At 55.6% G+C, this 67,264-nt stretch overlaps 19 protein-coding genes across 19 annotated transcripts in view; 10 read left to right on the top strand and 9 right to left on the bottom strand.

Annotated features, from left to right (window-relative positions):
• MAM_03617 (SNF2-related protein) overlaps positions 1-1,562 on the top strand; it is a gene marked incomplete at both ends in the record, with an annotated part of 3,201 nt that extends 1,639 nt beyond the window's left edge. The window contains 2 exons of the mRNA XM_040822416.1: positions 1-282; positions 340-1,562. The exon at positions 1-282 is cut by the window's left edge and continues 1,639 nt beyond it. Coding sequence (XP_040679559.1) covers positions 1-282; positions 340-1,562 — 1,505 coding nt within the window. The remainder of the gene's footprint in view (positions 283-339) is intronic.
• Positions 1,563-2,504: 942 nt separating this feature from the next.
• On the bottom strand, positions 2,505-3,374 carry MAM_03616 (MYB-like protein; the record flags this gene model as incomplete). Its single annotated transcript, XM_040822415.1, has 1 exon — positions 2,505-3,374. The coding sequence occupies one exon, from the start codon at positions 3,372-3,374 to the stop codon at positions 2,505-2,507; it is 870 nt and encodes a 289-aa protein (XP_040679558.1).
• Positions 3,375-8,028: 4,654 nt separating this feature from the next.
• MAM_03615 (protoplast regeneration and killer toxin resistance protein) lies at positions 8,029-10,368 on the bottom strand (the record flags this gene model as incomplete). Its single annotated transcript, XM_040822414.1, has 2 exons — positions 8,029-8,267; positions 8,340-10,368. 2 exons carry the CDS (start codon positions 10,366-10,368, stop codon positions 8,029-8,031), a joined length of 2,268 nt encoding a protein of 755 aa, XP_040679557.1.
• Positions 10,369-17,162: 6,794 nt separating this feature from the next.
• On the top strand, positions 17,163-20,936 carry MAM_03614 (chitin synthase 4; the record flags this gene model as incomplete). Its single annotated transcript, XM_040822413.1, has 2 exons — positions 17,163-20,406; positions 20,503-20,936. 2 exons carry the CDS (start codon positions 17,163-17,165, stop codon positions 20,934-20,936), a joined length of 3,678 nt encoding a protein of 1,225 aa, XP_040679556.1.
• A 927-nt stretch (positions 20,937-21,863) lies between these two features.
• MAM_03613 (cell cycle serine/threonine-protein kinase CDC5/MSD2) lies at positions 21,864-24,966 on the bottom strand (the record flags this gene model as incomplete). Its single annotated transcript, XM_040822412.1, has 3 exons — positions 21,864-24,048; positions 24,111-24,559; positions 24,586-24,966. The coding sequence occupies 3 exons, from the start codon at positions 24,964-24,966 to the stop codon at positions 21,864-21,866; spliced, it is 3,015 nt and encodes a 1,004-aa protein (XP_040679555.1).
• Positions 24,967-26,029: 1,063 nt separating this feature from the next.
• Positions 26,030-26,773, top strand: MAM_03612 (OPA3 domain protein; the record flags this gene model as incomplete). The annotated part of the gene is made up of 2 exons (XM_040822411.1): positions 26,030-26,095; positions 26,192-26,773. 2 exons carry the CDS (start codon positions 26,030-26,032, stop codon positions 26,771-26,773), a joined length of 648 nt encoding a protein of 215 aa, XP_040679554.1.
• A 793-nt stretch (positions 26,774-27,566) lies between these two features.
• MAM_03611 (uncharacterized protein) lies at positions 27,567-28,063 on the top strand (the record flags this gene model as incomplete). The annotated part of the gene is made up of 2 exons (XM_040822410.1): positions 27,567-27,673; positions 27,724-28,063. 2 exons carry the CDS (start codon positions 27,567-27,569, stop codon positions 28,061-28,063), a joined length of 447 nt encoding a protein of 148 aa, XP_040679553.1.
• A 4,226-nt stretch (positions 28,064-32,289) lies between these two features.
• On the top strand, positions 32,290-32,850 carry MAM_03610 (PRO41 protein; the record flags this gene model as incomplete). Its single annotated transcript, XM_040822409.1, has 3 exons — positions 32,290-32,347; positions 32,408-32,724; positions 32,785-32,850. The coding sequence occupies 3 exons, from the start codon at positions 32,290-32,292 to the stop codon at positions 32,848-32,850; spliced, it is 441 nt and encodes a 146-aa protein (XP_040679552.1).
• Positions 32,851-33,676: 826 nt separating this feature from the next.
• MAM_03609 (Histone-fold protein) lies at positions 33,677-34,171 on the top strand (the record flags this gene model as incomplete). The annotated part of the gene is made up of 3 exons (XM_040822408.1): positions 33,677-33,712; positions 33,784-33,907; positions 33,978-34,171. The coding sequence occupies 3 exons, from the start codon at positions 33,677-33,679 to the stop codon at positions 34,169-34,171; spliced, it is 354 nt and encodes a 117-aa protein (XP_040679551.1).
• Positions 34,172-35,320: 1,149 nt separating this feature from the next.
• MAM_03608 (serine family amino acid catabolism- protein) lies at positions 35,321-36,417 on the bottom strand (the record flags this gene model as incomplete). Its single annotated transcript, XM_040822407.1, has 2 exons — positions 35,321-36,254; positions 36,332-36,417. 2 exons carry the CDS (start codon positions 36,415-36,417, stop codon positions 35,321-35,323), a joined length of 1,020 nt encoding a protein of 339 aa, XP_040679550.1.
• Positions 36,418-39,788: 3,371 nt separating this feature from the next.
• MAM_03607 (uncharacterized protein) lies at positions 39,789-41,312 on the top strand (the record flags this gene model as incomplete). The annotated part of the gene is made up of 2 exons (XM_040822406.1): positions 39,789-39,925; positions 40,118-41,312. 2 exons carry the CDS (start codon positions 39,789-39,791, stop codon positions 41,310-41,312), a joined length of 1,332 nt encoding a protein of 443 aa, XP_040679549.1.
• A 202-nt stretch (positions 41,313-41,514) lies between these two features.
• Positions 41,515-43,284, bottom strand: MAM_03606 (DNA polymerase delta small subunit; the record flags this gene model as incomplete). The annotated part of the gene is made up of 4 exons (XM_040822405.1): positions 41,515-41,747; positions 41,809-42,766; positions 42,874-43,183; positions 43,238-43,284. 4 exons carry the CDS (start codon positions 43,282-43,284, stop codon positions 41,515-41,517), a joined length of 1,548 nt encoding a protein of 515 aa, XP_040679548.1.
• A 1,334-nt stretch (positions 43,285-44,618) lies between these two features.
• On the bottom strand, positions 44,619-44,872 carry MAM_03605 (Seed maturation protein; the record flags this gene model as incomplete). The annotated part of the gene is made up of 2 exons (XM_040822404.1): positions 44,619-44,759; positions 44,822-44,872. The coding sequence occupies 2 exons, from the start codon at positions 44,870-44,872 to the stop codon at positions 44,619-44,621; spliced, it is 192 nt and encodes a 63-aa protein (XP_040679547.1).
• Positions 44,873-46,161: 1,289 nt separating this feature from the next.
• Positions 46,162-47,607, bottom strand: MAM_03604 (Histidine acid phosphatase, eukaryotic; the record flags this gene model as incomplete). The annotated part of the gene is made up of 1 exon (XM_040822403.1): positions 46,162-47,607. One exon carries the CDS (start codon positions 47,605-47,607, stop codon positions 46,162-46,164), a length of 1,446 nt encoding a protein of 481 aa, XP_040679546.1.
• Positions 47,608-49,591: 1,984 nt separating this feature from the next.
• MAM_03603 (Acyl-CoA dehydrogenase/oxidase) lies at positions 49,592-51,115 on the bottom strand (the record flags this gene model as incomplete). The annotated part of the gene is made up of 4 exons (XM_040822402.1): positions 49,592-49,725; positions 49,795-50,402; positions 50,461-50,711; positions 50,783-51,115. 4 exons carry the CDS (start codon positions 51,113-51,115, stop codon positions 49,592-49,594), a joined length of 1,326 nt encoding a protein of 441 aa, XP_040679545.1.
• A 4,530-nt stretch (positions 51,116-55,645) lies between these two features.
• Positions 55,646-56,152, top strand: MAM_03602 (Calcium-mediated lectin; the record flags this gene model as incomplete). Its single annotated transcript, XM_040822401.1, has 1 exon — positions 55,646-56,152. The coding sequence occupies one exon, from the start codon at positions 55,646-55,648 to the stop codon at positions 56,150-56,152; it is 507 nt and encodes a 168-aa protein (XP_040679544.1).
• Positions 56,153-56,749: 597 nt separating this feature from the next.
• On the top strand, positions 56,750-57,836 carry MAM_03601 (BTB/POZ fold protein; the record flags this gene model as incomplete). The annotated part of the gene is made up of 4 exons (XM_040822400.1): positions 56,750-56,998; positions 57,044-57,181; positions 57,238-57,601; positions 57,793-57,836. 4 exons carry the CDS (start codon positions 56,750-56,752, stop codon positions 57,834-57,836), a joined length of 795 nt encoding a protein of 264 aa, XP_040679543.1.
• Positions 57,837-62,639: 4,803 nt separating this feature from the next.
• Positions 62,640-63,367, top strand: MAM_03600 (Zn(2)-C6 fungal-type DNA-binding domain protein; the record flags this gene model as incomplete). The annotated part of the gene is made up of 2 exons (XM_040822399.1): positions 62,640-62,759; positions 62,813-63,367. 2 exons carry the CDS (start codon positions 62,640-62,642, stop codon positions 63,365-63,367), a joined length of 675 nt encoding a protein of 224 aa, XP_040679542.1.
• Positions 63,368-63,567: 200 nt separating this feature from the next.
• Positions 63,568-66,543, bottom strand: MAM_03599 (uncharacterized protein; the record flags this gene model as incomplete). The annotated part of the gene is made up of 1 exon (XM_040822398.1): positions 63,568-66,543. The coding sequence occupies one exon, from the start codon at positions 66,541-66,543 to the stop codon at positions 63,568-63,570; it is 2,976 nt and encodes a 991-aa protein (XP_040679541.1).
• Between the last annotated feature and the right edge of the window lie 721 nt (positions 66,544-67,264).

Raw genomic sequence — 67,264 nt, 5'->3', positions numbered from 1 at the left:
ATGAGTTTGAGAGATTTGCTCCAGATCTGTCCATCGTGGGGTACCGAGGCTCGCAGGCGGAACGAGCTGAAATTGCTCATGAAGTTGAACGACATCCAGAGTCGTACCATGTCGTTTTGGCCACTTACTCGCAGATCAACTCGGAGGCGGACATTGAGGCCATGCAGTCGTTTGATCTGAACGCAGCAGTGTTTGACGAGGGCCACAAGATGAAAAACCAGGAAACAAAGAGTTATCGAGACTTGCGCCGCATTCCCGCAAAGTGGAAGATGCTCCTGACCGGTTAGACAGATTTGACGCGCGCAAAGCTTGCTCGGCTGTTGAGCTAACTTGAGACAGGAACTCCGGTGCAGAATAACCTGCTCGAGATGACGGCTTTGCTAAATTTCATAAACCCAAAGATGTTTGACGGATACATGGACGACATTCAGTACATTTTCAGCCAAAAGGTCACAATCCGGGACGTGTCCAACGGAGCTTTCTTGTATGCCGAACGTGTCAAACGGGCGCGGACCATTCTGGAGCCGTTCATCCTGCAGCGAAGAAAGGACCAAGTCTTGTCAGACATGCCGGCAAAGACTTGTACCGTCGTGCACTGCGACATGACTGATTCACAAAAGAAGACATACGGCGAATATGAAGCGCTTTTCAAGCTGGAGCCGTCGTCACGGGCAGCCAAGGCCAAGGGGCGACAGAACGACCAAAATAACGTGTGGATGCAGCTCCGCAAAGCAGCTCTGCATCCGCTGCTGTTCCGACGGCATTTCACGGACGAAATGGTTGCAGAGATGGGCAGGATATTAATGGATAGAATCCCCCAATCTGAGCTCCATCAGCCGGACATGAAGCACCTGGTCCAAGAACTAAAGAACTCGTCCGATTTTGAGCTCCACTTGTGGTGTCGAGACTACCCCGGGCTGCTCAAGCAGTTCGACATTCCGTCCGCGGCGGAACTGGACAGCGGCAAGGTCAAGAAGCTCCTGGAGCTCATCAGGCACTACCAGGAGAAGGGAGACCGGGTGCTCGTGTTCAGCAAGTTCTCTCGGCTGATCGAGCTTCTGCGGGAGGTTCTTGCCCTGCAGGGCATCGAGCACCGAGTCTTGATGGGAAACACCGACGTTTCCGAGCGGCAGACGCTCATTGACGAGTTTAACGAGGATGCAAAAATCCCGGTGTTCTTACTGACGACGGGGGCGGGCGGCACCGGCATCAACCTCACGGCGGCAAACAAGGTCATCATCTTTGACCAGTCGGACAACCCGCAAGACGACATTCAGGCGGAGAACCGGGCCCACCGCCTGGGCCAGAGACGCGACGTCGAGGTGGTCCGACTGATTGCTTCGCAAACAATCGAAGAGCTCATCTACAGGGCGTGCCAGAAGAAGATTGAGCTCGCCAACAAGGTCACGGGGGCGCTGGAGGACGCGGACGGCGCAGAGGGCAACGTGGAACAAGAGGTGCGCAAGATGATGATGACGCAAGGCGAGATGACGCCCCCTCAGGAAGCCGACGTTGCAGGCGCGCCGCCGGACGGACTGGGCCGCGGAGGAGGGGGAAACTAGACGTAGACGCCCCTGGTCGTGTCGGCGCGAAATAACTACCATGTGGACACGACTTGACCCCTGGGGAATGAATGCCCAGACCTGGGCACATGGGCACCCGAACGGCATTCCTTGTGGGCACGGGTACAAGACAGACGAGAAAATACAGCTACGGCACTGGTTCTGCTTCGTTTGCGGCCCGAGGGGTCGGTGTGAAGAAGCGCCACCGCAATGTCGAGTGTCTCGCGCGGCAGGTCATGTGCGGCGGGACCCGACACGGCAAATGGAGGCGCCGCGGGGAGCCGAACGGAAACGAAGAAAGCGCGCGTACGGCGCCAAAAAAATAAAAAATGCCACCGCGGGCTCCCGGGGACCCTTGCGGTCGGGACCCTGACGCGGCAAAGGGAACCGACCAGCGGGCCCGAGGCCGTGGCGCGAACCCGTCGATAAGTTTGCTAGTCGACTGGCAAAACATGACATTCAATCAACCAACCCGTCCTCGAAGCGCCGGTACAAGAGACGCCCTCCCTCCCACGCCTTGTCCAACACACGGCCAAGTAGACCTGCCAACCTGCCGACCAGAAACGCTCGAAACACTTCCTCTCTTTGGAGGGGATATATCCGGACCAGATAGACAAATAGACAACAAATAGACATAAAGCAAATTAACAAGGACTGGGTCCTCCCAGCTGTTTGCTGAGCCCGCCAAAACGCCCGAGCTGGCCCTCTGCTGTGGGACGGGCTTCACTTGCTACAAATCGCAAATATACAGTTAGCACGTACTCTGTAGCTTGTGGGAAAATTTGGGGGGGACTCGGCCGTGTGCATACATGTGCATGTGCCCCCCGCACGTGAAGTAAAAGTCGAGATGCTCTGCTAATGGCCGTCTTCTGCCGCTGCCCTGGAGACGCAGAGAGAGGCCGGACAAGAAGGGAATACACAGATTCGAGACGCCGGCATGTTTCACCGCCACGTAGAGTGCAGGCGGCGGCGGCTACTTGACCTCGTCTTGAGACCGACGTCGCCCTTCATGATGAGGCTCCTCCACCGCCGGTTGACGCTGTGCCTGTCCTTGCCCAGATTGCGGGCGCAGTCGTGCCACTCCGACTTGGAGAGCTTGAGCTTCTCCAGGACGAGCTCGACCAGGACGCGGTCGTCTTCGGCGCTCCACTGCTCGCCGTCCGCCTCCACCTCGACCGCTGTTCCGTTGCCGGTGGTGCTTTCGCTCCCGCCGCCCAGACGGTCAATGTCGTGAAAGTCGGAACGCGCCAGGCCCAGCGGCAGCCGTTCCGGGGCTATCCGCGAGCGCTTTGGCGTGGCGGGAGCGGCGGCTTCTTCTTCAGCTTGGTCGTCGGCGCGTGGTCGTGGTCGTGCCGGCTCGGCATCGCTGTCGGCGTCCTCTTCCTCCGAGGAGAGGTCCTCGCCGCCCACGTCGTCGCCGCCGCCGCGACGGCGTTTGTTGACGCCGCGCGGGGGCGCGGGCCGCTTGACTACTTTTCGCCTGGAGTCCGGGTCCTCGCCGTCGTTGTTCTTGGCGTCTGAGCGCGCAGGGCGTGTCCGCAGACGAAGCTTCATCGGCAGCGCAGCATGAGCCATCGGAGGTGTGGGCAGCTGCGCCGAGGACTGCGGCGGCGCCAAGGGCAAGGCAGAGGCGGACGCGGGCGTCGTCGCAATGAGCGATTGTAACGATCGGCAGGTCGTCACGATGTTGCCGAGAGCCGTGGCAGAGTGGTGAAGGGTGGGAGGACTGGCTGGGGGAGAGAAGAAGCTGGACTGGAGGGCGGGCCGCGAGGGCTGCGCCGAGTCGCACGAGAGCGCTGAGGGGAGAAGCATGATGAGTCGGGTGTTTCGACGTCAAGGTCGAAGAAGGCGCGGTTGGGCGTCGTCGAGGTTGGCGCGTGCCCGTGAACAAGGCTGTTCTCTCGGTGACGCACAAAGTTGGCGCCGGTGCGCGCCCGGCGAGGGCCAGAGAAGAAGGCGGGTCGAGATTATCGGCAGGCAAGCTGAGTGACAGAACCGCAACAGCGCGTGACTGTGAGAAGATGAAGGCGGATATTCGGCCACAGGGTGCGGGTGCGGGTGCGGGTGCGGGTGCGGGTGAGGTTGTTGCGATGCGACGCGATGCGATACGTGTATGCGGTGCGGTGCGATGCGATGCGATACGTGTATGCGTTGCGCTGATGATATATGGGTGCAAGGTCGGACGACGCACGAAAGTGAGGCGGCTGGGCAGAACATACACGTATAGACGGGGGTGGCCGGGGTGCCTGCCTCCAGTTGGGGGTGGGTGGGTGGCTCTTGCAGCAGCGGGTGGTCTGATTGTCAACGGGCGGGTGCGCTGGAGGTGAGGGGCTTGCCAAGTTAAAGAGGATGCATGGGCCTAATATGGAAGCGGACGTCCAAGGCAAGGAAGGGCAAAGGGAAGGAAGGACAGGGGCGTGGGGCATAGAGTGTCTGGAGTCGGGCTCGGGCTGTGAGACAGACGGTGGGCCACTGGGCCGGAGTGGTCGGTCACGCCCACGTCACGTCACGGCTTGGGATGGGCAGTAAGGTTGAGTTGACGTTACGGAGTACGTACTAGTTACGTACGTGCGTGCCCCGCCAGGCTCCCCGTAGCCCGTAGCCCGTAGCGAAACGGGTCGGGAGGTACCCGCCGGTCGGTCCAGGCACCCTTGCCTGCCACTGCCACCGCGCCGCCAGGCCAAGTGCGCTTTGCTGGCTGCCTGTTGGCGACCAGACGCAGTGCCAACGCCGCGGGTCTGCGCCGCACCATCACCGTCGTGACGGCCGTCCACATCATTGGCCGCTCAATCTCTCCTCGGAAGCCCAGAACGACGGAAGTCGACAGCTCGAGACCCCCAAGACCCCGAGATGCCGAGATGGCCCAGAAGCCAGGCGTCCCGGACATTGCGACTTGGCACTTTGCACATGGTCATGCAAAACACAGCCAGCTGTTTCGTCTCCCTTGGATACCGACAGATCTGAATCGGCGTCGGTTGACGTACAGCTGCTCCCGGTCGTGGCCCTGGCCCTGGCCCTGGCCCTGGCCCTGGCCCTCGCCCTCGCCCCAAACCAGACACACATACTCGGTAACTAGTATTACTACTACTACCAGTCCGTATGACCGTGTTTCTTGCAACGAACTGCTGCTCTACGACTTGCAAACAGCCGTGTCTAGGGGAGAAGAGGAAAAGCAAGCAGAGTCCCTCCCATCCCAGACAACGAAGCCACACAGGTTCGTTTCAACTCTCCCCCCTGCCTGCTATGCGGGACCTTGACTAGCATCCCGGCCTCTGCACTCCCTCACCCGTCAGTGTCACAAAGCACAACCTGACTTTCTGAACAGTTTCATGCCTTCCCACCGGTACGGACAGGACGAGCGTAGCACAGATACGCAGTAGTACTCCATACAGCGATAGACATGTGGTAGTGGAGACGACGGACGACGGACGAAGAGGAGAAGCCTACGGAGTAGCGCCATGACATCTCTGCATATCCCTCTCCCACCACCAAAAGGTGGGCGATGCTTGGTTACCCCGACCTCGTGCAGTCGTGGGTTGGCAACTGGGACGCACAAGTTGTTGGCGCAACCTCGTACGTAAATACACCTTCTTCTTGGCCACATAAGTCATGGGCCCTTGTGCGGGCTGGCGATATTGAGATCTGTTGCTACCCGGGATGAGCTCCCCAACATCACAAAAAAAGGGCTGGACACTTCCCTTCCATCCCTCGAGCAAACTATAAGCTACCCACCCCAGTCGCCCTCGTCGTCGACCCGTTAGTGCCGGACGATCCAGCTGCAAAGCATGGCGGCGTCATGCCTTTTCTCGCTTTCCCCCGCCTGCTGCTCGGGAGCAGAGCAGGTCGGGAGGGGTGGGTGGCTTGTGAGTTGTGACGCCGGGAGACGGAGCCAAGGGAACAGCACAATCCACACAAGGGAGGCTTGTTCTTCTCGATGCCTGTGCCCGTCCCCGACGGCTCTGTTTCTGAGGAAACGGCTTGATGCAAAATACAGAGAGGGAGAGGAAAAATGGGGTGCAAAGCTTGGATCGTCTGTCTGGATGGACCCTTTGGTCAATAATGGCTTGACTCGGCAGAGACGATAAACGAGCCCCCTTGCCTCTCCAAACTCCTTTTAATAGATGGAGTGCTTTACTAGTGGCGCCCGATGGCTATTTCTGTTCCTTCGTATTCCCTTGCGAGGGGAATATCGGGACCATTCAGTCCAGCCCGAGGGCACAATGGGGACGGACCTCTGGCGCATGAAGCGGGCTCGCGTCACCATCACGATGCAACGTGCTTCATCATGATGGGCTTGAGCTGAGGCCCCGCCAAGTTAATTGGCGTGTTTGTCCAGGCGACGTTGACGCGCCCCCGCGAGCGACGCCGCGACTCGGTGCCGTCGGTCGCGTCCACGACGCGCCCACTCACCGCACCGGACCAGACCCGACTTGACGGCATGGCATGGCATGGCCCAGATATTTGTCTTGCCCACCACTCACTCTCCCACCATCGCCCATCACGAGCGAGCCAAGAGCCCCCGGTCGTCGGCCACCGACGCCAGCCCAACGGTCCAGGGCTAGACGCTGGCCAGATGGTACGGAGCACGGAGTACTCGAGCCCATCTACTCTGTATCTATGATGCAATACCGGCCGTGCAAGGACCCCACGCAGCTCGACCATCGGATGAATTTCGAATTTCGAGTGACAGATCGGGGCCTGGGCGGCGAAGCTGTCTGTGCCAGCTCCCCAGCCCCCGGAGCAAATCTGCCCCAAGCGCCGTCCGTCCATCATCGATCCATCCATCCAGACATCCTCCCTGCATCGTCGGCCCTAAACAAGAGACAGTTCTGTGCATGTGCATTGCATGTTGCATAGTCATTGTATGCGCCGCACCCGAGCGAACCGCTCGCATCGTATGCAGGGCAGGCAGCAGGCAGGCCCAGCCAGCATCAGCAACAGCAACAGCAACAGGAACAGGAGCAACAGGAGGAACCTGGGGAGCGGAGCCGTCAATATTCCATATTCCACCGGCCCGCCCGCCCTCGCATAACATACGTGACGTGACGTGACGTGACGTGAGATGTCAGAGCCGCACTTGATCTCTTATCCATCAAGTTGCATTCGGTCTCCCTTGGGCCTTGGGCCAGCGTCGCTCACAGTACGTTGGTACGTGGTCATGTGGTCTTGCGTACTTGGGGACAGCGACGACTCCTCGTCGAGGTTGGTCGCTTCGTTGGCCGTCTGCCCGACCCCCCTCTTCCAAGGCGAATGAATCCCCTCGGGAGACGACGGAATCGCCGCCAGAAGGCCAGAAGCGCGACGCCGCTAGAGGGTCGGCAACGCCAGGAGCCAGAACTAGAACCGGAACCAGATGCGAGCAAAGGCGCCGTGATCCAAGCACCTACGTACTGCAGCTTCGCCGTGTCCGTGTCCGTGACCATGTCCATGTCCACGTCCACGTCCACGTCCACGTCCACGTCCACGTCCACGTCCACGGCCGCACACATCTCCAGTGCAACATGACAAACAAAGCACACTGCACACATTCGCACCGTTCCCAGTCATGCGTCTCAAGTGGCCAGAGTATATTAAGCCGTGTTCTTGGCTGTGCAGCAAAAGAAAGAGGATATGTGATAAAACTCCCCAACTCCCTCGTCACGGGGGTTCGCCCTAGACGTGCCAAAACGACGTAAACAGACATGGAGGACAATCCCCGTGGAATCCAATTCAACACAAGAACAATATGCAACGGTCCTATTGCGTTAATATCGGTGTACCCCTGGCAGTTCTACTCCGGTGTATCATCGTTCCACCTCAGCATGGCAAACAAAAAGAAAAAAAAAGAAAAAAAAAGATCAACTTCGCCTGACGGACACTCAAAGGAACATGCCAAGAAATTGCAAAAGAAAACAAAAAACTCCCATGCAAAAAAATAACAATAAAACCCCGTCCATGTCAGACGCAAATTTCGCTTGCAGTTCTCGAGTCTGCCTCCTCTTCAAATGCTTGTGTTTCTATGCTCCATTACGGCCCTGGTTTCCACCCTCAATATATCGTCTCTTTTTTTTTTTTCCTTGGTTCGGCGATGATCCGTGGCATAGCACGTAGCGCCAACGCTCTATTTGGCAGACGACACGGTGTGTGCACGGAATATGCATGGTGCGCCATGCAATCACGCAGACGCTATTAGGGAGCCTTCTAACTTGTAGACAAAGTTTTGTTCAAATGTATGAAATGGTGAAAAAAAAAGGAAAAGAAAAGTAAAGAAACGCAATACCATGAGATATATGTCGAGTGTCTCCGGTTGCTCCCGGCAGCAATTCAACTGGGGGAAGCGCGGCGGCCTGCCTGCGATCAATCGTAGGGGAGGGGGTATCTATCGGTATCCAGTCCAGGCATCGTTGCTGATATCGAGTTATGTTTTCTCCCTGGCCTTCATTATTTCTGGCTGGTTCGTCCTTTCTTCTCGTCGGCCGCGGCTCTCCTACATGACAACGCAGTCCTTGTCGTCTTTGCCGCCCTTCTTGCCGCGTGGTGATCCGACGTCCATGGGCATACCTCCGCCGCTTACAGCGGCTTGAATAACGGCAATACGTTGCTTGGCTCGTTCGTCACCGGCGTCGGCAGCTTTCACGTACCAAACGTTGGCCTCGAGGATATCGCGCCGACAGCCAATCCCCATTTCCGTAAAGTACCCTACGGCATACTGAGCTTTGACAAAACCTACAGAGACCCATGATTAGTTTCACGTCTCGTCAGCGTAACCAGCAGGACCGAGTCAGCGGTCCGTCTTACCTAGTTCTGCAGATCGCCGCGCCCATTCGTACGCTTCCTCTTCATCCTTTTCCAGAATAGGAGGCGCTCCAACCATGTACCATGCGCAGAGGCCCATCATTGCGGCCGAATGCCCACGTTCAGCAGCGCCGGTATAGAAATGCACACTCAGGGCCGGGTCGCGAGGACAATTCAGCCGGCCGTGCTCGTAGGCATCGCCCATTCGGTAGTTAGCCTCCGGGTGGCCCAGGTCTGCCGCCTGGGTGAACAACTCGGCGGCATAGCTCGCGTCCGCGAAGATATCGTCGCCGTATCCGGTCTCGTACAAGCAGCCGAGCTGATAGGGGGCAGCGTTGTACTGCAGATCAGCAGCCTCAGCGGCAAGCTTCAACCACTTGATGCCCTCGCGGTATCGCTTCTCACCCAAATCGCCCGAAAGACATGCCTTGCCCAAGCGCGTCATGGCGCCTGGATGCCGCTTCGAGGCGGCAGTGCGAAGGAACTGAACAGCCTTCACAGGGTCTTTGCGGCATCCCCATCCAAACTCGTAGCACAGAGCGGTGCGGTAGGCAGACTCGGCGTGACCGTGCTTGGCCGCGAGAACAAAAAGCGGAAAGGCCGAGTTGTAGTCTTCTTTGCCCTTACTAAAGAGGCCAGAGGCATAGCCGTCGGCGAGGTAGTATTGGGCGAAAGGATACCCGCCGTTTGCCAAACGCTGCAGGATTTGGCGAGCCTCGCGGATCAAGTCGTAAGGGCTGGTCACAGACCCTTCCACGACAGGGCTATCGAGATCCCTCAATGGCTGCTGCGCAGTCTTTTTCGACTTTGGGTTCGACACATCTACGCCTTGCTCCTGCGCCGTCGATATCAGGAACACGGCAAAAGAGTATTGGGTGGAAGGATCCGTTGTCTTTTTCACATTCTGCCGGTACATTTCCAATGTTTTTTGCGTGCTGAGAAGTGATGCATTGTTTCCAATGACGGTTCGTAAATCCGAATTGTCCAGTGAAAACGACGGAGGGGCCTGCTGTGGGTAAGGCACCTTGAGAAGTTCTGCATACGACGACGGTCTCGGATCGGGGGACTTGCGAGACTGGACAGAGGGAGCACGCATGTGGGAGCCACCAGGCAGGAGATTGGGGGACCTGCCGCGCGGGCTGCAGTCGGAGAGGGTTGAGTATGACGACTGAGGTCGGGGAAAGGAACTTCTTTGGAAGTATGTCGACGTAGGAGTAAGGTGGCGCCTGACGTGACCCCCATTTTCCAGGACCTCGGAAGATGAGGATTGTGCAGACTGGCCCAACCCGCCGCTGGGAACTTGTGCAGGATGCTCTTGTTGCTGGTGGTGGTACTGGAACTGTGGAACGGACAGATTCTTGGACAAGTTTCCCTCCATGATGGAGCTTCCCGGCGAGTCACCATTTGTCGGGATTTCCGAATTATCGTTGACGCCAGAGATGGAGCTCACACTTGTCGCAACCGACGACTCGGCAGACGGTTGTTGCTGTGGTGAGGTGCTTGCTGTGTCGTCGGACTCGCGGCTGTTTCGATTCACGTGTTGATCTCGTGGACGGTCCTTGGGACTCACGGTGGACGTTTCATACCGTTGGCGCGATGTAGGCGAGAAGCTGAGATCTAGTGATGAATCGGTGAACTTTGCTGCTAGCGCATCAAGGTCGGAAAGAACGGGTCCAACGGTGGCTGGTTGAGACTGCCTGGCGGTGGAGGATTCGGACGCGGGAATGATTTCAGATCCATCCGAAGACACAGCCGGGGACGCATGATCATATGAACCTTGGACAGGAAGAAAGTGCGCGGTTTGCGGCTTCGCAAGATCGACGTTGGCATTTGACAGTTGGACCCAGCTCTCGTCGTGAAAGTCGACGCTTACGGGCCGAGCACTGGCTGGGCCGAGTGAGGAAGCATCCAAGGTATTTCTCGGTTTAGCGACGGTGGCCGGCGACGTATAGCCATTGAGAGAAGTGTGATCGCGAGGTTCGACGTGGGAGGTCGTCATGGTACGAGGCGGAGAGGCGCCGACGGCGGCCATGGCTGACGCTGGCGAGGGCACGACTGTCGTCAAACAAGAAACGTCGGGGGATTGAAGTCGTCGTCGGTTTCCTGATTCTGCCAGCCCATGTGGTTGCAATGGACGAGATATCTATAGGCAGGTCAGGCGGCTTGTCGAGATGCAGCAGCCCACGACGGCAGGTTACCACCGTCGTTGCCGGTTCTTTGAGCGTATCTGGAGTGAAAGAGGCAGAGGTTTTCCTTGTCGAGTCCGACGAGGTGGAATTGCACGGGCCGCAGGAGGTGTCTGCGTGGAGCAGCAGCAGGGGAGGGTGGGCGTCTGGTTCCGTAACACTGCAGCTCACGACGGGGGGGCAGGGGAAATCAAGGATTGAGATGGACAAACGACACGAGGGACGCTGGAACCTTGGACTGTCAACCGGGGAGAAAAGGGGGGGGGCCGGAGAGTAAGGAAACAAGACAAGGCAAGGCTATTGAGCAGGCGAGCAGCCAGCCGTGAAGAGTACGGAGTACGGAGTGGTGGAGGGAGGATACTCGGGCGTCACGTCGAAGGAGAGGAAAATTTGACTATCCGGTGGACGACTGGAGCAGCAGCCTGACCAGGCGGGCGGAGTTGCTGCCCATGCGCCCATGTACTAAGTACTCGGTAGCAAGTACCTACTTGCTATTGCTATTGCTATTGCAACCGCTGCTACGGAGTACCGAGTACCGAATCTGTTTCCTCCAAGTTCGTAGGTACTCCGTACTCGGGGCGTCGATGCAAGGTCACGTCGAGCGAGCAGGGAGCAGCCTCTGGTTTCCAGTCGAGACAGACAAAAAAGAAAAGAAAAGAAGGGGAAAATAACGAGGAAAACAGCCAAACGCGGGCGGCACTGTGAAATGAGCAGCCCAGTCTGAGCAGGCTCCAGGCTCTGGGCCCTGGGCTCTGGGTTGCGCCGAGCAGAGCAGAGCGGAGCAGAGCAGGACGGGGTACGGAGTACTCCGTACGGTGTACCGAGCATAGGCGGCAACGGTCGGTAGAGATCTTTCAATGTTCAGTCTCAACGCCCCACCACCAGCCAGCGAGCTGACGGCGACCTCGCACAGGCCCCCCCACGAGACACCCCCAGCCGATGCAGAGCCATGGCCACTCACACGGCCACCACTCCATGGCCATTTCACAGCCAAGCTGCCGCTATTCTTGTTAGCATGACCAGCCGACCAGATGCGTGGCACGACACCGTGGACCGAGGCGGCGAGGCGGCGAGGCGGCGAGGCGGCCTTGTGCCCATCAACAATCGACGCACTCGGACACCCTGCATGCCCTCCGTACTCCAAATTCCTCGGCGGTTTTCCATTGTTGTATTTATTGTACCGGGTCCCACGCAGGACTCCGCAGTATCAGTCGCAGCAGTGGTGACTCCGTGCGGAGAACCCTATACAGTAAACCAGGTCTATAACGATATCCTTCGTGAGGCTTTTTTCATCGTTATATAGCGACTATCGTTAAGGTGCGACTTTTGTAGGGCTGTACTTCTTATTGCATTTACTAGGAAATTACACCTAAGGGTGTTATAAAGTATATATTAAGAGAAAGCAGCAAAATTTAGCCCCACTATAAGGAAATCTAGCCCCACTATAAGGAGTCCCAGCCCTTAAAGTGGGGCCTTATAACGATAAAATATAGTAACTAAGCAAAAAGTTAACAATATCGTTAGTAACGCGACTATTAACGATTTACTAGGGAAAAACCTTAGATAACTGTAAATTATCGTAAAAACCTAAATATCGCTAAGATACAGGATCGTTATAGACATAGTTTACTGTACATACAACTCTGCTTGTGTCAAGACTCAAGGTGAACAACGGCCCCCCCCTTCTTTTTTGGCTTTTCTTGGCTGACCTCCGCCGGAAACTAACGTTAGACGTTGCGAACGCCTAATCAACGTGCCCCCCTGCAAGCCAAGGGGCCACTTGACTAGGGCTGCCAGTTGTTAGTTCGCTTGTCAAGACGCGCTGCGCTGTACGTGGACGCCGCTGGTGGCACCTGCGCCCGTACTATCAACTGCGGAGGAAGTGGATTGGTATGCATTTCTGCGTATCCTGCGTTTGGTGGAGCAAGCCCCGAGAATGGCGGAGGAATGCATCATCTTTTCCATCAGTTATCCCTCTCAGTCTGACGGAAACATTTCTCTGTCTGACTCTCAACCTCAACCCACCGCCCGACAACTGCCACGTCGGTGCAATATTGTCTACGCACAAATATTTCACGACCACTACCAAACAGTCGCCTGATGTGTACGTACGATGACGCATCCTTGGGAACAATACCGGACAAGCATAGAGCCCATCCCAATCCAAGAACGAGCTGCCGGCTGATTAGTATACTCTCGACACGAGCTCCCTTGTCGGCTCGGCGGGCGGCCGACCCCATAGCGAGACTTGTACGAAGACTAGAAGGATCCGAGCTTCACCGGGCCGGGTCAGAGTGCAGACAGAGTACGAAGATGATTCGGATCTTACGTTTCCCAATCGCTAGCAGAAGACGGGGGGCGGCGTTTTCTCTGGAAGCAGCAGGCCCAGGCTACTGATATGAAAGAATACGTACTCTGCTGCAAACACCACCTGGTTTTTTTTTTCTTTTTTTTTTTCCCACCACAACATTCTTTCCCATGTCGCATAGCATGATCATCGGATATGGCGGGAGCCGCCAGGTGAAACAGGGGACACCTAGACCGCAGCCGCAGAGGCCAGAACCAGCAACGGCGGATGCCGCCAGCATTTCGCTTGTTTGTGGATCATTGGCGAAATCTGCCCAGCTCTTTCTCACTTCGCCATTGAGCAGGAGTGCGGCTGTGCTTCTGAGCCTCTCGCTCGTCAGCTCGGGCGAGATGCCTGCCTGGGTCTCTCCGGTGTGGCTTCGCGGCTGAAATCTGTAGTGTTTGAACCGAGTATTTGGCGTCAAAATACGGAGTACTCCGTTCAACACTGTAGGACTCAAAACGGTGTTGGCCCTCGATGGCATGCTCTCATTGACTGGGCAGGCGAGCTCTTTGGCCAAAAAAAGCCAATCGTCTCGCCAACCCGGATTTTCATGAGGCTCAAAAGACGCAACTAGTAATGATTTGCCCCGACTACTACCCTAGGTACTTACTTAGTAAGTACCTACCCTGCTACTAGTGGTACTCCGTACTTTGTTGCGCGCTGCTAACCATGCTTGTCTGTACAGAAGTGTCCGAAGGTCAAAACGCACCGCATCCCGTATCATCAGCGGGCGGCCCCACCAAAGTACATGAATATATCCAGAAATTCTCCTAGTGTTTGGCTTCTGGAAGTCCGGCATTCCATGCGTGCTGCACAATGCAAAAGACATGGTCTCCTAAACACCTGTATGTAATGCGAAGCTTTGCTCAGCTGCCAGCACAGACGAGGTACATGAGACACGTGGTAGTTGTGCGCAGGAGCAAGGAGCGACTGCTAACTTGGTCTATTTGTGGGGGGGGTTTCCACCGAAAAGGGAGGCCGTGCTCTGCATTGTGGTGATGATTACGACCGAATGCCGTGGAGTTTCAGTGCTGTGCCCAAGTTCATGGCCATGATTGAGGCGGTCCTCGGCATCGAAACTTGGTTTCTTTAGCACAAACACGGCTGTTTCGTGTTCTTTCACCAGAGCCCAGGGACTTGGACGGACAGTGAGACGGCAATCCCTCGATCGGCCTGCAGGGGCCGACGCGTCATTGTACTCTGCACGGGGTCACTTCTGACATGCCGGTCCGTCGATGGCTCCCTCGTCGTGCATGTACAACATGTCATTGGAATACTCGCCCTGTCAAAAGGAACAAAAAAGCATGTCCGTCATCAGGTGTTACATAGTTAACCCCCAAAGCGGGCCAACATGGTGCTGGAATGGGAATGTCGTCATCCTTCTCAATCCCGCATTACGCAACTTCATTTGGCATGTCTACGTACGCTTTTCCTTTTTGCCGCACCGCCACCCCTGGGCCAGAGTTACACCCATAACGTCGGGATTCGACTCAGCCCACGGTGATCCGGATTACTAACTTTGTTAATGCGTCGAGTCGTGAAAGGCTCCGTGTAGCTGGTAACTGGGCCACACGCACTGGCGATGTAACGAAGCTCGCACGTTGTCGTCAGCCCTGGCGAGGATGTTGGTGGCTGATACGAGCAACTACCTGCCTACTTATGTAGGCAACGTCATGTACGGAGTACTGCGCAGCAACTGAACGGGCCAGCGCAGCACGCTGAACTTGCTCAGAGAACTACCCGCCGCATGATGCAGCCAGACGCGACACGAGACTCGCGAGGCCGGGTTCGCCGCCTCCCATCACTGTGTGACTGGAAAGAGCGCCTTGCCCTAGGGGCGGCATGATGAGTTATTAATGACATCTGGGAGCACGGCGTGCGATGGGGAGAAAGAGCTTGCACGTAGAGCAAAGGGGAGACGTACTTACTCTCCTGGAACCTGAGCCAAACGACACCGCCGCGCGTTGCGGCAGTTTCCACAGAAGTCCAGGTTCACGCATTCCTGCCGCAAGCAGGGAGGATAAGTCGCATACCGACCTCTCTGTTCACGGGCCCGGACAACAAGAAGGAGAATGGAAGCAGAGCCTGGTCTTGGGCTGTTTGTGTCCGTATGAGATGGTACGACACTGATCGGGACAGTCCTTGGCCATCTACAACACCAGAGTCGCTTCGTCAAGGGTACGTTCGGGAAGCCCTCGAGGCTCTGCAAAATTTAGAAGAGTTCGGCAAAATAAAAAGGGCACTGAGTGATCTGCCAGCCAGCACTCAAGGACATTGACCGGCATGACAAGTAGGCAAGCACATGTCTGACTTGAAGCACAGGAGTACTATACTGCCATGGATGGACCACGCAGGCAAGTCATCACCAAGTTGTTTTGGACATTCAACACATGCCAGCTACTGCTAGCAACTCAAAGTGACAACCGCTCTCTGCCTTGATGTCACAGCTCGAGCAAGCAGACACGGCCGAGTCCGCGATGCTCGGGTATAGCGCGCTGGAGAGGTCTATGTATGATCCGGGCCATACCGAGCTGCTGGGGGCGGTTGATAACTGCAAACCGGTACTAGTAACACTCCTGTAGTGACCCATGGCGAGGAAAGGTAAACGCCAAGCGCGCATCTCGACGTCCCGTACCCGTATTCGCCAACGCCACAGAAAACTGGCCGTGGATGGAGGGGCCACGCCATCGTCGGCCGGACAACGGGGACTGAGTGGGAGCGAAGCCAGGGGGTGAGGAACAGGGAGAGGTGTCTTTGGCATTCTGAGTTAGCGTCGAGGTACGGAGTACTCGCTCGGCAATACATGTAGGCGCGAGGTAGCCTCTGTTAGCGGCTGTCAGCGCAGCCCCGTGGCGGCACCACCTCCAAGAACGCGAACGTGTACTTTGGGGCGGCTGGTCCCTGCAGTCTCCGAGCCAGACCTGAGGTAGAATTTGGATATTTTCAAGCAATGTCGTCGTGGCATTGCGGCCGAAACATTTTGGACCATGGCACGGCAACGCCGGTGCCGACGACCTCTAGCTTGCAATGATGTATGTATCCCTGGCGTGATGAGTAGGGCCTGACGGAGCAACTACCAGGTCCAGGTACTTGGGAGCCAACAACTGACTGGCGCAGTGGCCCGTCGCCAGCAATTGCACCAGCACCGGCGCCAGCCAGTCAGGGGCCCTCAGTGGTCACTACCGGCCCGCCCTGCACCAGGCCCCGCCTGGCGAGGGTCCAGGATCGACTGCTCAGGTCACAGGCAGGTGTCAACTGGTCTGGTCTCCATCCCTCGTCGTCCATCATTGATCGTCCCTCGCTGCTCAACTCCCTGCTCCTGGCTCCTGGCTCCCGGCTCCCTGCTCCTGTCCGCTCGATAAACTTTCTCAGTCTCCTCTGGCCACGGCAACGCACCGCCTCGCCACCACAACCTCCGCTCCGCCCCCCGGGTCATCGCTCGTCACTCGTTATTCTGATTTATTCGGGGGACTGACTGCTCGGTACCGGCGCCAAGGAGACACCGAGGAGACAAACAACACACGGCCTTCGTCCTGCTCCCCCGGGACGGACGCTCTTCCTCACTTTCTCAGCGTCCTCTCTTCTCTCTCCTTCGTCCTCTCTGCGCCCCACGAGCCATTCTCTCGTTTTGTGTGTTTTCTTTTCTTTTCTTTTTTTTGGGGGGAAACGGGGAAACGGACATCACCGCCCCCTCAGCGGATCCGAATTGCTGCGCCGTTGTTGCGACTTGGAGCTTGACGGGACAAGCTTGCACTCTTGTGAAACCGACTTGGCTACAGACGCTCGAACACGGAGTTTGGTTCTTTTGTATCTTTCTCCTTTGCGTGAACGCACATTTCTGGCTCCTGCCTAGATGCCATTTGTTGATGAGCGTTGTTGAAGCTGCTGTCCGCCTGACATACGCCTCTCCAAGGGGTCTTGGCCTCGGTGAAGTGAGCTAGCTTGGTACGTACGCGCCTGCTTGACGTTCATGATACTGGTTGTTGTCTTTGGATCCTCCGGGATTGTGTCTTGCGCGGAAACTGGCTGTCCTCTCGCCGACCGACCCCTTTCTGACTGAGGGTCGTGACGCATCGGGCGAATACGAGTCCCGTCAAAGTTGATGAACCAGTTTGGGTTCCGTTTCTAGGGGACCAAGGACCTAGTATATGACTTCGGCACCGCTGTACACCGTGGTTTTATTCAAAGAAGCGATGCGAATCTATACCCTTGCCCGTGATCGAACACTATGAACATCGCGCAGTTCGCGCTGTTTCGATTATTGTATACTGACACTTGCGCTTCAGAAGCATGTCTCTTCCCGAGCGACCGGGCGGTAGCCCGGTCTACGAACATCGGAACCTCTATAGAAATTCGCCTTCTCGACGCCATCGCCCCAGTGACATAGAGACGGGCTTTCAACCTGTGCCAAGAGCAAGACATGAACATGGGAAATCCGTGTCCTCCTACGCCGAGACTATTCCGAACCCTAACGCCAATACAGAGACACTTCCTCTGTCACCGACGTATCCTGCAACCTCTCCTCCGCCGCACGGCTCAGGCCAACCTTTCAGTCGCAAAAGGAGTCTGATTCGGCCAGAGCGCAACAGGATTGGCAAGGACCACAGAAACTACCATTATCACAAGCATGCGGCCAACATGGAGACCATGCCCTCGTCGACCGGCAACGACCCCATCTTGGAAAATGTCGATGACTCAACCGAGCGATCGGGAGGCTCCCAAACTCACGGAAGCTTTGCCGATAGCTCTCCGCCGCGTGACCAACATAGCCCAAAGGCCAGCGGCGGTGACCAAGAGAAGGGCAACGTTCGCGTCAAGTCGCGCACGCACCGCCAAAAGTCGGGCAAGATCACCAAAGAGAGTAGGCATAGAAAGTCGCGTAAGAACGCTGCCGTGCCCGAACAGATTAGACCTCTGAGTGCTTGGAACGTTTACTGCGCTATCGTGACATTTTGGTGCCCCGACTTCATATTGAAGTGCTGCGGCAAGCCCACAAAGGCTCAGCGCCGAGCCTGGCGAGAGAAAATGGGACTCATCAGCATCATCCTCGCCATCATGGCCATCGTTGGTTTTCTCACCTTTGGTTTCACCGCTACTGTGTGTAGTGCACCTCCCGAGCGATTGAGGGTCAACAAGGTGACGGGTGGCTACATGATCTTTCATGGTGTCGCGTACGACCTGTCTACCTCGCATCATCCTCCGGCTGAAGGCATTCCTCTCCGACAAGATGGTACGGGCGCTAACGTTTTATTCGACTTGCCTGAGAAGCATTCGGGACAGGATGGCAGTTTTCTCTTCCAAAACGTCAACGGCCACTGCAAGGGCCTCATCAACAAGGCTCAGGATTCCGACGTTCCAACCAATTCCAACAATGAGCTGGCCTGGTACTTTCCCTGCACAACGTTCAACCAAGACGGGTCCAGCCGTCCCAACTTCACCGACCCGTACTATTTGGGCTATGCCTGTCACACCAGCGCCAATGCCCGAAACGCCTTTTACGTGGGCCTGAAGGGAGCCGCCGACGTTTACTTCACCTGGGACGATATTCGCAATAGCTCCCGCAACCTCGTCGTCTATTCTGGTAGCGTGCTGGACCTTAACCTACTCAACTGGTTCAACGAGAGTCAGATCAGCGTCCCCGATCGATTCAAGGTCTTGCGAGACCAAGACAACGCAGTCAACAAGGCCATTCGTGGTCGCGATGTCACCCGAATGTTCCAGTCCCCCGGCGATAAGAAAATTGCTCAATGCCTTGAGGAGATCACCCGAGTCGGATTCGTTGACACCGAGACTGTCGGTTGCATCGCTTCCAAAGTTGTGCTTTACTGCGCTCTTATTCTGATTCTGTCCGTTGTCGGAACCCGTTTTGTCTTGGCCCTGATTTTCCAGTGGTTTATCAGCCGCAAATACGCCGCCGCAAAGACGTCGCAGACTTCCGATCGCAGAAAGCGCGCCAAGCAGATTGAGGACTGGTCGGAGGATATTTACCGTGCACCAGCTCGGTTACCGGGCGATGTCGGTAGCTCAACCATGGGTTCTGATAGAGCTAGCAAGCGAGTCTCGTCCTTCCTGCCCACAACGTCTCGATTCTCTGCCGTCTACGGATCTGATCGTGCAACGGGAGCCAGACGCCTCCCCACCACCATGTCTAGTCGAGGACCCGGAAGCACTCTGCTCAACCCCAACTCCATCTATAGACAAGGCAACGACAGCCGTGCCAGCTTCTTACGCTCCGATCCGTATACCAGTACTGCCAGTCCCTCTGACGGCCCCGGTCCCGCTGGATTCATCCACGACTCAGTCGTTCCCCAGCCACCATCCGACTGGATGCCATTTGGATTCCCCCTGGCCCACACTATGTGCCTGGTTACGGCCTATTCGGAAGGTGAAGAGGGTATTCGGACGACCCTCGACTCCATTGCCATGACCGACTACCCAAACAGCCACAAGGCGATTGTGGTCATATGTGACGGCATCATCAAGGGCAAGGGCGAAGCCGTCTCTACTCCGGATGTCTGCTTGGGCATGATGAGGGACCATTCGACTCCTCCCGACATGGTTGAGTCATTCTCCTACGTGGCCGTTGCCAGCGGCTCAAAACGTCACAACATGGCCAAGGTCTATTGCGGCTTCTACGACTACGGCAGCAAGAGCCGTATCCCTGTCGAGAAGCAGCAGCGCGTGCCCATGATGCTGATTGTCAAGTGCGGTACCCCTGACGAGGCTGACAATGCCAAGCCTGGCAACCGTGGCAAGCGAGACAGTCAAATCATTCTCATGTCCTTTCTCCAAAAGGTCATGTTTGACGAGCGAATGACAGAACTCGAGTACGAAATGTTCAACGGTCTGTGGAAGGTCACTGGTATCTCGCCCGACTACTATGAAATAGTGCTCATGGTCGATGCTGATACCAAGGTGTTCCCCGACAGCTTGACACACATGGTATCTGCCATGGTTAAGGATCCCGAGATCATGGGTCTGTGTGGTGAGACCAAGATTGCCAACAAGCGAGACAGCTGGGTCACTGCCATCCAGGTGTTTGAGTACTTCATCTCCCACCACCTGGCCAAGTCGTTTGAGTCCGTCTTTGGCGGTGTCACCTGCTTGCCCGGCTGTTTCTGCATGTACCGCATCAAGGCCCCCAAGGGTGGGCAGAACTACTGGGTGCCTATTCTCGCCAACCCCGACGTCGTGGAGCACTACTCTGAAAACGTGGTCGAAACGTTGCACGAGAAAAATCTGTACCTGCTTGGGGAGGATCGTTACTTGACGACTCTGATGCTGCGCACGTTCCCCAAGCGAAAGCAGGTGTTTGTGCCCCAGGCTGTTTGCAAGACAACAGTACCCGACAAGTTCATGGTCTTACTCTCCCAGCGGCGTCGCTGGATCAACTCGACCATTCACAACCTCATGGAGCTTGTTCTGGTTCGCGACCTGTGCGGCACGTTCTGCTTCAGCATGCAGTTTGTCGTTTTCATTGAACTGGTCGGCACGCTGGTGCTACCGGCCGCCATCGCCTTCACCTTTTATGTTGGTAAGTGACAAGCCGCATCGCGATGCCACATGAACGACTCTGAGCCCTCCTTTTTCGTGATGGGAAGCAAAAAACCCAGGGCTAACGTTACTGCAGTCATCACATCCATCATCCACTCGCCCCCGCAAATCATCCCGCTAGTATTGCTCGCTCTTATTCTAGGCCTTCCCGGCCTTCTCATCCTCGTCACAGCCCACTCGTGGTCCTACGTCGTCTGGATGCTGATATACCTGGTCTCCCTGCCCATCTGGAACTTTGTTCTCCCGACATATGCCTTTTGGAAGTTTGACGACTTCTCCTGGGGCGACACGCGTAAGACGGCAGGAGACAAGGTCAAGAAGGGCGGCATCGAATACGAGGGCGAGTTTGACAGCAGCAAAATCACCATGAAGCGGTGGGCCGAGTTTGAGCGCGAAAAGCGCGCCAAGTCCGCCTACTTTGGCTCTGCGGAGAACGTGGTCGGCGCCCCGGGCGGCTGGGCCGTTGCTCCCACCCACTCCCAAGCCGATGGCTACTACTCTGACGCGTAATAAATAGAAGGGGGGGGGGGGGGGTTCACGTTGGTTTTGGGTAAAAAGACCTTGTATCGCTACGTGGAGTTTTTCTACGGTACGGCCGGGGGTTGATCCTGTACGAACAAGACTACGGAGTACCAGTTGCTTTTTCTTCAAATGACCGGGCGTGCCCGAAGCGATGGACTGCGGCACGTGTTTTAATTTCTTTAATTCTCGTCCTTTTTCTTTTACTCTGTGATTGCGCCCTCGTCCGTCGCTCGCGCGGACGGGTCGGGGCGCGCTTCGTTCAGCAAGACTTGTTTGTATGCGTGTAGACAGACGGGCATGAGGCGGGCCCGCGTAATGCCATCGTCGTCTCATCCTGGCCTTGGACTGACTGACCGGATTGCACGCCACACTTGCTGTCGTGGACCGAGGCTGCCGAAGCAAAAACGGCCAGAGTCCAGGCCACGTCTCACACGGCGGACGGTGGTGCTCCGTCGTCCCGGCTTCTCTCACAGTATGCAGCGTCACCTACAAACGCAATAATCATTAAGGGGGGTACGAATCAGACATCTCAAAACTCGACCCTCGGGTCCTCGCCATGCCATCCTCGAGCTTTCCAGACCACACGGTTTCAAACGCAGCGTGCAGGCCACGCGCAGAAACATGAAGAAAACGACACGCACAAAAGCACAGGGTCATTATTGATCGTCTCGTGTCCCCGGTACGCCGTACAAAAGTGACTTGTCAACGCCGGCCAAGCTCGCTGCAGCCAAAAAAAGAAAAAATCTGTAAAGGTGGCGAAGTAGAATCAGCCCAGACATGTGTCGAGAAAGCAACCTCCCCCGTCCTCCAAAAAAAGCACCACCGCCCGAAGCCTCACGCTGTTGGCCATTACAAAACACACAGAGGCAGATGGCGGGCCCCCTTCTCCTTCATTCAGTTGGGCCACGAGGCCGGTTACTTCCTGGGGCCCTCGGCGTCTTCTTCGCCCAATTCCCAGGGCTTCCGGGGGTCGACGAGCGTTGACAAGCGCCGGTCGCCCCAGCGAGCGCCAATCGTCACCCAGACGTGTTTCTGAGGAATCGTTGTGTTGACCAGTTCTCTGAAACCGGTCCATCGCAGGCGCGACTCTCGGCTCATGGAACTGTTTCCGAGGCCACCGTTGGCAACCCATTCCTTGACCACATTCTTGATGAACTCAATCTTGCGGCGGAAGTCGTTTGCGGCGGGAATTCCTCGGACCTCAGGGTCAATCTCAGGTCGTTTGCGAGTGCTGGCCGAGCGGGTAGATGACTTGATCTGGAAGTTGAGCAGGGTCTGCAGAGGGTACGAGAGCGTTGCGCGGTCGTCTAGAGCGGCTGCCCCGATTGTGCCTGTCGATGCTAGTCTTTCGGCGGCGTCTTGTGGGAGATGCCAGAAGTGGCACCAGGTTCCGGTAGCATCAAGCACGATCTTGGTGTGATCGGGGAAGTTGAACTGAAGATGTCCGTCACAGAACACCCAACAACCGACGTCTCCAAATCTCTGGTAAAACGTCACCAGCTCTGCCGTTGTGCCTTTTGCCCCTGGTGACATGACGCCTTGCCCCTCCGTCTCCTCAGCCCCAAGGTTTTCGTCTCGGCCATAGGCAATCATGTAGTTGGCAAACTTTTTCCAGAGAATAATTCTCTCGCGCTTGCGGTGCTGGTAGACATCCTTACCAGGGTTCATCTTGCCAGCTGTGCCATCTTCGCTGATGGACACCCTAAACTGCTCGGGCGAAACATTCACCTCAGATAGGCCGCTCTCACCATTGTTCTCAAAGAACTTGATTGCCTCTGTCATGGGAACCGGTTGGCTCCTGTCAAAGTATGATTCATCTTCCCGACGCAGAATGTGTTTCTCAGCACCTCGTATGAAAACGCCGGCAGGAGGGAGCATAGCTGTTTTGCTGCCTTCTGTTGTGGGAATATCCCTGAGTACGCAACCGACACTGCCGTCGTTCAAAATATAGCCAAGACCAAATTTGTTGGTATAGTCAACCCACTTGACAACCACGTGAGGATGGGGAGGTGTGACAGATTTGGAGGAAATGACTGCCATTGTACGGGAATTCAATGATCGCTCTAGTTCCGCTTGTAACTTTTTCAATCGTTCCAGAACAACGTCGGGCTTTGAGCCCACGATTGCCGCAGTCTTCTCGGATGGGGCGAAGAGAGTCGTCGGCCGAATTGACTGTGAATTTGATCTTTGAAGTGGTTGCGCGGGGGCACATGTCATAGTAGCTGCTCGCTCGGCTACTTGGAGGCTCGGAGCTGACCGCGCTGCTGGCAAGACTGTGCGGGCCGAGCTTCGCATCGTCTTGAGCGTGCCTCCCGAGGATACTTTCGAGGCCGCCCCTTGAACGGCCTCTCGCCGTGATGCTCCTCGTATACTTTGGCTGGCCGTCAGGGCAGGGTCCACAGGAGGATTCGATTTGGCTGTTGAGGAGGTTGCAGCAGGTCGGTTTTGTGCACGTTGCTGGGCAGCGAAACTCTGAGGAGGCTGTCTCGGCAATCCTAGAGGAGCCTTTTGCGCGGTGTTGTGCGGCTCTTCGGAAACCGCGACTGGCTGCGCGGTGTGAGGTCCAACGGAATGTGAAAGTTTACTTCGCTGAGGCACGTGCTCTTTGAGCCAGTCGTCAAATGGTCGATAAACCAAATTGTCAGCTAGAGGAATCGTTGGCGTCAGGCCGGCCTTTTCTTCCTGGGCCATTTCTTTCCAAACTTGCGAGTGAATGACGTTTACGTCGGACCAAGGGCCAATCCCGCTCTCTATGCACATTTGTTTCAGATTGCGATGGGAAGTATTTTGCATGGCGCTGCTCATCCGGGTGACATAAAACTCCTCCCGCTCGGGCGGCAATTCTCGGAGTCGGTAACTCATGTCGATGTCGGTGGGCATGTAGCCAGAGGTGAAAAATGTGTGCAGTATGATATCATCTGGCTCGGGGCGGCGGTCGGCGTCCTCCAGCATGGTGGCAACCAGATCCTTGGCCTCCTGGCTTATGAATTTCTGGTTCGATTCGCCTGTTGGCCACTCGTAATCTCTCTCTCTGGCTCGGCGATAAATCTCATCCGTGGTTGAAGATTGGAACGGGGGCTTTGAGGTAAGCATGGCGAACCTGTTTGCAGTCAGTGACATGTATCGCGGGCAAGGGGAGTCCCGTTCTTCAAGCATTCGTACATGATGATCCCCAAGCTCCAGATATCGACCATGTGATCGTGGCCTTTCTTCCCCTTTTCCAAAATCTCAGGGGCAATGTAGTTTGGGGTCCCGCAAAGTGTGGTTCGACGAATGGTCTGCATGTCCCTGCCGGTAACCACCAGGGCGGCCAAGCCAAAGTCGCCAATCTTGGCATTCATGTGAGAATCCAGGAAGATATTGCCCATCTTCAAGTCACGGTGAATGATGCCTTTGGCGTGCATGTACTTGATTGCGCCAGTAATCTGAACCGAGTAGAAACGGACCTCGGGCTCGGTGAGTCCCTTGCGGCGCTTGACCATGTCCATGAGTGAGCCGTTATTACACTGCTCCAGCACAAGATATGTGCAGTTGTTGAAGGGAAAAGCTCGGAAGAATTGCACGATGTTCTTGTGCTTCATTTTGGAGTGTATTTGGAGCTCGGTTTGAAACTGAACAAGGGGGTCGTTAGACAGACATGTCCCGGCAAGGCTTCATGTGCGGGCAAACAACCACTTGCCTTTTGCTCCATCTTGGGAGGCATTTTGCTCTTCACAATCTTCAAGGCATACTTTTGCTTGGTTGCCACGTGTAGACTGCTGTAGGCAAGGGCGAAGCCCCCCTTTCCCAATAACTTGCCAACTTGATACGTCGCCCCGTCAGGGTATTCGGAACTACGTGGCTCGAAGACTTCGGGAGGGGGCGGCGGAGGATGCTCCTTGTCCTTGGCAGCTCGAAGCTGCGCTGCGGTCTTGACTTTGTTTTCGGCCGCTTTGGGCAATCGTTGGGCATTGGCATCTCTGGGAGACAGAGCCTCGACATCGACGCTGCCTTTGGCCGCAGCCAACCTGTGGGCCATGGCTGCTAAGTACGGAGTAGATTGCCGTGGGATATATCAAAATATCGATGCGCAGGGGAGGGCGTTAAAAGTGGAGGATTCGTTGACCAGAATCACCAACGGGAGCCTGGATTGAGATGGACGAGTGAGAAATACTGTTGAACATGATTTAATTGGCAATGAATCATGGCCAGTGCAGCGTCCTGGAAGTGCAATAGCACCAGATATACCAAAGCCGGCGTAGACGCATGCGGGTAGTAAGTAGGATAGTAAAAGCAAGGGATCTGGTGCTCACATTCAGTTCAAGCGCGTATAGCATTCGCGATGAAGCAAAGCCACAGTGAGCCGACGATGAAGTATTGGCGAGGGCCCGTCGAGATGCCAAAAGAAAGACGGTTAGCAATGCTCAATTGTCGATGTGGGTGCAAGAGTGGCATGGCAGTCCACGAACTCGGAAAATGAGACTAGGAACAGGTCTCTTTCCCATTGCTGGGGGCGGGTTTGTGTACTTTGACCGTGTCTGGCGGTTGCCGGGGAACCAAAGTCACTACGGTCCATCGTCTAAATCGATCCTCCGGCCAATTAGAGTGCTGTAGAAGGCCACCTTGAGCTGTTTGTAGTGGCTGCCACACCCACGCCAGTCCCAATCTGGCGGTGAAGGGTCCCACAAGCCGGGCCGAGTCTGGTTAGGCTCTTGAAGCGGACAGCAATTGACATCCAGAGCCACTAGAAGCACCAGTGGAAGCCCCAAGAGGTTTGGCCAGGTGCCCGAGTGTTTCCGTGGCCCCCTGAATAATTGACGGATGATGCAACGTTAGTGGCGGCGCCAGCAGCTCAGCACGCAACCCACGGAGGACTGCGGAACCTCGACATCGTTGCTTCAGTCATCAGTCCGCTTGAAGTTGCGACAACCTCACTCGCTGACGCTGTCCATTCCCGCAGTCGGATGGAGCCCGGAAAACTGCCTCACATCAGCCAGAGACTTCTTTCTCCTCGACCCCGACGCTGCGTGGTTTGGCATACGCCTCCCACCGAGGTTTTTCCTTTCTCCCGGTGCTGAAGCCCAACCTCGGTCGCGACAACCATGGTGCCTCTACCTCTATTCAAGCTCGCATCTCTCTTCGTGCGGCACATCTCCAAATATGGCGCGGTAAGCCGGCGACCCAATCCGTCACTGTCAATTTCAGAGCCCGCCAAAGAAAATTAGCCGCAACACCGCGTCGTACTGACTCCGACCCGCGGCCAGAACCGAATCAAAGCCCGAGCCCACAACCACCCACGATTTCGCACATTCGCCGCAAAGTACGGCCAGCACATCCACCAACTAAACATGCGCATGTCCGTCGCCCTCCTCCGGGACCCCGAGGCAGAGCGCCGCGCCAAAGAGCGAGCCGAAGCACCCACGGTCAAGACCGAGGAGCAACACAAACGCGACGAGGCGGCCAAGTCTGCCACCCCCTCCTCGCCCCAGCCAGCAGCAAAATACCCCAGGCTCACGTTCCAAAACGTTTGGAAAAGGAAATTTCGACCCCTGCCCGAGGGAAAGGCAGTCGACCTGTTCGCAGACGTGATCGGCGATGCGTTCATTCTCAGTGTCGCCGGCGGATTGATCATGTACGAGTCGTGGAAGGCGCTGCAGAAACCAGACGTGAACAAGCAGCGAATTGACGATTTGAGTGAGAGGGTGGAGGCGCTGAGGAGGAGAGAAGAGGAGCTGGCGGATGCGGAGGAGAAGCAGAGACAAAGGTTTGAGGCCTTGGAGGAGGCGTTGAGGGCCTTGAAAGATGCCAAGACGAAGGAGCCTTTGTTACCGACATTGCAGCCTTGAAGTCATGTTCAATTTCGGCATTGGGGAGAAAGCGACGAGGAGCGCCTTGCAATTTGTCTTCTTTCTTTTTTTTCCCCCCTTTTTTCCTTTTCCCCTTTTTTTTTTTTTTTTTTTTTTTTTTTTTGTCCACGAAGGTCCGCGAGCGAATTACACATACCATGGGTGGAGTTTTGCACACCATACGGATTTACACATTGGCATATGGGACTTTTATTTTCAAACTTTTGTGCTGTCGCATCTTCTAAATCAATGTATACATAGACCATTTAGAAATCCTCAGAGAACGCCACTTCTATTCTCATGAGAGCAAGTAATTGGGCACAGGGCAGCAGGCCGGATCGATGGTTAGATGGGCGACAAAAGGCAAGAAGCAGACAGCTCCTTCCACCATGGAGTCGCATTTGAACGTCTCCTCTCCAAGAAATGAAAACCTCCCCTCTATCTCCGATGCATCACATAAAGAACTTGACTAGTATTGACTGGCAAACTTGCCTCTTGCGCACTACTTGCTTTGGCATCTTCGTCAAAAGCACCTAGTCATGTTCAGCTCATCACTTCGTCAATGCCCTGAGTGGTCTCCGGCACTCACCCTCTTTGCCAAGTGTCCCTCGAAATGGAGAGGTAACATCTTGCAAAGGTCCAACCAAGTCACCGGGGTCTGGTGCACTGACAACCTTCAGAAACGAGGCTTCTTAAACATGACATTGAATTCGCAATCCAACACTCAGCCAGTCACTCGTCTACCTGTCGGATGATTCTCACCTCGGCAGAGAAAGCATGTACTGACGACACAATGCTCAGGATCGACCAGCTTTCCAGAGATAGAACCGGCAAGAGAGCTGTCGTATTTCTGATGCAAGGGCACAGTGCCATGTCTTCATTCATGAGATTTCAACTGCGGTACGTACTTGCGGCAGCGGTGATTGTAGGAGCCACTCTAATAAATCCAGAATGCTTGAATATGAAAGCATCTCGGCTATGCCCATATCCCGCGCTGACCGGCTCGTTACTCATCTTGATGCATTAAGAAAGCCGAGCATTACTGGCATGAACGGATGCGCCCAAATCAGCAGTCATGAGGCCCAGAGGGACCTTTTACGCCATTGCGTTTCAGGATTTCCTCCATCAGTGGAACGGGTAGATGCTCTATTAGGGTCCGTCAGTCATTTGAGGGACTTGGCCAACATGGTGCAGAGCCAGGAAGGGCAACAGATCATCTGTGAGCGGTTGGGCGTCGCTGATGGCCGCAGAATGATTACATACTTCACCGGCGGTCCGAAGTTCGGATAGGGAGAAGGCCGTGGGACACACTCGATACATCATCGAGTACAGTGCCTTGTGCCCCTGGTGGCCGAACAGAGGGCACACAAGGCTGAGGTAGACCTCAGATACGCCATGGCTATCGAATCAATATGTTTTTTGGAGCCATTTCCACGGCGCTTAGCCGCGCAGCCTTATGTATGAAACTGAGATAGCCAACAACTGAGTAATGGTCGCAGTTCAGGCGGCAGCCGCGCGCTTCGTGGCGCAAATGGACCGGTTTCACAAGAAATCCGTATAGGCCTCATGAAATCTTTGATCGAGGAAGCCTGGCCAACAACATGAAACAAATGCCAGGGCACACAAGAAGCGCTCATCTTCAGCTCCTACCTCTGTTCGCATAGTGCCATGTTCCTCAACTCTTCCCGTGCGTCGTCAGCCAGCCCGGGGCCCAAGCGAGGATTGATCAGACTTAGTAACACACTGCGGTGTAAATTTCAGAATGAGTTGGTTAAGTTTTTGCTTAATCTCGCTGAGCTGGAGCCGAGCCGCCATTACCGTGGTGATGAGCCGTACATAATCCTCCGTTGATATGATTTTTTATGCCCCATTATTGGTATTTGGCCATGGCTCTGACCAAAATAGCAAGTCGCAGTTTCCAACAGTACTCCGTAGAGACAACTATGTATGCACGTCGGACAGGCCATCCCGGCATCTCAAGGTCGGGTGTTACCCAATCTCAGCCTAAAAGAGGAGTGAAATATGGAGTGGTCGGGGGCGAAGAAAGGAAGCTCACCACGGCAGACACATCGGCGTGTCCCACCCAACTTATGAGTCCCTATTTTCTGCAGGAGAAAAGAATTAGTAGTGTGAGAAGCACACCAGCGAGTTTGCAGCCCAAGTAAACGGATTATTGTACGAAGTATAGCTTCGGCATGTTTTCGTGTCTCCAAGTCCTTCTGAAAAAGGGTCTAGCCGAGCAGGATTGAGCCAGCAGAACGAGAGGGATGAGAATATGCAGATTCGGGCCCCCTTACGCTCGATGAGCAGCCATCGTCCAAGTCGGTCTCAATGCAAGAGGTACGGTGATGTTGGATTTGATTGGCTGCACCTTTAGCTCGCGAGTGCCACCATAACGACCGCTCCCAATCAGCGACGTCTCAGAGCCGCCGGAGAGTGATGAAGGTACACAATAGATCCGCATGGACTGGGCTGGGGTACTGGGGTCCATTGGTTCGGGTCGCCTTTTGGGCGGACGCAGAAGGCTTTATAAAACCAAGGATGGGACGTCCAAGTTTTTCTCACTAGATGCGTTTCTTGGCTCCAGAGGTTGCAACATGACATTTTCAATGTCGTTAGATGTGAGGACGCCATGTCACCCCGCGTGTCATTCTGACTTGGACTGTGGCTGCGGGAATGCACAGAAAGACGACTACCACCTAGTCCAAGTTGGCAGTCGACTTTTGAAGCGGAGGCCATGCCGCCATCGCTTTCAGGTTTCCATACGCCTTTTGCCGTGCATTCCATTGGCGGTAGGTGCAAAAGAGATGCCCATTCGACACGGCGTAATGAGACCGGCTTATCGTAATTGATTTCACGCTTCATCGTAATCCAAGAGGGGCGAAAACAACGAGTTGGCGACCCTGAGTACCAACGCGTCGACGTCATCAGAATAGAAGGCGCACGCGGGAGGAAGATCGAAAACCAGCAGTCGGAGTCGAGCGTTTAGAGCCTACAAGCTACCAGCTCCATAAGGACTTTTCCGCAGAGGAGATACCAATGGAATGGGTGGTGCGTTCACCGTATTGTCGGGACTTTGATATGGAGCATGGATTTCTCGCAGACGTGTGACCGTGGCATGGCACGAGCGGTGACAAGGGACGCAGCTGTCGGGTTGGCTAAACGCGGTAATAGTTGGTGCTTTTGTTTATGTCCTTCTTGGCTTCACCCACTGATTGTATACTGTGGGGCCTGGTGATGGTTGGAAGTGGTTGCAGAGTGTTTGTGTGGTGAGGTGTAGTGCACGTACTCCGTACTCCGTACTCCTCCGCAGGTTGACGAGCACCTCAGACACCATGTGCTTCACGATGGAGCCTAGACGTCGCACAAGTCGTACGAGACCCGCCACTGTCATGCCTATGTATAGACCATGATGATGAGAACAATAAGCAACAGATGGTAATCCAAATAAAGTACATAACTGAATAATAGTGGCCCTTACGGAGTACAAAAGGGCCAATTCGTTTGTGCTAAGACAAGATGAAAGGGACCCCGTCTCGGTACGGAGTAGCTGACCCACGCAAATAGATGCTGGAAGTGGTCATTGGTCGTACCGAGTGCTCCGCAGCACCGATCGACTTGTTTGTCCCATGTAGTTTGCCGCTCTGGTTCGACATTTTTGACCGACCGACAACTCAGCAGCCAAGAAAATGCAGACCAGCGGCCGCTTCACACGATGTCGACTTGGGACGGGCGGAGGGTTGGAAAGACGATGGGTTCCGCGACCGGGGTTGATGACGAGCAGACAAAAATGGTGGTTGGTTGGTGTTGGAATCGGTTGAGGCTGGCCGGCGTCCTGCAGGGAAGGTGCGGCCCTCGAGGCGCGACCCTTGTCCGTCCCGGCGGCAAGGGTGCTCATTGGCTCTCGTCCAACGTGTAACCGCCCATGTTTCTCTAATCACCTCGAGCCACACCACCGGTTAACTTTTTCCGTCTCACCATCGCCCATCGCCCATCGCCCATCGCCATCCACCATCCAAGCAAGACACGGCCACGAGTCCACGACGGCATGGCTCTGCAATATGCAACGCGGGACCGGCCAATTCGACTCTGTACCGCTTCCAAGTCACTGTTGCTTCTCCGTGCCGAGTACTCCGTACCCTTTCCTCAATGCCTCCGGCCAGCGACTTGTGGACTGGCCCCCCTCCCAAATGGTCCAACAGTCTATTCTTGGCTGAAGTCCCGGTACCTCAGTATCGCCCTCTTTTTTCCCACGGATACCCATGCTGTTCCAACTTGTGCCGTCGCCTTTGTCTTGGGACTCTTGGCAACCAGCGGCTTTCCAGGTTCTCCTCACGCTCATCGTCGGGCATTCACGCCATTTGTGCTCGTCTAGTATGCACGCACGGAGTAGTCTACCGGCGCCAATCCCGGCGGTCACACCAGTAGACTCTGCAAGGGCCGTGGCCATGCGAAGCTGCAGATGTCATGCCAGACCATGCTGTATTTTCCATATTTTAAATCTAGCTTCCGTCCACGGAGGCTTCAGTATGGGCCTCCTTGATTCTTTCCCCTCCCAACTGCGCTCCTCCTTGATTCAGGTCTCCGACGACGCCTCGTCTGATAAACACAGCTTCAAACGCCCCTTCGCCCACGCGGAGGAGAACCAGGCCTTACACTTCTACCGCCACGACTACGGATGAGATCATCGTGTAATCCTCTCAGCTTCAGATAGATAGAGGTCGACAGTCGGCTGTGCCACATGCGAGGCTGTCACCAAAACTGCAGATCAAGCAGCGCCGCCAAATCGTCTCCGGTTCAGAACAGAAGGCTCAGGCTCGGCTCAACCTCTTCTGCCACTTCATCTCAATTTGTACAGTTCCTTGTCGTGCACCCCAGCCTGGTTGCAAGAGGTTAGTGCCGCACGAATGCCTGCTGTCAAGAAACAACGGACTCCATCACATTCTCGCCATTTACCACCAAATTGGCGTCTTCCCATACTGTGCCTGTTTCGCCAGCAATCAGTATCTGATACGCGGGCTTGGGTTGGCCTCGCCATCTTCGGCACTGGCTGTAGCCCTCCGACGCTTTGCTAGGCCCGTTACCGACTGGGTTGTCAAGCTTATTGGATCCTGCTTGGACATAACTCGTCGTCTTCCGTTTTCGCCTCCGGTTTCCTCGACCAGTCTGGGCCTGTCGAGAACTACCTAATATCCAGTCTTTCATTCAACTACAATCTTTCATTCATCTCGAATCTGTGCCGGTCTGGCTACCAGCAGTTTCTTTGTGCCCTCTAGCTCCCTCTTAATCGGCTCACGCCAACTGTACTACTTACCTACAAGAGAAAAATTAGAGGCTTCACGGCAATTTCAGTTCATTTACCCCTGGCTACTCGGGCGTGTTCACATAAGACGATCAACAAGCGATTTACGAGGTCTCCAAAGTTCGCGACGTTTATCGCAGGGCAGGGGATCTGGGATATAGATCAGAAAGAGACAGGAACAGAAGTGGATGTTTGGGTTAATTACCTTGGCACCATGGGCAGACTTATCAAGAACCACTTGGCCCGCCTTATCATCATGACCGCCGCAGTTTGTATGTTGTGACAACTTATTCTTCATCATGAACCAATATTTACTGACATTGATTGTTCAGATCAAGTTGGCGCCGCCATTGAAGGGTTTATCTGGCCCAAGGTATTTTGGGATTTCATCACCAAGGCCCTAGACCCTGCTGTCAAACCCATCCCGATTTTGCAAACAATCAACCTCATATTGGGGCTGGCAATGCTTGCATTGGAGTGGCCATTGAGCTTTGTCGCCGGCTCAAGTCTTCATAGGTCACTAGAATTTCGACTTGCAGTCCTGCCGCTGACGGCACTCGCCTCCATTTTAATGTACCAGTCTACCAACCCTGCAATTTACTACCTCATAGGAATGATTGTGTACTTTGTGGCATACAGCGAGGGCGAGGTACGTTTGCGCTTCAGACTTGCCACAGGCAAACCAGCACGCTAATTAGGCCATTTATAGATGATTTGCGCCAAACCTTGGACCCTGCCACAACGAGGCCTGGCCGGGATGGCCTTGGGCGAGTAAACGACTCACTGGAGCAAGTTTTTCGTTTTTGTTCTCTGTTTTGGCAAGGTGGCAGTCTCTCGAAATGGAAATATTTCTATTCATGCTTTGCATTTTAGCGCCGGCGTTTCGATGACATTATGACAACTCGGACCTTGACAGAGCATTTTTGCATGTCCGACGGGGTGGTGGGCCGGCATCTTTCCCTTGTGATCCCCGATGGAATCTTCAAGGGCAAATTGGGAGCCAATCGGGCCAGTGGATGTAGCTGATAGATGCGGATAGCAAGGAGAATGAGTGACCACGGTCGCTTTTCTTTGAAAGTAAGCTTGTACCATGCTGGATGCCTTTGTAGCAATTGTCTGCTGCAGATGGCCGGTCCGGACGGCGTGAAGACGGTTGCATTTGGCAGCAATTCCAAGGAACATGGTTGGGGCAGTCCTTGAGGGAGTCACTTCGACCACGGCTCGAATGCATCCAACGTGAAGGAATAAAATAAACGCGTCACACAATAAGCTCGTTCATCACTGACATTCGAAGAAAGAACCTAGCACGTTGGTGCAGCGGCGAGTGAGGTATACGCTGTCCCATGACCCGTCAGCGACACTTGGCCGGGCATGACTCTTGAGCAAGGTCTCGTCTCTCGCTGATATACTCAAATGAAGCGCTCACCTAAACACACGATTCCCACATACAAGCTTGCATACTCCGTACTGTCTCCAACGAACTCTCGCCCAAACGCGGCCCCACAAAACCTTACCTCGCTCGACAAGTCCACCTCCCTCAACGCAGGCACCTCACGCAAAAGCACCAGTTGGCAATCTCACCACCTCACAAGTTCACAGCCATGGCCTCGCCCGACGACGACACCGACGAGCGCGAGGTACGCTCCCGCCAAACCTCGTGACCTACCGTCCATCCCATCCCATCCAACAGCTAACCCTCCCCCGCCAGCGCCTCAAATCAGCCCTCTGGTACGCAGTCGGCCAAATCGTCGACGAAGAATGCCTCCGACGAAACCGCAACGCAACGCCCCAGTTCATCGGCGCGTTGACAGAAATGGTCTGGACACAGATTGGTAAGGCCCTCCGCCCCAGAGCCGGGCTCTAGTCCATCCCCAAGGCGCAGGCGGCCTGACGCCCGCGCAGAAAACATCGCCATCGACCTCGAGAGCTTCGCCAACCACGCCTCGCGGCCCAACATCACGACAGAGGATGTGCTCCTCCTGGCACGCAAGAACCCCGACCTGCAGCAGATCATGAGCGAGTTCGTCGAGGAGAGAAAGGGCATCAAGGAGGCGAAGATGGGCAGGAACAAGCCCGCCGCCGGCCGCCGGCGGTGAAGTCGCACCTCTTCAGCACGGTCCCAGGCAGGTGTGGGAATACCTTTTCCCTTTGCCCAGCAGCGCGCGCGGCTCCCCCTCGGCCCCTGTTCACGCGCTTGCAAAACACTAGATTAGATTGCCGGAATCCACCGCCGCGGCAACAGCGGGCGCCCTAGGCTTGTGAACCGTGGAACTTGCAGCGTCTTCCGTGTTACCGCCCGACGTGGTGCGCTGGCGGGAACGGTCGTCACGCGACGAGGCCACGAGCGTTGCCGTGGGCTGTGGTCGGTTGCTAGCCGACGCCGGACATGTGTATTGTGGTCCGTGGTCCGTGGACGTGGGCTTCAGGTGATTTCCCCGTGGGGTGTGGCAACTTGAGATACTTTGGAGCTGAATGCTCCGTGGCAGTAATTCCATGTCTATTTCTATGCTCCACGGCGTTTCCATGGACATAGGTGCCGTCTTGTGGTATATTCCTGTCCTACGCCGCCGAATTATGTATCAATACTCGATATACTGCATGCCATCCATGCCTCATGCCCCATCCCGCCAGTCCAAATCATCAAACGCCTAATCATGCACACTTTTTTGTCTCCGGGAATATGAGAAACGAACAAGAATCATGTGCATGAATGTCGAGTGTCGTCGCTGCCAAGATCAGATTTGTATCCAACCCTTGTCAGACACCACGTAGTGCGTCCCGTTTCCGTTCCGTGCTCTCCCGAGCATGTTACTCCCCATTCCTACTTTCTGCAACCTTCTCGTGCTTCTTCCATTTTAGCGAGCTTGAGCCAGTTTCAAGCCGTCGCTTTCCGTCTGCAGATACGTGCATGACACCATACTGCCCTTTCATGATGATATCGTGAGCCGCCTTGTCCGTGATCCGCAACATTGCCGCCAACCCGTCGCAATGCTAGCGGATGCGGAGTGTGTTCGTTACCGTCTGGCACGTGGGGGAGCCTCGATGTCGTCTCGGTAGCTGTCCGTGTAAGAATCTCAAGGCTACGCAACCAGGGGGGTGTTACTCGTCTTGTGAATTTCTTTCGCATTAATCTCTTTATCAATAGGTAGCCGATACCCGTCTCTCTTGGGGTTAAAAAAATTATAAAAAAAAACCAAACGCTTGTGTGTCTAGAACAGAGAAATAATATCGTCATTTTCATTCACTTAGACCTTGATGGTGGTCTTGCTTCGGTACTCACGGACGTACTGGTCAAGGATGCCCAGTGTCACGCCGGAGCCGCCGCACACAATGATGACAATGTTCTTCTGCGCCCATTCCACATCAGTGAGACCACGTCCTAGGGTCTCTCGCAAGTCTCCCTTGTATACAGTGGCGAGCGCAGCTCCACAAGACACTTCAACAAGGTGGCGGGCGTCGTCGGCAAACCGGACGCAGCTAATGGCAGCATCCGCGTCTGAGACGACGAGGCTGCGAGTATTGGGGTATCGACACCACTTCCACGTCTCAGCAGAGATACGCGAGCATCCCAACGACGTGGCAATGGATGTGATCTCCGGGAGTGTGATGTGCGAGTTAGCCCTGATGGAGGCATTCATACTGTCAGCTCCGAGAGTTTCGACTCCAACAACGCAAGGTTTGGACCCGGACCAGGGAAAACTCTCGATGCCTTGCATGAGACCATTGAACAAACCGCCGCCGCCCACGCTGCAGACAATAGCATCGATGGGCTCGTCCATTTGCTCTCGTAGTTCGGGAATGATTGTAGAGGCGCCATCCCAAACATGCGGATGATCAAAAGGCGGGACGTAGACGCCGTGGGGATCCTTGGCGAGGAGTTCGGTCCGGAGGTACTCATCAGCGGCAGCCAAATTCTTGCCGGTTTGGTGGACTTCAACACCAAGATCAAGGAGCTTATTCTTCATCATCTCCGACGTTGTCAATGGAATAACAATAGTGGCAGGGCGCTTCAAAGCAACGGCCGAGGTAGCACAAGCAAGGCCAGCGTTGCCGCCCGAAGAGCAGTAGAAGTGGACATGGCCGGCGCTGTTGGCAATGGCACGGGTCATGAGGTTGCCAATTCCGCGGGACTTGAAGGAACCACTTGGCTGAAGGTTATCCAGCTTGAGGTAAATGTTGCTAGAGTGACAAGTGTTAGCAAGACCTCTCTGGTTCCTTTGGTCCCTCCAAGAGCGTCAATATCGTGGTAGACCTACCATCCGGCAACACGACTAAGCTGAGGGCTCAAGACAGACGGTGTCTTGTTCCAAGGAAGCCTTGGCTCAGAACCAAGGGAACCCATTTTGAACTTTAGGCTGACTAGTTCTAATAGGAAAGACCAATCCTGAGAACTGCTTGACAGACTGTGTGTAGAGACGGACGGCCGGTTGAAAGGATGCCAAAGTGCTGAAAACAGACCAAAACGGATGCTACAAACGCCCGCTCAGATAAAGCACGTTTCCTTACAGTTCCGATAGCAACGACCGAGTCGCGGGAGACGGACTTGATATAGAATTTGGCTAGGGGCCGGCCAGCATCCGTATACGGGCAGGCAAGCATCCGCCGGAAGCCGACTAGGGAGGGAGTCTGTGGTCCTCAAGGTACACACCATGTGGAGAATCCATGGACCATGGATGGAGGCAACACCATTGTTGGATTAATCTATACACCTCTCTTCATGCCTTAATCGCTCTTTACGACGACGCGGTCTGTTTCTGGTTTGTTTGCTTTGTCTCCTTGGACTGGACATCCTTGACAAAGAGGCACCCATAGTTGCCAGTGATTGAAAAAGCCGTACATGGCGAAGGCATATGTGGCTGGCTGTGTTTTTATTATTGTACGCGATCGCGGGCCAAGCGATGACTTCTTGTGGCAACGCAGGACAGGATTTCCTGTCTAAATTGTGTACTGATGGCAGCACTATCCGTCTCGCCTAAAAATAGTCCACAGCCTTGATGAAGTTGTTGGCCAGGTGCTCACCGTTTTTGTCTTTGGTTTCTGGACCGTTTGTCGGAGGAATATTTTGCCTGCCCTAATCCTTTTCTTTCGTCATTCGCCCTGGCGCCATGGGGACGTCTAAATTCCATTGGGAAATTGGGAAAAGTCAAGAATCAATCTTGGCCACCAACTACTATTGCATTGTGGGCGGTGGCCGATGGCGGATCCCCAATGCTGGAAGGCTAGGCAATCGGTGACATGAAACTTGGCATGACGATGTGGTTGCTCCAGCGGGTTTTCAAGAAATGTGTGTGTCGTGGTTCGTGGTTCTGGTCTGGGGACTCGGTGGGAGACGCGCACGCCAGGGGGTGTGTCTTGCTGTTATCAGAGAAATGGCCAGGATGTCCGCTGTCTCAGGCTCCGTACGGAGTAGGGAGAAGCGAGTACAGAGTAACTACACACAGTACGTGTACCTGAGAAACCTACGACACCAAGGGGCCAAACGTGCGATAAGACGTGGCTGTGACGGTAAAATGACGGACGGTGCGTTTGCGAACTTGAGGAAATGACAGAGAAGAGAAAAGCAAAATATGTGAGGGAACAGAGTCGCGGAAGCCCGCGCGCAGCAAGGAGCATGACGTTTGACGAAAAGGGCAAGAGCGCGGGGGACGTTATTTCCTAACCATGGGCAGGAGCGTCCGTCATGGCCGGATGAGCAAGATGAGGCGACAAGACACATCTCCCATCAATAATCCCATCAGCTTCCACGCACCTAGACCTCATCACAGCCCGAACAATCGGAACGAAGCCCCGGCTGACTGAGCCCGGGTCCGGCACCGTTTGCCCTCCGGCATCAACGAGCTATCAGCATTCAGCAACGTGGCTGATGGTTGGGCGTCTGGTCCGATCGCACATGCATCCTGCACAGTTGACACCCCTGACATCTTTACCAGCCTCACCAGGCCCTCTTGTGGCAGATTACGTTGTTATAGGGTAAGAAAATGATTCTATGGGGTAATCGAAGCCAAGTTATAGGGTAACAGGACTCCGATCCAACTCCAATGACCCACCGGTATCCGGGGGCGGCGGGGGCGGCGGGGGCATCGTGGAGGCCATGGAAAGTTATTTTCCTTTGTTTTTGTTCTTCCGTCTTTTGCCATGGTAGCTGATGCGACGCCGGGTATCCAGACCATTTACGAGCTGCCGGTCACATTGCAGATTGTCGTGTTTAGTCGACAATTCGTCATCGCCGCGGACGGAGCAGGGCCTTGGGAACACGCAAACCGCCACCACTGGATGAACGGAGATGGTTCGGTATGGGGGGGGTTGGCAAAACAAATCCGTCTGCTGATTCCACGCCTGTGCCACCCCCCTCCAATTTGAGCGAGAACGGCCAAGTCCAAGAAGTCGCCGGCAATGCAAACTACTGCCACGTGGGGCTGCTGATGTAGGCAATATCTGCTACTGCTTCCGTGCTGAAACAAGCTTGCTGCGCCTCAGCTTGTTGATACAGTTTCCGACTCTTGAGATATCAAATATGAATCACTCCAAGCTTATCGGGCATCCACAGGAAGCCTGGGCAACGGCGAGATAACACACGTCCTCACCGAGCTTACCGCAAGATAAGCTGGCCTTGTCGTCCATTCCGTTGCCGCTATTGGGCAGACTTGTAGCCATCGTGCTGGATCAACAAAGTCAGGACCTTTGATGAAATAGCCATATGCAAAATTCAATGGTTCTGATGTGGTCCGAGTACGAGATTTGAGTCGTGACAGCCAATACGATAACAGCTCGACGCCGACTTTGTGCGCCCGTCTTCGTCTCTGGACCCCGTTGAGTGGCTGACTCACTTCTTCAAATTGATCTTGGCCGCATGGCGGCATCCAATTTCAGCCTTACCCCGGAGACAGCCATAATTTAAATTCCGAACCAATACCTAGTACGTGGCATATTGCCCCAGCATGAAGCACCTGAAAAATTTGCGGTTTTATACCGAGTCTAAAAATCTGAAGCCACAATGCTGGACCGTCTTGGGGTCAAATTTTTGGCCATACTTTCACAACTTGTGGTCATGTGGACCATGGGAAGAAACAATGCATCAACTTGACTTTTTGGGAGGTTCTAAGACAGGAAGCGAGAGTGGGATCCTATTTTGTGACCGACTTTTGATATGATCAGTTGGTGAGGTGTGCCCATGACTGGCGTCCGGAAACGAGTGTTGGCGAGGTGTGCTGGCACCATGCAAGCAGGTGGCTCACACGCACGTCCACAGTCAACCACGCGCGAACATCCGGAGGCATGACATGGTGACTATCAAATCTTGGCAAATATGAATGATTTCTAGTTGAAGCATTTGGTAGTCCAGAAACAGTCACGATTGTGAATGCCACAAGTTATTGGGGGCAGTGGAGGTGTCCTCATTCTTCTCTCTACACGCACACACGCACACACACACACACACATACGCACATACACGCATGCACTTATACACACTCTCACTCCCCTTGAAATGAATTTTTCTTACTTTTTCTGGCTACAAGTCTAATGTTAGCTCAACTTTGAATTCCGGCTTGGAGCTTCCCGAATTATCATCATTCTCTGTCTACCAGAAGTAACGTTAGACACACCGAAACCGAACTGCTCTGTATGTACTGACGCGGATTTCCTACTGTCGACTATGACGTCAAAGTGCCCTGAATCTGATTCAATCTGTCGTACCACAGATCGAGCCTCACCATGACTCCCATAGAACTTCAACCAGGCCTTGTCGGGGCAACTCAAGAAGCAATGCTGATGCAACGCCTTTCATCAGAGCCGCTCGCGATCAATTCAACAAAAGACGAAAATGCGAGACCCGGTGGCGTATCGGCAAGGTTGCAAAAAGTCAAGCAAAGGCGCCGATCAAAAAAGAAACGAAGAACAAAGAAAGAGCGCGCCAGAACAGTTGGTGCAGACGATTGTAGAAAAGACAAAGTAGTAAATTGGCAAGAATTGGCGCAGACGTATGGCCGAGATGACATTTAGGACTTGTCGTCACGCCGGCGACTGATAAAAGCCACAACCAGAGCTCCTGTTCCTCAAATCCCTCACCCTCTGGATGACGGCGGATCCTTCCATGAGGACACGAGTGTTGATTCTGAGCCCGAAGATGAAGAATCTGCGCGGCCCGAGTCTATCCATGAGAAACCCGCAGCTGGGGTTGGCAAAGCACCAGACCAACAACATACTTTGCAACGTCTATCGGCCTTGCACAGACTGCCTGCGGAAATTAGGCTCGCCATATACAAAATACTTCTCGTATCCAGCAGCCCAATTCGGGTTCATTCGGGTTGGAGATGTGTTTTTAAGAGACAGTCGTTGGGAATCCCTACAAGTATCCTGCGTACATGTCAACGTGTATATGACGAAGCTGTCGGGGTTCTCTACGGCGCCAACGTATTTCTCTACAAACTGCGAGACCACGTTTCCAGCGTCACCGATGTCGATCGACTGGCGCATATTGATGACGCAGACGCGGTATTTCCCATCAACGGCGAGGCAGATGGGGACTACGACGCGGAAGATGAAGACGACCCGGAGTGGCGGGAGGAGACAAGCAGCCGGAACACGTCTCGACGAAGAACTACCCGGCGCCGCGGCAGCAGAGCAACCGACACAGAGGGCGACATCAACATTCAGAAACATGCCTTGCTCTTCCGGCACATTGTTGTGGAGGCAGAGCGGAACCGCTCCGTCGAAAGGACCAAGAAGCTCATGGCAAATGCCCTCAGCATCTTCAACTACCGCGACATGGGCGACCGCCGGCAAGTCTTTAATATCCATACTCTAACAATAAGGGTGACGCCAGAGTGGGAGCCACCTAAAGGAGAAGAAGGCAGCGGACACTACACTTTTGTAGACTTCTTCAATCGAGAGTCGCCTGTCATGAAGGCGGTCCAGGGTATCCATTGCCAGTTTCTACTCGTAGACCTTATGGGTTGTTGCAGGTACGGGGACGCTTATGATGGGCGCGAGCTCAAAATCGACATGAGGCATCTGCGGCTGAAGAACGAGGTGAATCGCATCATCGTGGATAGATGGAAGGGCGATCGGGTGATGCAGGTAGGACGTGTGAGGAGGGCAAAAATGGCCTTGCACGCATTGGCCACATTGGAGCAGCGCGTCGCTGCAACCTGCGAGGAGTGTCTGGAGCAAACAGGGCGTGGTGACGAATGGGACGATTTTACTGTCATGGAGTTGGACGACGAGGGCGCCGGTTGACTGGAATCGGCGCCATTGCCTGGTGGTGACGAGAGTCATGGAGGAACAGACCCCTCGACTCATCAGCACGTACGTAGACTGAAACAAACAGCAGCTCATGATTCGTTATACAGATTTTTGCCTTCCCTCACGACCGTTACATACACGATAGAAAACTTGCTTTTTGTCCGCTACTCCACGTTATCTCTGCGCTGCATATCCCTCATGACGCCGACTTTTGCTTGCCAAAACTCACCAGGGAAACCTCCATCGTTTCCATGTCCACAAGAACCAGCTCCTTTGTCTCGGCGAATGAAGGGACCGTAATCAACCTCACGGACTGACCACGAGGGCCGCCAATCGTCCTCGTCGAGAATTCAGGCTGACAGCCCACAAAGAACAAGTGCGGACACGTCTTCATGACAAACGGGTCATCTTCCTGGAACGGATAGCTCCCTGCCCCCTTCTTGTCAGCTTGACTTGTCACGTATGGCGCCGAGGGAGAGGGCCGACCTACACAACGTGTCGGGTGCGGTGGGGGCGCAGCACCTCCATCTGCACATGGCCTCCATCATGCCCAGTCTATCGTCGCTGTCGACGTACTTGAAGACGTCGTCCACGTTTTGACCGCCGGTGCCTAGGACGCGCCACCCCTCGAGCTCGGCCTCCCAGGGGTTGGTGACGGCGTCAAACCACCCGGGTTCTTTGGGCTTTGCGGGCTCGGGCCCGTATGCCCTCGCGCGGGGAAACAGGGCCATGTGGACGGGCTGCTGGGGGTAGCTTGCGTTGGCGGGATCCTGAGCACCGGGGACGAGGGTGACCGGTATCGAGGGCAGCAGCGCGTCGAGGAAGTCGTCGAGGAGCTGCGACGGGAGGGCGTTGTAGGAGCTCGCGTCGTAGCCGTACTTTCTGCCTCCCTTCTTCTCGGTCTCGTCGGGCCTGTGCTCGGTGGCGGCGGCGGAGATGGAGTTTCCGGCAATGATGAGCCTGCTTATGCTCGCGACTTCTTCCTGGTCGGCTGGGGCGAGTGCTTGGCCGAGGAGGTATTCCTGCAGGAGGTTGAGTTCGACGGCGTGAGAGGCGCCGGTGCTGGAGAAGGAGAGCCCGGACACGATGGCCATCTTCTTGCCGGGGGCTGGCGGGGAGGCGTCTGTCATTTCGACATCTCGGTGCTCGTCTCTGATGATGGGCCGCCCTTTTCCGAGGCCGTTGGCCGAAGGAGGCAGTGGTTTGGAGAGGGCCCATCGCTCGGGCTGGTCGGCAAGGTCGGGAAACTTGGTGTCAATGACTTCGAACTCGCCGCTGCTGTTCTCGGTGCCCATGACGGCGATGATGCAGCCCGTCACGAGGGGGACGGAGTGGACCACATCGCCGACGAGGCGGATGCGGCCCGAGTCGTCCTCGAGCATGACTTGGTCGGAGCCGTCGGGGGAGAAGTAGGTCTGCTGGGTGGGTATGGGGGCGGAAATCCATCGCTGGACCGTGTCAGTCGACCCTGTCGCGACGTCGAGACGTGGTGGTTTCCCGTGGGCATGGATCGGGGCAAGGGGTGGTTTTTGGGGCGGCATCACGTCCTGCTTACGTCTTTGGACACGTCCTCGAGGATACTGGGCTTGAGAGGCATGTCCATGTACACTGTCCCTGCTACCCAGCACAACTCTCCCTGCCGAACATCGAGCACGCGTTCTACCCTTTTGACCTCTTCACCACCAATGACGGTCCCCTCCCACGAGGCCGATGCCGCCTCCTCGACGGCGGGCTTGATCTTGGTCAGGCGTAGAAAGTACATGTCGCCATATTGCTGCTTGTAGGGCCGTCGCTTGTCGAGGTCGAATGCGTGCAATGGCTTGTACGAGTCGGCGGCTCGGCTGAGTGTGGGAGTTGCGGCGTCGCTTGCGAGGCAGAGTTAGATGCGGATTGACAAATGCGGGCGAATTGCGACTTACGACGCCGATTTCGGGATGAGATGAGACACTTCCTCGAGGGTCACCATGCTGAGCTGGTGCTGAGCTGCGCGGATGCAGCAACCTCGACGCCGCCGAGATACGGGTTGAGCTTGTCGAGTGAGACGCGTCGACGATGTTGCCAATTGTCCGAGGCGCGTTTCGAAGCTGCCGGCACTTTAAAGCGGTGGGGCTTCAAGGCCATCTGAACCTGGTGGCGCGCGAGTCAGGGTTAGGGTTTGTTGATCTCTAGTTCCTTCGTTCGATTCCCCGTCCAGGACGCTCTCGGCAACAATCGTCTTCAAACAGCCAGCATCCCGTCGAGCGTTGAGCTTGCCACTCACACGATATATCGCCACCGAATAGTCTGGAAGATGCGTCCCCTCAGATTCGTGAGAACCACGAGGACAACGCCCGGGTCACTCGTCTGCTCATAGTCAGTCTCAGGCGGAACTGTCGTCTGCCGTGCCGGCTTTCATGATGGCGTCGGAATGTAGAAGCAGGATTTCGATCGACCCACAGCATCGGGACCCAAGTGTGAGAAGTCTGAGGGCGACAGTGGTGCCGGATAGTGTGGCGAGTAGAACCTTGGTTTGAGAGCTTCGGGCTCAAGAGGCTGGACAACAGTGGGACGAGGAGGACGGACTGGACATCATTTTCGAAGCTGGCTGTGGCACAGCCGTCGAGGAAGTCAAGTTTTTGCGAGCTGGCTGTCCCTGTGCCGGAGAGCATCGTGGAAAAACATCGAGACGGACGTCAGCCTGATCACACAGAGCGTCTCATTCGATACCGCGATGCCACAGTCAAAGTGCAATACCAGACTCTGAATTCTGCCATGCATCAGAGGCGAAGATATCATCGTACCACGGCGCACAAAGGACCGTGAGCTGCTGTTGGGCCATGCAGAAGATGTGGCCTCCCCCTTCAACGATGGCACCGAGTGAGCTCTGTAAGACACATTGTCACAGGTGTCCGTGGAGGCGTTTACGATACTACATTGGCCTGGCACACAGCAGATCCGGGATACGTGTTCATATCTGTTGCGACTCCCATTACCCTAATGTTGATGGAGTTGGGACTGTGGTTGTCAGTCCTATCGCACTCACTGCTTCGCAAACGCTTCTCAGTCCATGACATTTATGTTCAGACACGATAGCTGCTGTGGCTAAGTACGAACGCAGCTGTTCTAACTTCACTTTCTGCGTGGATAGAATAACACTCGATTCACCATCAGAGACCAAGGACAACGAACAGACTTGGCATTGCGTGGGTTATATTTGTGTCAAGTTGCGCGGTTGTATACATCGTTGATGATTCCGAGCCACAGTCAACGACTGGCGGCAACTAGTCGACGTTATTTGCCCCCTTGATGAAGCCGAGCAAATCATTTCTTGGATCCCGCATCGGCCCCAGAACCAGAATTTTTTCCGTGGCCAGAGGCATTTCCATGGCTTTCGTTGCGATCGCCGGCGGCCTGAGCACGCGCAGCAAACCCAGCCGAAGACATGTCTCCGCCGTTCTTGGCCTGCGTGTGTCTCTATTAGAAGGCACTTGAACTTGACGATGCTGTCTAGGAACGGCACATACCTGAGATGACTGGACTCTAGCAGCGTCCGATTTGGTCATAGGATTGGTCATGTTGATGGCGATGATAAATTTTTCCTTGTTAAGAGGGAGGAAGAGCTCGGTGGTTCCAGGTAGTTGGGGATAGCTTGTAGGAGACTGCTGAGGAAGCAAATGTGTTGCTGAATCCAAAGAGCTGGGAAACGAGCAGGATTATATAGACAATTTGGGCCCGACGAGCAAGTCCGCGCCAGAGCCTCATCGCTCCCAGAGTACTCACGAGGCAAATTTTGCCGGGACGGTATGACGTCGGTCAAGGCGACCCGTTTGTCGCCCCCAGAGAAGACCTGTAGCCGGTCGCGAGAGCCATCATGTCCTTGCCGACGCTGTGCATCGGATCATCGTCTCCGCCTCAAGGGGTTGAAATGGCGTTAATACCGGCATTGAATAAATCCCCGACAATGGCGCAACACCTGGTTTGTACTCGCTGTTTGATACATTCTTTCCGTTGGAAACAAACAATTGTGAGAAGCGAGCACACGCGGCAAGACGTCACCTTTGTATCATATGGCTCGTCACACAGGCAACGGCAACGTACCAGGCTGCGGCTGCGGCAGTGAGTCAGTGACTCAATTGCTTCGTGGACGAATGGCGGGACCACTTCATCACCACATCTGCTGTCCTTGTCCTCGTTTCACAGCCGGGACGTGGCCCTCCAGATCCATGGTCATTTGGCACCCCGAATCGTGTCGGACGCCCGCGGGTTCGGTCGTTTGTCCTGCCGCCGCAGCATCGATGCTTGCCTTCTCCTTCGGTCCCATCTCTCCTCCTCGCAAAGCATGATTTGAGCACGAGTCGTACTGGGCTTTGCCGGACTTGTTTGACCTGCACCAGCCGGGAATTGTCAGCTGGTCAGACACCGCCCGCAAGCGCCGAGCTGTATCAGCACGCCTGGTGATGTGCTCCATTTTGAGATGCCGTGCTGTGTCTCGGCTCGACAGGCGGCCCATCTACTACCGAGCGAGCGGTCCTCCCACCGCCCAGTAGCCAGGGCGGACGTCGTCACATCGTCGTCCCTGACAAGTGGCAGAAAGGCTGGTTCTTTCAGGGCAAGATCGAACAGTACTATTCAGCATCATTTTGCCAATCATGGTCCGGCCAAGTCTGATGTTCAGTTGTCTCTCTGAAAAGTGTACACTGCTGCTATTCACAACGTTTGGGTAGCCTCGACCTGCCAGGGTATGCCAGTGTCTAATGTGTCCTGTTTATTTCACTATGTAAACCGTAGCTGGATGCTTTGAGGAGTTCCCAGTACTCTCGAGACGTGTCCCGTCGCCTTCTCTTAGTCTGTCATTGCACAAATGCTATGGCATCAAGTTTCTTTTCTTGCTCACACTGGTTCCGTTATTCGAGTCGGTATAGAATGTCACTGAATCCGTGGAATTGCCATATGTGTTCCCGCAAACACTGGTGTAGTTCCGAAACATGTCTGCGCGCTGCTGCATAAACGTCTGCAGCCCTTTCGATGAACAGCTCTGGCCTGGCCCGTCGAAACAGCCCGGCAGGACTTGGGGGCTCCGGTTGAGCAGGACACGGTAGTACGTCGACGCGGAAGCAGGAGAAGAGCTGCTACCGTTCTTGTTCTGGGCGGTGGAAACGGTCTGGTTGGAGGTGCAGTTCATGCGCTCAATGGCAATGTTGGTCAGGAATGGGAGAATGCGGCTTGAGACCCAAGCACGGTTGTAGTTGATTTGGTCCAGGGGCATGGTGGCGTTGACGTCACTGCCGCCGGAGAAGATGCTGTTGTTGAACAGGCCCAGGGCGACGAGGGCGGTTGGGGGAAGCTCGCGATGCGTGAAGGAGATGTACAGATCTTGGGCTGATGTGTCGGCCGACAAGAGGTCCAGCGTCGTGTTGACCCACGGGAAACCAATGGCACCGGCGTACGGGCTGCCGTAGCCGGTGTTGTAGTGGTACTGGATGTCTTGGCCGTACTCGAATTGCAGCCACTCGTCTGGCGAGAACAGATCGGTCGAGCAGAACGGCGAAGACCCACGGATGACGGTATCGTAGCCGCACATGGCCTGCATGGCCGTGACGTCGTCCGACGTGAAGTTGAAGCCTGGAGCCAGGTTCTTCAACCGCGTGATTATGGGTGCCGTGTATAGGCCGACGTACTCTCCTTGCTGTTTGGATCCCGCGGCAGCAGAATAGCCTTTGCAGCTCTTGTATGGAGTCAGACTATCCGCGCCGGCCTCCTTGCCTTCTGATATCTCGACTACGTTGATGGTGTTGTCGTCCATCTCCAACCCTCGAACGAAACCTCTGGCGCTCTGTACCGTGCGTTCTGCACTCGAGGTCCACACCCTCTGAGGCAATCGCAGCTTCGGATACCTGTACGAGATGGAGAGTCCCAGTTGGCCGGCCTCGACCTTGCCGGTTCTGGTCAATAGCTCCTGCTCGCCAAAGGATGGGGCTTCCCACGTTGCCAAGAAAGAGAGCTGAGGTATTTTAGACCAGTCGACAGTCGAATTGCCTAGCTTTTCGAGGAAGGGCTGCAGATACTGCTCGTAGTCAAAATCGTTTGCATTAATGGCTGCGTGCCGTACAAGGTATGCCGCTCGAGTCACGGCGCAGCCTTGAGGAGGGTTAGGATCTCGCGGGGGATCTGCTGGCTCGTAGTAGGGTGCGATTCCCGCGAGATGCTGTAGGGGGTTGAAAGAATATGATGAGTATAGAGGGGTCTGAAGTTGCATGGCCCCAACGCTGACTGCCACCCAGGTGAGAGTGTGAAGTGTGGTCGTCCTCATTGTGGCGGTTGTAGAGAGGAATTGTGTGAGATGTGTTGTATTTTTCCAACCTATGATGTCGGCTTTGTGTGCGACAAGTTGCGCGGGCAAGCTTCCCCAAGCAACACGTTGATGCCCAAAAAAGGCCTCCGGAGCAAAGACGGTCAGCTTGATAGCTCTGACAACGGTCAGCCGTTATATAAAGGATGAGGAGCAGCACGACCGATACCCGAGGACAAAAGCGTGGCAGATGGCATGGCGCCCGGCTGAGCCAACCATTGTTGCTCATACGTCACGGACCAGCTGTTTCGGGCTAAAGAAAGCGGCCATCATTGTTAGTATTCAGCGGGCAATTGTTACAAGCGATCCACGGACCAGCCAGACCTGGAATGTGGTACAGGTTATACGCTGACGTCATTGACGCACAAGACGGCCATTTGAAGACCTCGGCCCTGAGGCTAAATTGAATTAGCTTTGCATTCGACCCACTTTTGCCTGATCCGTCGGTCCTTGCCGAATTTTGCAGCCGCAGCCGCAATCTGTTGTCGTAAACTTCGCCCTGCTTATCTGATGGCCTTGCTTCTGCGCTGCCTCGCCTCGCCAGGGCACATGATCTGGGGACGGGTGCATTTGTGTGTTGCCCAAGCCATCGAAAGCCTCCGGTGTTCCGTAGTGATGTAGTGATGTGCGGAGGAGTAGATGGGCGCCTATTGTCGAACATGCCACTCTGGATGCGCCAGACCCGTTGATCTCATAGTTTCGCTCAGAAGTCACTGATGAAGCCTGCTCACTTCCGCCACCCTCTCCCGAACCACGACGTGCCCAACGTTTGGAACTACCGCAACATTTGTAAAGCCGAGATGTCAAGCTGTCCGTTGGTGCACACGCCGTCCAGCCCTCCCAAAACCACCGGCGAGGGAATGCCACTTCGCACAGCCTTTGTGAATGCGGCATCATAGTCCAGTGCGCCACCGTCTTTGACGACCGTTACGACTGTTGCCGTGTGACCGGGATGCTCCCGCATTCGCACAGCCCCTGCAACGACCTCGCCTTGGCTGACGCGGTCCCGTCAATCCTCGCGTATGACAAGCTCGCCGCCGAAAAACTCCAGCACCCACATACGCGCAGCAGCCTCATCACGACAGTCGAGTGAAAAGTGGCTGCGCTCTTCAGGCTTCAGATCGGCCGAGTGAAAAAGTCCCGCGGGCGCGATGAGGTAAAAGGCCGAAACCGGGTATGGGTGCGAGGCGGTGTACCCTGCCGTCAACGAGCCCCCGAACGAGAACCCCAACGAGATGAGCCGAGGGCCATGTCGAATGATACAACAGAGAGCCGATGAGCCGACGAAATAACTAGATTTGCACCGCGTGGGAGGAGAGGCGTATCGCTCAGTTCGTGACCCCACAGATCGACGAAAACGAAATGAGCGTGCGGAAAGGATGCCCGCAAAAGGCGGGCAGGCGGGAACATACACAGGGCCGGACTTTGGACGCGGTGAATAAAGAGCACGCGATCGGGGACGCTCGAGCTGGCTGCGGCAGAGGGAAGGTGAATCTCCTAGGAGGCGTCTTTCCCTTTCCCTTCGGAAGTCGTCACGTATTTGGCAGGCAAAAGAAGATTGTCAAATGTCGATGGGAAGACCGCCCCGGACGGGTCGTGCATCGAGGACCGTGCTAGGTTGACCGTTGTGCCTGGACACGGCAGAATTCAATCACTAGATTCGGGAGTCATGACGAACACATGTAGAGAAGTCGAGCAGATGCTGGGTGGTCGTCTTGTTTTCCATGTCGTCGTGTCCAGAGTCCAGACCGACTCGGCGCTATGCGTCGCCCCGCTAATGACCGAGCCTCTTTTAATTGCATTACTACTTGCACAAATAATGCATCTTGATATTCAACAAGGGATGCCATGGCCCATGATATAAAAGTTAACTTCAAATGTTCTACAGACCGTTGATGACCCAGCGATTTAATTACATGTCCGCTGTTTGCCTCGCAGCAAAGTTCTATATTTTTGAGCCTTTGAGCGCCGCCGCACCTCCAAACTGATAAATTTTGACAAGTTGGCGCACGGCCAAGTCCAGCAGAACATCCTCCGATCCGCCTGGGATTCGAGCGCCGGGGACATCTCGATAAATGGCTGTCCCGAGTCAGTACATTTGGTACCACATGGTGTGAGGATGACCCAAGACATTATAAGAAAACTCACCTTCAACTAGTGCGCCCTGTCCCGAGGCCGTAAACCCGTTGCCCCCAAACAGCAAAACGGCACACTGAGCGCATTCATTCAAAACCATGGCAGACTTGGCCTTGGCTAGCGCGGTAATGCCGCCGAGTTTCAGGTCCGCTTCCCGCGCCTCGAGGTGGCAAAGCTGATACAGAAGCTGCTCCGTCCAGGCGTTCATCGTCTCCAGCTCGGCACCCGCCTTGGCCAGCCGATGTCTTACGACGGGTTGATCCATGAGCTTCTTGCCAAAGGCGTCGCGCTTAAGGCAGTACTCGAACGCGGCGGCCAAGGCCGTCCTAGCCTGGCGCGTGACGCCCACGGCGATGATGAGGCGCTCGTGGTTGAAGTTGGTGAGGATGATGCGCAGGCCGTCGCCCTCTCTGCCGACGAGGTTTTCGACGGGCACTTTGACGTTGTCGAGCTCAATATAAGTGGTGCCACCGGCCTTTTGGCCGCTGACAGGGAGGCGACGCATGGAGACGCCAGGGTGTCCCTTGAGCGGAACGACGATGACGGAGAGTCCTTTCCCTCCTGGTCCGCCCGTGCGGACCGCCATGGTGGTGTAGTCGGACCAGATGCCGTTCGTGATCCTGTATAGTGTCAGATGAGATTCCTCAGCAACTCGGGGCGCCCCGTTGTGGCGAGTACCATTTCTTAGCTCCGTTAATGATGTAGTGTTTTCCATCGGCGCTCTTCTCGGCAGTGGTGGTAATGTTGGCCACGTCGCTGCCGGCATCGGGCTCCGTGATGGCAATGCACGTGCGTTTTCTGCCAGTCAGAAAATCGGGAAGGAAGCGCTCCTTGAGCTCCTTGCTTCCCCACTTGACAATGGGAGGGATTCCAAAGGCGAAGCCAGCAGTCAGCGAAGCGCCTGGACCAGCCAAGCCGGAGCGCGCCAGCTGCAGCAACCTTGATCAGATTCACGGCTCGCCGTCGTCGGTCTTGGGGTGACGCAGGGTTCCAGACGCACCTCATCGCAATATATCCCGGTATGCAAATAGTCCCACTCCTCGACCTTGACACCAAGGATGTCGCGGATCCCGAGATTCGTGAGCCGTTCCACGGGCAACGGCGCGGGCATGTTGGGCAGCAGCATGCCGCTCTTGCAAAACGTATCAAACACATGCTGAGGGACGGTCCCTTCCTTTTCCCACTCGGCAGCGTTGCTGAGCAGGTTGTCCCACAGAAACTGGCGGCAGGCCTTTTGGAACTGGCGATGCGATTGCGTGTAGTACGGGGAGGGCAGACCGCACAGATAGGGCGGCTCGGAGAAGGGGACCGGGTTCGCGGGAGCATCCGTCATTTTGAAGTTGAGCTTTTTCTTTGTAACAAACAAGAAGAGGAAGTAGGTCCGGTTTTGGGTTGGTCGCGAGTTTTCCAGTCGCTTGACACGTTATCACGCGGCAGGGTCTGGATATTTAAACCACACACCATTTGACGACGCGGCGTGCCGTCGACTTGTCGAGGTTCAACTTTGGCCGAGGCTGAGGCAGCCTCCCCGCACAGCCCGACTCCACTTGCCGGCCGTTCGACTTGACCGGACGTCTGGGTGGAGCCGACGAGCCGCTGACTCGGATGTCGGTTGTTTGGAGACGTCGCCGGAGCAACACGCACGCACCAACCGCATCTAGATTCCAGGCAAGGCAACACGATAGTGAGTTGTTCCATCACCGTGCTTCGGTTTACACCAATCTGTGAGTCGAAAACCTGAGCTTCATGCAAGCCTGGCCGGCTCGAGTCGGAATGACGGGGCAAGTACTGCGGGCTCGTAGCTGATGGAAACGCCCGACTCCTGAGACTCTGAGCTTCTACTCGACGCTTGTTTTGCCAGAACCTTCAGAGCGACCGATTCGTCTTGGTCACCCGAGTGAAGCAAGTATGCTTTTGAAAAAGCTCCAGTAACTTAGCTTACACTGGGCAAAGCGGCATTCAAGGGCCACCCAAAAGTTTTATATAGACTCGCAGAAGTGCCGTGTGTCGAACGGCAACCGACAGACAGTGGAACCCAGCTCACCAACAGCCAAAATTGAACAGATTTATCCATGAATAAAAGCCATTGCACGAAGGTACGACTCAAAAGCCAATAAAATATCAAACTATATATATATCCAGCAGCGCTCTGGGCTCTGCAGCATCGAGCGCATCGGCACGCTTGGGCGACGTCTCTTGTTTACCCTGCTTATGATGAGTAATATAAATTACTACAGCTCGACGACATGCCAAGCTCCTCCAGATGGCGACTTGCTCTCACTGAGAATACTGTCCTGTAGTCTCGCCCACTCAGCCCAGTACATGTCCGGGGGCGAAAGTTGGCCACAGCCCCGTTTGACAACACAGATTTGAGCTCGGTGCATGGTGACTCACGAGACAGGGGCATCCAAGGGTAGAAAACGAATAGAGCTTCCTGGTGGAAGCTTTGCCAGCCGGCGGCGTTTGGCCTTGGATCCGGAGAAACCTATGGCGTCTTGCCCGCTTTGTCTCCGTCTCTTATACGTGAAGCGTTCATCAAACTGAAATCCTGCGACGGGCACATTTGCTACTACTAGTGAGGATGAAGAAGGTTGCTTGTCGGCTGCTTGCGGGAGTTACACTGGGCTGGGGGGAGGGTGGCATCTGCTCCTTTTGTGTCATATCCAGATGGCAGTACGCAGTTGGGGCAAAAGCAATCGGCCCTGATGGCTGCTACTGTTGCAAGTGATGCCGTTGATGCGGACCCATTCGGCCAAGACGGAATGTTGAATTCTTGAAACAAAGCCCACCTGGCCTGGCGCCGTGTTATCGGACACTTGCCATCTGATGGGATTGAGACGTCGTGTTCCGTGGAAGCAGAACGAAGTAGTTGCTGCAAATGCTACCCGCCGTCCGTGTAGCACAGTTCGGCCAGGTTGCAAGACGCCATCATCAACCCAGCCAACGGGCTTTGGAGTAACGCACACACAGCCGGGAGCGTGTCGACCAGGTTGCCGTCATGTTGTTCGACACACGCGCCGACGATCGCTTAAGCAAGGCTCCAACCATGCAACGAAACTTGGCGTGGGAGTTTTGCACTCACATGTCCATCCATCGACGTGACCTTTGACCACGGCGAATCCTCGAGCGTACTTTGACACAATGGTATATACAATATACTCATACGGCCGACCCCTGATGCCCATATGCTGTACTCACACTAGCTAATGCAAAGCAACGTTCTGGCGGCACAAGCAGCAGGCATGGAAGACTCCGGATAACTACATCCGTTGGGACACAAATCATGCCGTGGAGGCTATTTCGAAAAAGTAATAGAAGCGCTGGCATGTGGGAGACAGCAAGACATGACGTGTTGTTGTCGCAACATGATGGACGTTGCTTGAGTGTCACACAACATACCAGGTCCAGCATCCAAGCACCTGACATGTGTCGGTGCTCACATTATTGGGCTCGTATGCATTATCTCTCTCCTGTGGTCCCTGCGCTCGCTCAAGAGCCCGCACATGTCCATTGGCCCGATGAAGCAAAAGTTCCAGGCAGGCAAGGCATCATCAGGAAACTCCTTCTGCGGGCAGGGCGCTCGGCGCCATTCGTACCAGGCAATATAGCTCTCGAAGGATGGACTTGACGGCATCAAGTGATGAGAGCATGGCGACGAGACATTTTGCGGTTCAGCCAGCGTCCACCGGCCCATCCATTGATTGTGTTTGCATCGTCATCATGTGTTGTAGCCAGTCGAGTGCAACACCGCCTCCAGGGCCGTGAACTGGTGTCGTCTACGTCGACCGCACGATGGTCCAACAACTGTACACATGGCAACATTGATGAAGTAGCATCTCCTCGTACCGGTCGCCAACGTGGGCCGGGGCGGCGCGCGACGCACTGCCGAAGAAGCCGTGCAGAGCGCGGCAGCAGACGCCGGCCACCTCGCATCCCTCATCGTTCCCAGACGATCCGCTCATCGCACGACGCTGGCGCCACCAGCGCGTCATCGAGTGTCTCTTGACTCGCCTTGCCCCTGTCCGACAAACAGTTGACAACTTCCTGCCGCCTATACGGCGTAGTGAGCCCCCAAATCGCCCAGGGTCGTACAACTCGGCCTTGATCCTGCTCTCAAGAAGCGAGGGCCCCGTTTTGGCCACCTGCATGATGCCTTGGAGCTTCAGGTCACGGAGTAACTTGTATTCATCCAAGCTGCTTGACCAGAGGTGGTAAGGTGGGCATTTACCTTGGCGAACGAGAAGCACGCAGCTGCGCTGACGACAATACGGCTCCTCGACGTCAGATAGTCCGTGATTGAGAGGCGAGCAAGACGGACATCATAACAAACACTTGTTCACGCAAGACCTCGCGTCCGCTCAATGACAGATTTGCTATTTCCCACAGTAGCACCTTCACATTCACCTTCCCACAGGCCTTTGCTTCAGCTAACGCAACACAACGCTTTCGTTTGACAAACAGGAGCATAAGACATGTTGTAATCAAACAAGAAGAATCAAAACTGACAAGGAGGGCAAATTAACAAGAGGAATTCCCCCCAAGTAAGAGGAACTCGTCCATGAAGAGTAGGCTTTGGGTGTGACCGTGTGAGTGCTGGTACGCCACGTGCTCGACGCCGAGCTTGGGGACCAGAACCGGGAGAGTGCCACGTCAAATTGCACGGTACTAGGTAGGTCAGCTACACCAACTATTCTGATCATTCATTTGTAGGCTGGGGGCTCAATTCAATTCCTCCACGTAGTCTGACCATCGTATGTTGCGAGCGTACACCACCATAACCAACAAAATCTCCATCCCAACCATTAGCACTCTATGTCTCCGTGTCCGCCCATCCTGTCCGTCCTTGGCGATTTGTTTTGGAATCTGCGCCTCTATCCCAATTTCCACTTACAGGCAGTACAGTACAATCGGTCGAATTTTGTCCACGAGCCAAGCCAAAACTGCCCATCAGATCACAAATTGCACACAACGCCTGACGAATCCGTGACGGAGGAAGACCCAGTAAGCGAGCAGCTCTGTTCGTTCAACTTCTCCTGGCAGTGGACTAGGACCGAACCAAGCTTACGGTGATGATGGTGCAAGCCTTCTTTCGGAAAATTTGACCAGGCGATCCACGCAGCAGCCGACGAACGGTCGTCGTAACCTAGCGGAGAGCATATTCATCCGCGGGTGAGAAGTGTGTGAAGCTTCACAGCCGCGGCCAGGTCAGTATCTTACAATGAGGTTGCCGAGTGCCCGAGTCATGCAGTCATCTGTCCCAGGACTGGACCTCTTCACGGCTCTTCTCCCAGCCAAGTTCGGCCCGTTAGCTCGATGCCGAAGGCGCCGAAAGCAACGACTGTTGACGCCTGATTCGGCGGGAGGAAACAGCGCCTTCCGAATCCTGTCTGGATCTGAAGTAACCTCGAGGTCGAAAGACACCATGGACAGCATCTCGATGATCCCGCTTGTAACCGATGGTGCGAGTACATCCACATCAGGCAAGAGACGTCTGGCTGGGCGACATGTCTGCTGGGCTAAATCTCTCTCGGCCGGTACCGCCTCTCCTTGCAACATTCCTCCCGACATCATTAGAGGGCCCCTGCCACGCGGATAAGGCCCAAAGAGGTGGTTTTCCCATCCTAAAACGTACACGTGTCTTGTTGCACCGAGGCATCACGAGGTCGTGACAGAAGCCCGAGGCCTCGAGAACAAAAAAGGGGCATTGCCTTTCATGTATATATAGGGGCGACCTCAGGAGCCACAGACCTCCATCAAGACCAAGCGCCTTTGGGCTTCAAGTCAAACATCGAATCCTGAACACATCACCATTAAGCCCAATCATCCTGCCCTCGTCACAGTCCTACAGTCCTCCCGTGACAATATGAGCACTCAAACCGCAACAGAGACCATGGAGGTCATGTCTGTGCCAGCGGACATGCTCGCCCTCCGCCCGGTTGAGCAACCACTCTGGATTGCCATTCCCAGCCTCGCGAAAACTACCATCACCGGCCACACCAATGCACGATTCCACCAGAGAGTCACATTGACCGACGTCAAACTCCAGAAAGCCTACGTCTTCACCGGATCAGGCGAGGACGAGATGGCCATGGCGATCCAGGGCTCCAACGAAAAGGGGACAGTGCAGCTGCAGGTCCTGGAAGGCGAGCAACCGTACCGCATGCTCTCGGTACTCTGCGAGTTCTCATCTCAGGGACCCGACGGCCGCCTGGAGCGATCCAAGGTCCTGGCGCCCCGAGTCCTGTGTGAATACCAAGAACCCCAGCTCCTGAAGCGAATGACATGGGAGATCTGCAGCGAGGATGGCGTCGACTCCGACTACAATGACTCTGTGATTCGTATCACGGCAGACATTAACCTCCAAATTTAACGAGAGCCCGAGGCGAGTCGGCCCAGTGATGAATAGGGAATAGGGAGAGAATGACATGGCGGACATGAGACGGCGTCGTTTCTCTAGGGCTGTGCTTTTGTGCGTCTTAGTCCAGATCAGAACATGAATCACGACAGAGCTAGTTTTCCTTCACGAGAGCGTCCCCAAGCCATGGCTGCTTTAACCTGAGCGGCGCCCCCAAGCAAACCTAGGCAGCTCCCCAACCTGTCCTGGGCTCCGAGCGGCAATGATAGGACCACACCTGCGGAAGGCTTGGAGAGCGTCATGTAGACTTGATGAGATGGTTGCGTTGTCGTCATGCACAAGACCAAGACCCCTTTGACGCTGTCCATCTGAGATGACAAACTGGCAGCCACCGAATTCTTTGCGTGCAAGTCATTCGACTCCATGGGAGATGTGATTATTCTGTGAGTACATACAAAATGCTCGCCGTGTGTGTAACCCAGTCCAGATGACTGAGGCACCTAGGTCATTCATGCCTTAGGTCGCCAACCCCTCTTGCCTCAAACCTTCCTGTGGCGCGTAGGCTGTGAGAGTATCACAAGGCCTGCCTGCAGCTCCTTCGGCCTGACGGCGATGGTTTGCCGTGAGCAGAAAGGGACCGGACCTCCCTTTGCGCGCAACACGCGGCCAGGTGATGCTGATGCTGATGCTGATTCAGATGCTGATGCTCTAGCACGACCTCCCCACAATACGCCAACTTGTGAAGCGTGGAAAACGTTCGACATCAAGCAAATCCGCCGTCGGCACCCCCGCCGGGAGGGAGTACGTCCGTCTCGCAATGGCGCCTCGAGGGTTCGAGACGTTTCTGTCGTCGCTCAAAGGGTATGGCATGGTCAGCGGCTAAAACGCTTCTTGCCTTTCTAACAGCCCACCACCAGCTACTTCAACACAGGCACCCTCTGCGACGTCACTATCGTCTGCGACGGCCAGGAGTTCAAGGTCCATGGAGTGATATTGTCAGCCCACTCTAGATACTTTGCGGCGGAACTGACGGGAAATTGGAGAGTATGGTCCGTCTATTAGATCCTTCTATGATGCGACGTCTGCTAATGGTCGTCAAGGAAAGTTTCGAAAGGAAGATCGAGATTAAGGACTTCGACGCCACCGTCGTGGAAGCCATGTTACGTTTCATGTATTTCTTCGACTACAGCAACATCTACAGCACCTCCACTATGATCTATTATGTCCAGGTCTACCAGATCGCTGACAAGTACGACATTCCAGCGCTCAAGGCGCACGCCAAGGAGAAGTTTGGCGTCTCTATCACGACTGGCTGGTCCCTGGACGACTATCCGCTCGCCATCGCCGTGGTGTACGAGTCCACTGCCCCGGACGATAGAGAACTCCGCGACTTGGTCGTGGAGACGTCTCGTAAGAACATTAAAAGGCTCCTCATGCATAATGGATTCAACGAAGTGCTAAGGAGTACGGCTGATTTTGGAGCGGATATGGTCTCTTGTCTGTCTGGCAAGGCCTCAGCAGCGGTCCATGGGCTCTACTGTTTTGATTGCCCTTCGTGCCAGCGTTGTTTCTTCAGCGATATTTTGAGTGGCAGTTACTCTTGCCCCAACTGCTATCATAGGCGTTCAGATTGGAAAGCTTATCGGACAAAGTAGGAGTCAAGGGGCTTGGGGAAGCTGAAGCTGCTCCAGCTTTATGAGTTGATATATCCATCATTTAGTGAGGTGAAACGTTACTGCAGGATGAGCTGTCGCACCCAAAAAACGGGCGTGACCACGCCACGGTGTTTTGTGTGTTATGCCACCTTATGTCCTTTGCGACAGCGGAGTTTTTGCAGGTCGTCTTGGCGCAGTCTAGGAAGCCGCCCCTCCATATAGCCACTGGTAACTGGAAAAGATGCCACGTTGTTATTAGGCAAAGCGGGATTAAAGGTGGCCGACGTAGAGTGATTAAAAGGCACGTTGGCAAGCAAGCTTAGGGCTGACCGCAGCTTCCCGCTTCGCCTCCTGAATGTGATATATGCTAAGCGCCCCTAAGGATTTAATTAGTTCAAGTACAAACACTCTCTCGCAACTACTCGATGATCAAATGAAGCTCACGCCACTCACATGTGTAACATTGCAAACCTTATAATTTAGTGTCGATGATGCCCCTGGCGGCCCAGCGCCTTTCATGACGGCCTGTAGGCGGATACCCGTGATGATGGGACTCAACTCTTCGCTGCTTGTACCGACTTTGACGAGCTGCAGAGAATGCGCTTGATGCCAAGGCATCTCTAGGAGACTTGTCTGCCTACATGTGCCGTGTCATTCGTCCACCCAGCCGCGGCATTCCAGGACAATGTGCCGCGCAATTCGGGTTCCTTACCCAGGTGGACATTGGTCGGTGTCCGTTGCGGTGATCCTGTCGAGGTAGGTCAGGAGGCCCGTGTTTCCCGTACGCATCTGTGCGATGACTGAGGTAATCGCTCCGTGTTTGTGTGTCCGTATGGTATGGATGTTTACGTCTGGTCTGATTGCAAGGCGGGAGAGGCTTCGTGCATGCGTGCAGAGGGAGGTGTCGCATAGCATATAAAGGGTACGGAGTATTAACACACAAAAATATGTGGCGCGTGCCTCCATGATGTGGAAGTCATCATCGACGATGATATTGGCGCACCTCAGGTCTGCATGGGTAGGCACAAATGGCCCCTGATCCCAACGGGAATCGACAATCTTGGGCATCTCCCTTGCCAGGCTATGGAGTGCGAACACCTCGAGCTCTACGGTTTCGCGGGATAGTTCTTCGACAGGTATCAGGTTATTTCTAAAAGGACATCATATAGTTCATTGACGAACCGTGTCGCTAATGTGATTGTCGACTGTCGCCTTGGTCGTTTTTGAATCTGGAGTTGGTTCATTGGCATAGACAGAAAGTTGCTCATGACGTATTCTGACTGACCAGTTGGTTCTGGAATCAATGAGCCTGCAGCAGGGAACTTTAATTTCTGCAACTGGACAAATATATCGATGAGTTCTGAAAAGAGTTGCATTCGACGATCCTGTTTCCTTTACCAGACTGCGCAAATCCAGCGATCGGCCGGGGATACAGTCCACAATAGGAATGCCTGCATCTTGGAGCTGTTCTTGATGATTGGACTTTGGCCAAATGCGTGGACGTGGGATACCGGAACGTTCGTCTTGTCTTGAATGTAACTAGATGATGATTTAGTTGATCCTTGACCTATAATATTACCAAAAGAACCTACCGCATTGTAGCAACTTCACTTTGCAGCTTGTCCCAAACAGCATGGACAGCTGGTTCAATGGGTATCCTTACTACCCAGGTTGTGGTGCAATTGCAGAACTCGACAAAAAAGCACACATTGAAACCACCCCGAGTCGAGCTCACAATGCGGCATGGCTTTTCATCGTTGTATGACGAAGCTAGCGGCAGACAGCACTTCTGTCTATGGAAGCAACAAAACCTTCTTCCTCATCGTCGCGTTGCTCTTGTGTGAGAGGCGTGAGAGATGACCAGTAGCGACCGCGGAATAAATGGAGGAATGCGGTCCATGTATACGACATCCATCGTGTCCGAATAAAGTCAAATATGACCAAAGCATCACTAAGCCAAGGGTCCTCGGGGAATTGATATGTGTGCAATTGTGGCGTTGATTTTTGAGGAATGTTCTAGGAGGAAGAGAGATGGGGAAAGGGGGCGCCCCGGGATTTGAACTCATTTAAGCTAGGCGTCGGTTAAACATCGTCTCAATCCGATCCCAAAAGGCCGGAAAAGAAACTTGGCGTATCACGTAGCCAGGGTTACCAGTCACGACATTCGGCGAGCTACCAGCACAAATGCCTACCTGCAACAGCGACGGAAACTTCTCTTCGACGAGCTCATCGACGGCTTATCGAGATTATGGCTCAGCCAGCTACGCATGTTGGAATTTCCCACTGCCGCCTCTTCGATGCCTAACCCTGGCCGCGCGATTCTGAGCGTCATCCGAGGCTTACTTACTATGGCTGCAAATGAACTGCACCGATACCAAAGCGAGCTGAGGAACCCGGCACCGTCTGCCCCTAAAAAGAATGTCGCGGACTATCTGTGTCGCATCCTGTGGGAGACATGCCGACTTCCGTCAGAAGACTTGGAGCGAGCGCAAGCAGAAGAGGAACCATCTGCTCTCTTCACTGTGGCAAAGCAGATTCCTACACTTTGCAACTTACAGCCATCGAATGGCCTATTTACTCTTCCGCTGGTATCACGCCAGCCTGAGACAGTTTCATACTCCGTATATTCTTCAAAGGAGATGGTGAACAAGTCATCTCGGAGATTTTTGCACACAACAGTAGCACGCAGCGCTGGCCGAGGAGATAAGCCGTCGTGTCGAGAACTCCAAGAACTATGTTCGACATCTGGAACCACGTCTGCGAGTGACTCTTTGGAACAAGCACGCACTCGTATTTGTAAGCTAATGTGGCCTCGGCGAAAAACAGCCCTATCGGCAGAGTTCCTGCAGCCAGCATACCGAGGCGTCTACACGTTCTCTTACCCAGCATGTGGCTGCGCCATTCTCCCAGTGGAACTTCTGACCCCGGCTCGCGCCGGCACCGTGGTGACTTGATTGTCAGGCGTTCAGACTGAGGATCATGTTCATGTGATACATACATCCGGACGCGGCTCGGGAATGAAATCGACACCCTGCTCAGCAACAGAGAGCACGCAACTCTTGAACTGGCCGCTCTTTCGGTGACACACATGTCCCTATTCCGTGGGCTGTTTCCATGCATAAAGCCCATGCAGAGAGAGACACGACCAGGGGCGCCGCTGCTGCATGGGAAGCATGGGAAGCAGCTTATGTAGCCCCACCTCCCCCCCGGCCGCTGACTTGCCCAAGGGTAGGGTTGTGTGCCGACTCCTGCGGGAGCGTTTACACGCTCTTACTAAGCTAGTACTTACTTCCCATGACAGGCCCTGTAGGCGAAGCAATTCGAACACCGGGCCAGGTGTTTCTAAAATCTCATCCCATCTTTTCAAACAAGCCCTGCCGGGTGGATCTGGACACACTACAAGCCATGCTTGCCATGCTTTAAGAGAGGCGCCCCCCTCCTCTTCCGTGATCCTGAAACGCTTGGGACCGAAGTAGGCGATTTTCTTACATGTAGAGCCCCAAGCTGTCACGTTTTCTCCTCACATGTGTGTTTGTTGGGGCGAGGACCTGGAGAGGCTTACAATAATACTGAATCGACGAATGGAGAAATGGCGGAATTGGGAGTCGGTGTGGACGCTGATGGTGGTGGCGTTGGCCTTTCCAAAAGATCGTCGGTATGAAACTTAGACGCCCGAAGCCGGGACTTCTTTTCACTTTTCAGATGACAGTCGTTCGTTCAGGGATGACCGGACTCCCCTGAGGAGGACAGTTGCAAATGCATCATCAATCGCGCAGCTGACGGCAGTGGTGATGGCCGCAGTCGATGCCGGAATTATTAATCAGGACGAGGTGCCCCGTACACGTCGTCTAGAGCAGAGCAAGGCGGACGAGGAGTCGAGGACCGCAGCACCAGCATTGGTCGATTTTATCCAGGAACCCGGGAGTCGGCGACGCGGCGTGAGGCGGTATGGGGAGCCGACAAAGACACGGGGGAGGTGGCATGCAAAGGCGAAGCCGCAGTCCGCCTTTTCAGCCCTGCCAGAAGACAAAGAGAGCTAGCTATTCATACTGTGTGTGGTGCCAGGGCCCTTCTAAGTTCTTGCCTTGCGGACTTCCAATTGACAAGGTCTCTCCTTCCCGTCGGTCCGCTCCCCCCACCGCGACTAGTGGCACAACCCCAGACTGGAAGACCAAACCCGCCGGCCAATGGCATCGCTGTATGAACGAGCCCCCACAGCCCCATCCAGTTCTCATCTTGTCGCCCCGCCGCCGCCGCCGACGCCGCCGCCAACCACGGACCCGATCGCGGCTGCCCCGCACCACCTTCCGTATTCGGGCCCAACGTGCCGCCCCTCCGTCTGTCTCTCGTTCTCGCGTCCTCGTCATCGCCAATTTTGACCCGTTTGAGCACGACTTGGACAACCGCCCGACACACGCGTGCTCTTGACCACAACGCCAGCCCTACGGACTGACGGACGCATCGCTCACCCTTCACCCTGACCATGCCACATGGAGAGAGGCACCACGTCCCGGCGCAGCCCCTGATCCTGATGGGTCGGCCAAATCCCAGTCGCCCCAATGGAAGACGGGACGCTGGCTGGCGTTGAACTCCGTAAGGCGTGTCAGACGGGCGCCCGACTCTCTCATCTCCCCGAGCATAAAAGGAAATCGTCGTCTCGCGGCCTCCCGTCCCGCTGGATGCCGGGGATCCTCCTTCTCCGATACAGATCAGATTCGCCTCGTCTTGTCGTCCCCTCTCTCCCGACCACGTCGATCGCCCCGGTTCTCGATTTACTGTTCCGGGCCCTGTCCCTCTTCTCCCTCCTCCCCCGCCTCTCCGTTTCGTCTCCCCGACAGCCCTCGGCCATGCTCAGCGCCTGGAGATACGGCTCAGACACAAAAGAGGTCGCCGTCGCGCGGGCCTACGACCCTGCCAACGGCCGCTCCAGCAAGATCCAGGCTTGCAAAATCTGCCGCGAGAAAAAGGTGCCTCCCTCCGCCTCCGCCTCTGCCCAGCCTGCTAAGACCAGCCTTGCAAGACCCGCTGCGACGGCGACGGCTACGGCGCCTGCAACAGATGCCGCTGCAAAGGGCTGACGTGCGAGTACGCCGGCTGCGCCAAGCCCAAGAGGTCGCCGCGCCTCTCCAGGTCGACCGCCGCCTCGTCGATATGCAAGCCCCGTCCCCAGTCGGCCCGGAAGCACGGGCTCCTCGGCGCCGGCGCCGACTCCGACTCCAGCGACGCGCGATCCGACAAGACCGTCTCGCCGGTGCCGTGGCACATGGGCGTGGGCATGGGCATGGGCATGGGCGCGGGCGCGGGCCCGCTGCCCGTCTTTGACGCCGCGGCCAACTTCGCCATTGACCCTCTGCTGCTGCAGGGCGTGCACGAGCCGTGCGGCACCGGGTTCGAGCTCCCAGGCACCGCCGGCCTGGACACGCAGTACCTCGTTGCCGGGAGCGTGTGTCACGGCCTGCAGGACAGCGGGTTCCACGTGTCCTGGGAGCACGGGGATGACGAGGCCCCAACTCCAAGGCAGTACGGGCACGGGCACGGGTACGAGTCGAGGTGGTCGCTGAACGGAGTAGCATAACGTAACGGTTCGGGACAAGAGCCGCAAACCGGCCAGGTTGAAGTGCGCCCTGAAGGGCCCAGGACACTCATAGATGACGGCACGCAAGATTGATACATGTACTAGATATATTACGAGCTATATTCAGCCATGAATTCCTTATTGCCCCCCGGTTCAATGTGAGTGTGCTGTCGCCTCTGAAGTCGATCCAGCCAGCACGCTCACGCGGCCTCTCCCCAGTCATGTACGACGTGGGCCTCTCCCAGCGTTGCCTTGAGCGCCTCGACCGCGTCGTCAATCGTCGACAGCAACGTCACGTACGACGACACGGCGACGCAGTAGCGTCTGTATTCGGCGCTCCTGACCAGGTCGACCGTCAACTCGGCCCGCTCGTGCCGCGCATACCACGCCACGAAGCAGCTGTGCACGAGGGGCGCGGGCAGTCGCTCCGGCAGGGGCGCCCCCGTCCGCAGGGACGACTCGACAATCGCCAGGACGGACATGACGTTTCCCACGACGCCGTCGTCGAGCATGCCCACTGTCCCGGCGAGCCGGGCCTGCAGGTGCTTCGGCAGCGTGCACGACAGGACCAACAGCTTGCCGAGGCACTGGTTCATTCTGCTGCAGTGCTCCCTCGTCGCGAGCAGGACCTTGTGGTCGAACGGCGTGGAGCTCACCTCCACCTTGAGCAGGCGAATGGCGGCAGTGAGGTGGACGAGCGTCTCCGCGACCTTGAGGGTGATGTTCTCGGCGGCGGCGGTGGCGGCGGCGCCCGGGTCCAGGTTCCGTCTCTCGCCGTCCGCTCGGCTCCACTGGGATATGAGCAGCGCATAGTGGTCGCTGAGAGACCGGACCGTGTTGGCAAGCGTCTTGCAGACGTACCGGGTCGCGGAGGGAGGTCGAGGGAAGACTTGCACGACGAGGGCGGCGGCGAAACCGATGAGGACCGTGACGAGGCGTCTCCAAAAGGCCACGTAGCCGACGCCCGGCAGTCCGTACTGCGCAATGTGGTTCTGGTCCCAGCTGAAGCCGATGATCAGCACAAACGTCGAGGCGGTCATGATGCTGGCTTGGGCAAACGCCGGCGGCAGGTAGAGGCGCCACCACATGAGGATGGATGAGGCGACCGCCGTGGTGGCCCCGAGGCCATACGGGTTGCCGATGCCGTTGCCCGAGCCCGCGTACCAAGCTGCCAGGGCCAGCGCGCCGCCGAGGATGGTACCGAGTCCTCGGGACACGAGAGAAAAAGTGAAGTCGGCCATGTACATGAGGAGACACGTCTGTGCCGTGATCACGGCCCAGATGCCCTTTTCGCGGTAGAAGAAACCGGCCGTGCTGGGGAGCACAGCCGGAACGGACAGCGCAATCGTCACAATGACCATGCGCAGAGCGTACATGCCGCCGGGGTTGGTAAACCATTTGTACGTGCCCACGAGCGCCCGCGTAGGGAATGGCCTTTGCTTCCTGGGAGAAGCGGTGCCTCTGCTAACGAGACGCAGCCGCCTGTGTGTCTCCTCGGCCTGTGCCGAAGCATCGTCCGGGTCTTCGGCAGGCACCGTGGAGGCACCGGCGCCCGGAAATGGGACGCTGCGGCTGAGCAGCCAGGAAAGGGCGTAGCGGAGGCGAGACGGGATCCAAACGCGCGTCGTGGTTCGCAATTCCAGCAGCTCCAGAATGTGCTCCAACATGGCCTCCGTAGTAGCGGCTGTACCAAGGATGCGCTCCTCGAGCACCATGGAGAGAACGATGCCGTTGAGAGAGAGGGGATTGGTGTCCTTTCGATCCTTCAACTGACCTTGGTCGTCGAACAAGTCGGCATGAGCACCTACGACGGCGTCGTTGATTTTGACGACACATGATTCTCGGACAGACTGCAATTTAGCCCGAAGCTCGGCCAGCTCTTGCTTGAGACCGTCGAGACGGTTGGTCCGGGCGGTGCCAAAGTACCATCTTCCCGTATTTATGGTGTGAACTGTATCGGCGGCGGCTTGGATGGCCCGTGAGTTTACGTCAAGAATCTCGGCTGTTGCATCTCTGAGCGTGTCCAGCAAGCCGGGGCGGATGGAACTCTGCTCCGGACTTTTCAAGGCGTCGACGACATCTGCGTCGAGTGAAGCCTTGTCGAGGTCGCTCCCTTCCTTGCCGCTGCCGTCATCGGCACGTTGCGGATCGAGTGTTGGCCGAACCGTCCCGAGCCTCTCAGCTCTGGCCGCCGCCGATGCCCGTGCCGAGTGAAAGTCGAGTAGGAGAATGGCGGCGGCAGTGGCATCGCGGACTCGGCCCTGTAAAGTCTTGACGTCGTCGGCGTTCCATCTGCCCCGCGAAAGATCAAGCGGGAGGAACGCAAGGGCCGGCTCCATAGCCTTGAAGCTGCCGATGATGGCATCCTTGGAGGCTCTCAACTGTGCGTCGTCCAAGGTTTTGTCGCCAGCAAAGTACCGTCGTGTCGAGTCCACAGGCGCGTCGAGCAGCCGAATCAACTGTTCCACTTGACCCAAGACGACATACGACGTCGACTGGGGGAAGACGAAGAGGCAACACACGGCGCCCAGGCCAATACCGATGGCGCCCGGCTTGACAAACACCTGGGCGAGCGTGGAGTTGAACTTGGTCGAGATGGGGCCGGTCAGCAAAAAGACGTCGATGACAATGGTGCCAAACAGCTGCAGCAAGACCATCTTGGGGTTGGCGCTCCGCAGCCGTGCCAGAGCGTAGATGAAGAGGCCACACATGGCAAAGTATGTCACCACCACCCGGGCGTCAAGCATGAAGCCGTCGTAGATGAGCTCCTGGGCGACGGCGGCGGGCGACCGGCCGGTTGGTTGGCAACGACAGCCGCCTGCCGCTGCAGAGACTGCACAAGTGCCCGGGTTTCTTGGTCTGGCCGAGCTGCCATGGCCGCCTTCATGGACAAGAGACCCCAGGCCCAGGCCAGACACATGCCCAGGAGCAGCGACAGGGAGGCGAGCAGGTAGACCATCAGAATGCCGGCTGGCGGGACAATGTACAGGACAATGGCGCCGAAGAAGGTGGCGACGCCGATGTTCTGCAGCACAGGGTCGACGAAGATGAGGATCGTGGCCGCCCATGCCGCGGCCCAGCAGCGAAGAGCGACCTTGACGTCGTTGGCGTTGGCGTGCCTCAGCCATCCGGGCAGCCTCGAAGGCGTCGGACTCGGAGTCGGCGTCGATTGGCATCGTTGCTGTTTGCGCGCCGCGATCGCCTCGTCCATGGCCTTTGCCGGCTGTGATGGTTTTTGTTGACGACGGAAAAGCGGCGGCGACCCACCGCACGACTCCGGTACTGCCTGGCCCTAACCCTAACCCCAAGCCTCGGCTGCACCTGGCCAGATCAACTCGGGCGACCGAGGCGCGATGATGCGTCATTCAACGAACCTGCGTCGGCCAGGGGCCCCCTCGACATGCTATTTAAAGCCCGTGAGCAGGTGATTGCCCAGGCCGTCCGTGTCCGTCGCCGCGGATTTACAATCTCATCTCATGGTCCAGCCAAGGATCTTCTGCACAAGACAGCCAGCCCAAGACCTCGGCCGTCTCCGAATATACCTCAAAGGTCAAACCCCAGCTTCCATCACGAGGCAGAGCAACTGCGGAGTCGTCGCTTGCTTTACAAGGTGGCAATGTAAAGCGCGCATCAGCAGCTCCGCAGCCCGAGGAGCCAAGGGCCAAGCAAGCAAGGAGAAGAAGCCAGAGCCATGACGGCCCAAGCCGCCCGCGCCCAGCCCTGCCGGCGAAGATGAAAATGCCTCAAAGCACAAGACTAGCCAAGCCAAGCCGCAGACGCACGCAGGCACTTTCGCCCTCTGCATCTGCATGCCGCGCGCGCTGTGTGACCCCAACGCGCATATATTGCCAGCCGCTGCCAGCCACGTCAGACATGCAAGAGTGTGCACCGCGGGCA

Source organism: Metarhizium album (assembly GCF_000804445.1).
Source record: "Metarhizium album ARSEF 1941 chromosome Unknown scaffold_7, whole genome shotgun sequence".
Classification (NCBI taxonomy): Eukaryota; Fungi; Ascomycota; class Sordariomycetes; order Hypocreales; family Clavicipitaceae; genus Metarhizium; species Metarhizium album.
The sequence above is the reverse complement of the archived record's forward strand: the minus strand, read 5'-3'. Positions and strand labels throughout refer to the sequence as shown.